The sequence below is a fragment of the Pinus tabuliformis genome, chromosome 9 (genome assembly GCF_031772625.1).
Source record: "Pinus tabuliformis cultivar Carrire ecotype Pingquan chromosome 9, CPIR1, whole genome shotgun sequence".
Taxonomy (NCBI): Eukaryota; Viridiplantae; Streptophyta; class Pinopsida; order Pinales; family Pinaceae; genus Pinus; species Pinus tabuliformis.
This window is the reverse complement of record NC_142307.1, coordinates 1,470,368,429-1,470,440,517: the sequence shown is the minus strand read 5'-3', so window position 1 is coordinate 1,470,440,517 and position 72,089 is coordinate 1,470,368,429. Positions and strand designations below refer to the sequence as shown.

Here is a 72,089-nt window from a genome sequence, read left to right as displayed (position 1 = left end):
TTGCTATCGCTATGTAGTCGCTATGTAGGGGTGGGTCCCGTATGTAGTTGCTATGAAGGGGTGGGTCCCGTGTCCCACTAATCCAGGTCCGGGTGTGACGAAGGACCCTTCCAAGACCTTTTACTTTCGTGATGTGTTAACTTGCATTTTTAAACGAACATAAATGAATACATGTGCATGTTGTAAAGAAGAGGAACATAACAATCATCAACACATGAAAACATAAGCATTGATAACAGAGTTCGTCCAGGAGGGACTACGTCTCCGGGCCCTGGTGTCAAGATGGTGTAGGACGCTGCATTAAGTGTTGTCAATAATGGTGATGCACACAAGAGATGATGTCACGATCATACAATAATAGATTCCCTCACGCAGGAGTGGCTCTAAGAGTTGTTACACTACAAGAACTCTCAATCAGAAGACTCCTATTAGTATGACACAAAAACATGCATGATGAGTATCCCGCCCACATGGCACAAAAGGGATCTCAATGCAAAACATGCATGATGACAACAAGAGTATCCCAAAAACATACAACAAGGGATTTTAGAACATAACATGATGAGTTATGAGAGCAAGTACATCACATAGAAGATTCCGCATCAAATCAAGCAAGGAATCATGACAGCATGTAATAAACACTATCCTATATCAACATCAATCAAGGATCTGTACATCATAATGCATAAATAAGTACATGAACACATCATATACCTCACAACTAAGGGCCATTTGAAGAAGTGGATATCACATGGCTGAAGTTGTTCAGACCATCGAACTCAAGGCATCGATCATATGAAGATGACTGCTCGCATATGAATGTGGACATCTGCACTGGCACTTAGAAGAGTGACTAGAAAGAGATATGAGAGAATGAAAAATATAACTGTACCCTCAGATTTGTGGCATCAATTAGTGCTGAATCGAATGTCCAAAATCCAAATTCTGAGAAGTTGAGAATTCTGGGCTCAAGGAATCTTTTAGATTCCCTCAGGATTTCTCAAAGATTTTGCTCCATCGATGGACTGTAAATCTGTAACTCAGATGGTGAATCTGATCTCGCCATTGCGATCCTTGTGGAAAACCATGAAAAACAAGTATAAACTTGACTATATTTTGACATGGAAAAATTTTACCTCCTTGGGAAAATTTCAAGGCTTATGGTTATGCTCCTTGTTTTTGCTGAAATCATGTTTCCACGTGCATTCTGAAAATTACCGAAAATCGCAGAACTCTGATGGAGAAATGGATAGCACCATTGCGTTCATGGCAATGAGAGGTGTAGAATCCATATAAAATTTGTGACAAAGTGAAAAATTTTCCCTCCTGCGAAATTCATGGTCCCTGCATCAAAATATTATTTAACTTGTCTCAAAAAACATGCTTGCCTTCTACCTCGAAATCTGTGCCCTGTGGTCTCTCATTTTTCCTCTAGCAGAAAAATTATTGTTTAAATAAATTCCTCGGTAGATATACCATTGTGATTCAGTTGGCGCATTAGTAAGTTTAGAACATGGTTGAGGAGGGGTCGGGGGATCAAATCCTGCCCCTCCATATATATTTTTATCAAACTGAAATGATATATATTAATGGGGGGTTGAGTCCATATTGGGCGGCCCACCCCCAATCCTCCCACATTGTACAATATTATCGGCGCATATGGTATGAACGATCAGTGTTGTAATGGATATGGTGGCATTGCGATCGGTGCCTGTTAAATCGGCAATCAGCGCTGTAATGGATATGGTGGCATTGTGATCGATGCATGTTAAATCAATGATCGGCACTTTGATATGGTCGACGTATATATAATTGGTTGGGGCGATGGGGTGTGGGCCAGGTCCACCGTTGGTGGCCTGCCCACCTCGTAGTAATACAATATGGTTATGCGATGGAGGGTTGTGGAGGAGGGTTCAGCGGGGATTATAGCTACCGACCCGAAACCATATATATATTGATGCGATTTGGTCGGAGAGAGGTTATGGCTCGTCGGCCTTAAAATACATATGTTTAATAATATGCGATGGAGAGTAGGGGCAATTAGGTCGGTGGGGAGTTATGGCTCGTCGACCTTATAATAATAATTTTGTTATGAAATTTTGGGGTGGTGGGGGAGGGTGGCCTGCTACCTCATAATAAATATATATATTATTTTTTTATTTTTACAAAGAGGGAGGATGTTTTGAAACTTCTAGAAAATAAGGGTCATTGGGAAAATTAACGAGGCAATAATTTCGACCAATTTCAGGAGCTAGGTTTATGCCTCGGGGTCAGTCAAATTGTAGGACACTTAAACCTGGCCCACAACCAAACTTTGGCCAGAACTTTGACTGGATCGTTCTCCCTCGTACGAGCTCGGGTTGACGAACCGTTCGCACCTCCGTGATCAAGACAATGAGATATACGCTCTGGTCCTGGGTCAAAGTCACTCTGATCACTTTGATTTTCAAGCATCCATAAACCCTCTTTGTCTTGTGTGTCTCTCTGGAGCCACCTAGATCAATCCTCCCCGTTCAGGAGCTTTTGGTCCTCCAAAAGCATGAAAAATAATCTGTAACTTTCTTTGTACCCTGTCTGCAACACAAGCGTCTTGAAAAGGTCTTGCATCCATCTCCTTCACCCTTGTTCTTTGAGGCCTTAAGCGACGAGCCGACACCTGCTACTTCTGCAACCTGTAGTACATTGTTTGCAAATTGCATGCTTGAATGACATGACCAACTAATGACCCAAACGTCCCACACTTGCCACGAGTTTATAACACATACTCGGTGGTCAAGTTTACATCAAGATGGACGTAATACTCCAGCTATGACAACATGGCCAACATATCGTTATTGCTTCAAAAGTGATGGAAAACACATCATCACTACAACACATGATTTACATACAAAAGGCCAGACATTATTTTTTTACAAGTGATGGAAACATAACATCACTTTCAGAGTGTAAAATACAACTCAAAAATATGACCAGACATCATTGTTGTTGACCAAGTGATGGAAACACATCATCGCTTTTACATTTTCAAATGCAACAAATGATTTACAAAAGAATGACCATGAAATGACAACATGTATAGAAACCATTTTTCACTTATCAATGTGAATGGGTCACCTCCATGTGGTGGTTTTTCTTGTCGAACAACTGTTCTTCCTAATTCACGCACCGACATTTTGTCTTTAAGGCATGGCTCGAGATGGAGCCTCCAACAAGTGGCTCTTTGATTTCCATTTCTGTTGCAATGACTACAGTAGGCTTTCTTCCTCCATATCTGCTTAACCTGCTATTGCGAGGGTTTTTCATGCCTCATCTTTTTGAGTGTTGTCATCCTTTTCCAACACTTAGAAGAGGTATGGTTATGGAATCCACAAAAGGTGCATGTTTTCTGATGCCATGTTCTACACTCATCATTATTAACATGATCATAATCGAAATTAACATTCAAAGATCGAAAGTGGTTATACCTTCCCTTGATGTCTCTGGTGTCATTATGGTGATGAGAGCTTGCCTCAGCTCTCTCCCTGCAATGGGCACTGTCATGGGATGATGGGGGTGTGTTCCCATCGTTCTGTTTCCTCGACGATTTCGTCGATGTCTCGGACGACTTTGACACCCTAAAGCATTCTCCTTCAGTGTATCTCCAGGCTGCAAATCAATGTTCATGCACAACCTCCAAAGGTTGAGTGATGCCTTGGTTATTAACACCAACTTCTTCTTTCTCCTCATGCCTCATCCTTGTAAGGAGCCTCATGTTTGTCCCTATAATTTGGATCTCCAAATATCCAACAAAACTCACACTATGTAAAGATGAAACCGAAAGAAAATCAACATCTTTTACCTCCTCTTTCGATTTGGAAAGAACTGATGAGGGTTTCTCATCATCGGTTGTTGGTGGTTTTCTAACTGTCGTGCAAAATTCACCAACTTCCTTTCTGACATACCCAAGTCCTACCTAACAGGGTAATTCCTCTACTTTTATGGGATTGACAATGCCTTGGCCATTAACGCCCAAGCCTTTTCCTTCATACCCCATTCTCTTTAACAGTTTGGAGCCAATTCCTGTGGTATGATTTTCAAAAATAGGGAAATCATCATCAGGAAACATACATGAAGATGGAGAACTATTTTTTACCTCACATGGGTCTCGTTGTAGCTTTTCCAAGGCCTCATCCTTTGCTTGCAGCTACCGTAGAAAACTTTGTTTTTCCTCTTTCTCTTCATGTAGACGCATCTTCAATTCATCATGCTCTGTTTGAAGATTATGTTTGTTTTACTTCAATTCTTCCATGGCCTCTTCTGTGGCTTGCAAATGAAGCTGCAATCACTCCTTTTCCTCTATATATTTCTGTAGAGTTTCATATATGATTTCCACTCTTTTGGAAATGTTGAGCATGGTCTTGTACATCGCTCTTTCATCCTCTGTCATTGCACGTTCCATTGTTCTTGCTGCAATTCACATCAATACAAAGACCGCTCTGATACCACTTGATCCAGGTCCGGGTGTGACGAAGGACCCTTCCAAGACCTTTTAATTTCGTGATGTGTTAAATTTCATTTTTAAACGAACATAAATGAATACATGTGCATGCTATAAAGAAGAGGAACATAACAATCATCAACACATGAAAACATAAGCGTTGATAATGGAGTTCATCTAGGAGGGACTACGTCTCTAGGCCCCGATGTCAAGATGGTGTAGGCCGCTGCATTGAGAGCTGTCAATAATGGTGATGTACACAAGAGTGGCTTTAAGAGCTATTCCATGACAAGAAATCTCAATAAAAAGACTCCTATCAATATGACACAAAAACATGCATGATGAGTATCTAGCCCACATGGCACAAAAGGGATCTCAATGCAAAACATGCATGACGACAACAAGAGTATCCCAACAACATACAACAAGGGATCTCAAAGCATAACATGATGAGTTATGACAGCAAGTACATCACATAGAAGATTCTGCATCAAATCAAGCAAGGAATCATGACAACATGTAATAAACAAGATCCTGTATCAACATCAATCAAGGATCTGTACAGCATAATGCATAAATAAGAAGTACATGAACACATAATATACCTCACAACCAAGGGCCATGTAAAGAAGTGGATGTCACACTGCTAAAGATGTACGTACCATCGATCTCAAGGCATTGATCGTATGAAGATGAATGCTTGCATATGAATGTGGACATCTGCACTGGCGCTTAGAAGAGTAACTAGAAGGAGAAATGAGAGAATGACAAATTTGAGTGTACCACCATATTTGTGGCGTCGAGTAGTGCTGTATCGACTGTCCAAAATCTGAATTCTGAGAAGTTGAGAATTTTGGTCTCAAGGAATCTTTTAGATTCCTCGGGATTCCTCAAAGATTTTGCTCAATGGATGGACTGTAAATCTGCAACTCAAATGCCGAATCTGATCTCGCCATTGCGATCCCTACAGAAAACCATGAAAAATAAGTATAAACTTGACTATATTCTGACATGGAAAAATTTTACCTCCTTGGGAAAATTTCAAGGCTCATGGTTCTACTACCTGTTTTTGTTGAAACCATGGTTCGACATGCATTCTAAAAATGACCGAAAAATGCAAAACTCTAATGGATAAATGGATAACACCATTGCATTCAAGGCGACAAGAGGTGTAGAATCCATATAAAATTTGTCAATTTCTGACAAAGTGAAAATTTTGCCCTCCTGCAAAATTCATGGTTCTTGCATTAAAATATTAATTAACTCGTCTCGAAAAATGTGCCCACCTTTTGCCTCGAAATCCATGTCCTGCAGTCTCTCCTTTTCCCTCTAGCAAAAAAATGATTGTTTAAATAAATACCTGTGAAGATATACCAATGTGATTCGGTTGGCGCATTGGTAAGTTTAGAACATGGTTGAGGAGAGGTCAGGGGATCAAATCCCGCCCCCCATATATATTTTTATCAAACCAAAATGATATATATTAATGGGGGGTCAGATCTGTATTGGGTTGCCTGCCCCCAATCCTCCCGATCTGTACGATATTATTGGCACATATGGTATCGGTGATTGGCGCTGGTGGCATTGCGATCGGCGCCTGTTAAATCAGAGATCGGTACATTAATATGGTCGGCGTATATATAATGGGTTGGGGCAATGGGGTGTGGGTATGGTCCACCGCCAGTGGCCCGCCCACCCTATTAGGCCCATATAATACTAATGATTCCCCCATTACTATTTTCATTGTATCCCTTATTGTTATTATTGTGCCCCTATTATCCCCATATTGTTATTAGTATGTCCCATAGAAACCCACTATTGTTATTTTTGTGCCCTTATGTTATTATTATTATGTCGGCTAAATTATATTATGACCATTTAGACTCATATATATAGAATCAAGTTTTAGTCATTTGAATCTTCGAATAATTGTTCATTTGTGTAATGTAAAGGAGGTTGCCCCCTCGAAGAGGCTGAATTCTAAGGTGTTGATCTATCATTTTATCTTTTTGTGAGTTGGTTTCCTAACATTTGGTATCAAAGCTTTGGATTCTAGGGTTTCGTTGCTCCAAATAGGTCATCGTGGCATTTTCGCTATAACATTTTTTCTGCCTGAGTCCGAATTTCAGATCTTGTCTCGCTATATTTTCGGAGATATAGTCTAAGGAAGTTAGGGTTTTTGCAAAGCCCCGAATTACATTCCAAACAGGTCACCTAGGGAAAATCGCCATAACTTTGGTTTTGAGCATCAGATTGAAATTTTGTAAGAATTTGAAGAAAGATGATGCCCTATAGTTTTCTGTGTATCAGTTGCGGGTACTATGGTGAAAACAGTGACACATGGCACGTCGTACAAATTTGCTCTACTGAACTAGTTTATAATCAGGTCACCATGGGAGATTTGGAATAACTCTTCCTTGCATAATCCAATCTTGATCAGAATTGTGGGGTTAGCAAGAGGACTCAGAAGGCTACTGTAGGATGAAATTTCAGATATTCAAGATCTGCAGTTACAGGGATACAACATATTCAATATCGAGCTCTTACAAAGTGAAAAAAAAGGTGTGTAGTTTTTTTTAAATTTTGCATAAGATTGGTTTGAAAAATTAGTTTGAAGGAATTCAAAGGGAATAGTGAAGAATTATTAGCATTAATTAATTCTCCAAAGAAACAAAATGGAAACACCTAGTAAGCAACCTAAAAGCTCTAGCATGACTCGTGAAGAAGAGGAAGAAATTCAACATGATATATCAAACTTACAAGACCAAGTACAACAAATTTCAATCTCACTAAAGGTAAATGAAGCCAAGATGAATGGTGTGGAAACTAATATTAATTGCATGCATGTTAATATGGAAGCTAAGATGGATGGCATGGATGCTAAGATGAATGGCATGGACGATAAGATGGAAGAATTGAAGATAAATTTGAATAAGTTACTACAAGAAATGGTCACTAATGGTGAAAGGGTAGTAAAGGAAACTCATGATGAGAACAAAAGAAATGTTAATCATGATTTCATAGACTCTAATGTTGGATTGAAGACCCACCATGTTCCAAAAATTGATATGAGGAAGTTTGATGGCAAGGATCCCGGAACATGGATACTACAGATGGAGAAATTTTTCGATCTCCATAATGTGCAAAACACACAAAAGGTACGTATTGAAACTTTATATTTGGAACCAAATCAGTTTGTATGGTATCGATGGCTTTGCTCCTGTAAACAAATTGTCACTTGGGAAATTTTTATGGAAGAAATAATAGCACATTATGGGGATACAAAAAGCAACATCTTTTTTAGCCAATTGATAACTCTCAAACAAAAGGGTTCAATGATGAAGCACATTGAGGACATCCAAAAACTGAACATAAGGGTAAAATATATTCCAGAGGAGCATAGGATTGATGTGTTCATAGGGAGTTTAAAGGATAATATCCAACATGGGGTTCACCTTTTGGAGCCTGATTCATTGGAGAAGGCATTCAGGTTAGTAAGAAAAATGGAAAGCAAAACTATGGCAACGAAGAAGCCTACCACTCACAACTATAAAGATGGAAGTGTTGTTGCCCCTAGCCTTCCACAACCTACAAGGTTGACACCACAACAATTGGAAGAAAAAAGAGAAAAAGGGCTTTGTTACAGTTTTGATAGCAAGTACACTAAAGGTCATAAGTATGCTGAGAAGAAATTATTCTACATATATTGTGAAGAGGAGGAAGAAAAGGAACAAGAAATGTCAAAATAATAGGATATACTATAGGAACAAACCCTAGATAAAGAAGAAATGAATCCAACCATATCTTTTAATGCATTGGTTGGAATTACCACTCCTCAAACTATCAAGATATAAGAAAATATCAAGAAGAAAAAGGTAATAGTGTTGATTGATTCGGGAAGTACCCATAATTTTATCCATTGTAAGATAGCAAAGGAATTGAATTGCTTCCTATATCTAGCACCAATGTGTCAAGTGATGGTTGCAAGTGTGTTGTGGGGAAAAGTATCCGATGCGGATGACCCTATCCCTACTCTAAAGGTGACAGTCTTTAGCAACAACTGAAAGTAAAGCTTTGATGTTTTCCTTTATGAAAGTACAGAGAGAAGGAAGAAAAGATTAACCAACCTGGTGTCTTTCGCTTAGTCGATCCTTGTCCTCTCTCTTTGTCTCTTGTTCCCATCTCTTTACTCTCTTTGCCGGTCCAGCTACACACAGATCCTGAACAAAACAAGAGAGGGAACTACAAGATACAAGTACTCATAACTGATGCATGGATTAGAGTGAATCAAATATACATGTAAATACAATACATCAATGCAATGCAAGTATATAGGAGAACATGCAAAACTTTATTGATAGAAGTAACAGGGTTCTGAGAAGGTTACAACCAATGATGGCTCCAATCCAGCAGCACCTCCCCAGCAGCAAGAACTCTCCTCTTCACCTCTAGTAAAACAATCACCCAATAGCTCTAACTGTAAACCAACAGCGCCTCCTTGCTTTACACAAAATTCCAGCCCCCTTAGACCTCATAGAAGAGCTCTATATATAGGAGAGAAGAAGAGAGGATGAGTCAGCTTGAGGCTGGCATAGAGCTTACTAGTGTCCTCTCCCTCTTCAGTTAATCTTCAGTTCTTGAGTCCACTTGGAGATCCTTGCTTACACATGGTGATCAAGTACCTCTTACTCATCACAGGGCGAATCTCATGAACCAAGTGTCAGTTTGGAAGCTTCCTGGGCAGTTGACACCTTGCAGGATGACTGTGCCACTTGGCCAATCTCGCCCAGCGCAGGTACAAGGAGGGACAGTTGCATTCCAGCGCAGAAGCTCAGTGGAGCAGCTGACATGATCCAAAATAAGCCTGTTTTGAAGTGTTTTCAGGTGGAGAACTGATTGGAAGTGCTGTTGTTTGATGACCTTGTTCTTTTAGGGGTAAGAACAACATGTTTAGGGACTGAGGATCCCTGTAATTATTGACATTTCATGCTCCATGTTGCGAGGCACAAAAATGTCTATAACAGTTGCCCCCTAAAGTATGAGGCCGTTTATCGGGTGAAATGCTTTATCTAGAGGGTCCGAAGTTCATTCCAGTGCTGAGGAGGCGCCCTGTAATACAATACAATACAATACATTATTTTTCATCTTATTTTCATGATCTAGCTGAGGCGGGCATTCCCATGCTCAGATTTTATAAATACATTTTGGTACATATGACAGACGATCGTCTGAAGGTAGACTGATAATTTTCTGCTGAAATTATCATCCTTTGAATAGGATGATCATCTGCTGCAATGATGTACATGGCAAATGCTTTTATATTTCCTGAATATATATCGCAGCCCGGATGGATGAAACTAGATCCGGGGTCTTCAAACTCGTTCGATCTTCACTCTAAGTACAAGTCGATCCATGTGAGAATTTCGCTGAAGTCGAACATGGAAAGACATCGCTTGATTACCGGTCAATAATGTAAACCGTTAACAAGCACGAGAGGAATCACCAATAATGACGATGACCCTCAAGGTACTACAGTACAATTCACGTGGCGTGAATAGAGGACTTGGCGTCGAACGCCACGCCAAATCTTCTAGTCGAAGGTCATTGATGTATACCTGTCGCCGGAAGTGAGAAACTTGCCATTGAGGCATGCAAGCTTCAAAGTACTGATGGGGGTGTTCCTAGATCAACTTCTTGGATAATGAACTGAAGTCGACAAGAAGCGATCCGTCAAAGGAGGGCCTTAATGAATCCCACATCAATGACACGGAACGGAGCTAATGATTTTAGTGGAGGTGAAAACAAACTGTGGCATATGATTCAGGGTGGCGATCATGAATGGATGAAGGATAATGTATGGCAGTGGATGGGACACGGTTGACACTTTCAGAATGACCCCTCTTGAACATATAACGACACTAATGCGATGGATCGGTAGCATTATCCCAAATGTGGATGGTTTGGCGAGGACCATGGCGATGAGACCGGCGAATGAAACAACCCAACCCGATGTGGTACGGAGGAAAAGTGTCATGTTCAAGAGTGACTTTCTACCATTAAACTTTGATGTTCTCCCAATTTTTCCCCAGTCATTTCTGACCAGTACCTCTTTATTTTTGTCAAGCTTGAGGAGGATAACATATGCTTGTTCTATAACCTGCCCTTCGGGCAAGCCCATCGCTATGATTTAACGAGCCTAGCAATAGGGAAACTCGTTCTCGTCTAAAGACAAGTTTGTCGCTATTTAATCATTTTAACGAGTCTAACGACAAGGAAAACTCGGTCCTTTTCATTTTTAGAGAGTCTGAAAAGGTACAGAAAGTTAACTCCATGATTCCTTTTTCGTCATCTAATCCCTTAAGTCCGAAAAAGTATAAAACAATACAGAAGGGATGGCTATTCGGTACTTTTACGAGCCGAACAAGACAAGCGCTCGATCTTTTTGTGCAATAATCCCTCAGGTCCAAAAAGATTAAAATCTAGAGGAGGGATAGCGTCCCGGTCGTTTAACGAGCTGGAAGGCCAAAACTCGGCAAACTTTTCATATTTTACGAGTCAGTGAAAAGAGCTCAAAGAAGACTCGTCTTTTGAGGAACGAGTGATAAACAGGGACAGCAGCAGATTCCAGGTACAAATTGGAATTTTCCAATCACGGTAGTGTCACAAGGATGGCTAGGTGAAATCACTCTTCGCAGCTGTTCCTCAAAAGGGGTAAACACACATATGGGGGTGAACGACCGGCCAAATGAAATGGAGGTGATGGATGAAAACACGACCAAGGCTTTTAATATGGCTTTCAAAGGTTACATTTCTCGAGGGTGTTTACCGGTTCATTTTTTCTGGATGAGCTTGATTTACGTTTATTTTTTAACGAGCATGAACTTCTGCACAAAAACTGCTCGATTCTTTTGCATGCCCCCAGCATCATAATGACGCATGTCAAAGGAGGGTGTCCCCCAAGCTTCATTGCATTCATCTTGGTGGTTGGAATGAAGGTTTACCTCGGGGATTTGTTTCATTTTTTAATGAGGTTGACACAAGATTAGAACCGTCCTCAGGACTCCTTATTTCATTTTTTAACGAGGTTGACATGAGTTAGGAACTATCCTCGAATCTTACAAAATATCTAGGAATCTTCCGAATCCAACCAGAAGATTGGATTAGATTTCATTTTGTAGGTTTCCACTGTGGCCACTTCCGCCAGATTACTTGGAGGCGGTAGGGCGAAAGTACCCATTAAGGCAGGGTCTTTTAGGAAACCTACTCCGATATTTTGGAAAAAATGATTCCTTGCATGGATCATTGGAATGCTTCCTGTAACTTGTGAACTGTTGGGGAGAAAAGTTTGTTGGTCGACGATTGTAATTCCTTCCTGGGAGGGAAATGCAATCCTCCTGAAATAGGTCGACACAACCGCGGCCATGGCATAGATCCAGGGCCTTCCTAGTAGGATGTTGTAATCGAGGTTTCCATCAATTACTTCAACATCAATTCCTACTGTTTTGCTCCCCAGTTCAACTTGCAAGTTACTTAAAATCCCGTATGGAGTGTATGATCGTCCATCAAATGCTTTTAACGTCGTTGACGATTTCGACAAGGGTGGTGATCCTAATTCTTTCCAGCAACTCATCGACATAAGACATGTAGATGCCCCTCATCAATAATTGTTCGATGAACAGTTTTGTTGAGGGCTTTCACTTGAATAAGGAAAGCTAGTTGAGCTGGTAACTGAGGGTCATATCCTTTATGATCAAAGGCCACAAGATTGGAATCCATTGGGCCAATCCCACCTATTGTTGATAATAAAGCTTGCTCTTGGGAGGGGCAGTTTTGTGGTTCTTCAAGCGTCGACATAGTGGACGGCGATTGGGCCAGGTCCTTTACTATATTATAATTCTGTGCTCCTTTGGCACGAGGATTAAATGTCGATTTGTGTACTGACCCCTTTGGCGACTTTATTATTGGCTCAGGAACGATGGGTGGCACAACTTCGGTCAAAGTTGTTGTTGAACTACTAGGTCGTTCATTAACCTTGTTGTTCGACAGCTTTGGATTCCCGTAATCTTTACTCCTTGTCAAAGCATTATTCTATTGCTTCGAGGTAGACAACATAAGCACTTGGGATCCGGAAGCATTTTGATTAGCAACCAGATTTTGACTTGGATTAGGAAACGGATCAGTCAATACTGCTGGGGTTTTTGAACTCTTGAAGAGTTTCTTAACTTCAGCTATATGTGGACAATCTTTCGTCCAATGATCCTCATCGCATATATGACACCCTGTCGGGGGTCTCCCTTTCCTTTTCTTTATCTTCTTGCCCCCTGGTTGCTTCAGTTGTTTGCCCTTGTCGGTCGACATGGCATTTACTTTTGAGGCAAGAAGTCGCTCATTTGCATTTTGACTAGAATTTTTGCGTTTGCCAGTCACGCCATTACTGGCGTGAGAGTTAGTATTCGATCCAGGAGGGGGAGGAATTGAAAATTCAGGTCTAGGAGCGTCAGGTATTTTGTCGTAGAGCGTGCCCGACTGAGTATATACTAAGTCTAAATATTGAGCACGAGCAATGACTTGCTCCTCTGTTACGACTCCTCCCTTGGCCACATCTTCCGTTATAGCTGGAAGTAACGACTTTATAAACCATTCAGCTAACAGCTGATCGGGAACGTAAGTTTTTACCATTCTACGACGACGTCACCACTCATGTATATGATCAGATATGTGAGTGGTCGTTGTCTGTTTGAAGTTGGTAAGGAGTTCTATCCCTGTTTCATACCTTATCGGTAACTGAAAATGGGTTAAGAAAGTCGTGGCTAAGGAGCTGAAATTGTCGAAAGAGGCTCTTGGCAATTCAATGTACCATTTAGCCGCTGGACCTGTCAATGTCCTCTGGAAGAGGCGAAGCCTTATCGAATCATCATTCAAGGTATTCGACAAACACCACAGATGGAATGTCATCACATGATTCGATGGGTCTTCACCTGGATTTCCATTAAATTTAGGAATATCTGACGGAAGTTTATGTGGAATCGCTGGCCACCAAGGGGCATAAGCAATTGGATCATTCGTCAGCCGGTTTAGATCTGGTAGTTCTAAAGTTGCTACAAAGGGCAACTGTTGGTTTAGGTTAGGCGAAGCATATCCAGGATAAGATGGTATCGCCTGAGCAATGGGTCTTTGCAGACCAGCATTATGCTGACAACTTTGACAAGGTTGATGGGCGTAACCATTATAGCATGGTTGCCCATTACTTACAAAGACTTGTTGCTCAGGTCCTTGATATGATTGCTGGAAAGGCGGTTGTTGAGATTGAAGCAGCTCTGGTTGTTGGACCATTTGCTGTTGACCAATACTGGATGATTGACCAGGATGAGGAGTCACAGTACTTGTTTGAGCCTGAGTCACTCCAGATAAGGAGGCACTACCCTGAGATTGTGATTGAATCGCTGAGCCAAGAGGTTGTTGTATTACAACAGGTAACGCTTGTACTTGCGACACATTCGCCATAGCAGGTGTGGTGGTAATATTCGACACAGGGTGGACTAGTTGCATAGAATATACAACTCCTGGTTGTTGAGGCAGTATTGGTACCCAACTGCTGGATGTAATTCCAGTTTGACCTGAACTTTGTTGTGAACTCACGGATGGGCATCCTCCCGGAGGAGGTAATGAAAAGGCATACTGCCCCCCATATGGTATCAATCCGGAACTCAAGGGGATCGATTGCCTAGGTTGACCTCCAAATGGACCAATTTGGCGAGTTTCAACATAAGAAATACCAGATGATAATCCGGACGAAGAAATAGGAACTAACCATGTCATCGTCCCTGATGGGACTCCGGCTTGTTGCTGACAACTTGCCGGGACAGATGGTATACCAGCGAACATCGTTGGAGTAGCAGTAGGAGCCTCTGCTGCTGCTGTGTCGGACGACACAGTCCTAGATGTCGATGGTTGTTCAGACATATCTAGTCTATCCAAAAGATTTTAGCGATTCTACAGGAACTTCCACTTGTGGTGGACTAACTTCGAAGATCAACGAGGGAATGTTGATGATTATTACGCTTAAAATAAATTTTGTTAACGACGCTTTTGGACACAAACTTGCTTTTTCATGTTTTAAGAGTCGAGAAAAAGCTAAAGATGACTCTAGTCGCCTTCGATGTATTAACGAGCCCGAAGTGACAAATGCTCAGTTGGACTTTTTCAGTTATAGAGTTTGAAAAAGGCCAAAAGAAACTGCTCTAGAGATCTAGGCAGAGGGTGTGCCAAACTTTTCGCGAAACCACAGAATACGTTTTACGGTACGGGTGGTCGATCTTCGTGAATGCTGTGTTCACTGCATCGCGATCAGTAGGGCGGCCGACACGGCTTCCTAAGGATAAAGGATAAATGCCTATAGGGGTCTCCCAATATACGTAACGGTACGCGGGAGCACAAGTCCGTATTAGTGCTATCGTCCCTCAGGAGGAATCACCCACCTTCGTAGAGATCGACAGTCACTACGTTTAACGACGCCGGAACACGTCTCTACCTAGACCTCTATTGTGAGCGTTATGTTACAAAGCGTTGTTATGTAAATTGGGTTTATTTTAATGTTGATCTTGCTTAACAGTTTGTCTTTCAGGATCACCACGAGATGTATAGGTACAAATTCCTAAATGCAGCTAAAATGATAAGCAAGCTTTACAATCTTTTTAGCTTTGAAAATCCTAACTACTGAGGGGAGAGAAAAACATTATCTTTCCACACAGAGCACAAAGCACAAACTAATGCACTTTCTCCTAGATCAATCACGCAAACTTATCAAAAAATGCAAATGCAAGATGCATATATTTCTTTTCTTTTCCCTTAATGTTGATGTAGACAAAAGGAAACTGTCGTATAATTTTTGAATTCAATTTGAAGCGTAAACAAACAAGTTTTGTCTAAAATCAAAAGACACCTTACAGGTACTTGTTTCGACACTAAAAATATATGAATTCAAACCATAAGATGAAAAACAAACAAACTCAAACAGCCATGAACAGTAATAAAACTAGCTCCTAAGATCACAAAGACACTTTTACAGTTCAGGATCTAAGAGGCCACAGCTATACTGGTTCGCTTTTCACAATGGGAAACTGTAACTGAAACAAGAAATACTGAAAGAACAATCACAGTTTCATCACACGACTGAGGCGGAATAATGTCAAGGAAAATTGGTTTACAGCAAGTACAAATGACAAGCAATCAGCAGCAAAATAACAGTGAAAACAGGGCTAAGACACAGTAGGAAACCTCAGCAAGACACTGGCTAACTGGTCCAGCGCAGGCTCTGGTCTGTCAAATTGACTCTCAGCGCAGTTCCCGAAGGGAGTACCTGCGCTGAAATGCAGACTGCCTGTGGACAGCCTGCACTGAGACACGAGAGTTGCGTTTACAAGGATTTCCGGGTCATAAAAAGCTCAAAAATGCACTGTTTTTGCTGAAATAAAAAGCTATAGGTCAAGTACAGGCTAAGGGATGATCAAGAGGATGAAAATCTATCACAAAGAGTAAAGAGTCTTTTGTAGATAAGCTCTTCAAATCTTGAATTTTCTCAGCAAATGAGCAAGAGTAGCAGACCCTCTACTTCGCTTTTGATATAGTCAAAAGCTTTTCGATTTGGTACTCTTTTCTTCAAGAAATGAATAGCAAAATACTACAAACACCAACAAGATACTAGGCTCCCTAGCGGAGTCGCCAGTTTGTTGTGGGGAAAAGTATCCGATGCGGATGACCCTATCCCTACTCTAAAGGTGACAGTCTTTAGCAACAACTGAAAGTAAAGCTTTGATGTTTTCCTTTATGAAAGTACAGAGAGAAGGAAGAAAAGATTAACCAACCTTGTGTCTTTCGCTTAGTCGATCCTTGTCCTCTCTCTTTGTCTCTTGTTCCCAGCTCTTTACTCTCTTTGCCGGTCCAGCTACACACAGATCCTGAACAAAACAAGAGAGGGAACTACAAGATACAAGTACTCATAACTGATGCATGGATTAGAGTGAATCAAATATACATGTAAATACAATACATCAATGCAATGCAAGTATATAGGAGAACATGCAAAACTTTATTGATAGAAGTAATAGGGTTCTGAGAAGGTTACAACCAATGATGGCTCCAATCCAGCAGCACCTCCCCAGCAGCAAGAACTCTCCTCTTCACCTCTAGTAAAACAATCACCCAATAGCTCTAACTGTAAACCAACAGCGCCTCCTTGCTTTACACAAAATTCCAGCCCCCTTAGACCTCATAGAAGAGCTCTATATATAGGAGAGAAGAAGAGAGGATGAGTCAGCTTGAGGCTGGCATAGAGCTGACTAGTGTCCTCTCCCTCTTCAGTTAATCTTCAGTTCTTGAGTCCACTTGGAGATCCTTGCTTACACATGGTGATCAAGTACCTCTTACTCATCACAGGGCGAATCTCATGAACCAAGTGTCAGTTTGGAAGCTTCCTGGGCAGTTGACACCTTGCAGGATGACTGTGCCACTTGGCCAATCTCGCCCAGCGCAGGTAGCCTTCATTAATCTTGACTTCCAGCGCAGGTACAAGGAGGGACAGTTGCATTCCAGCGCAGAAGCTCAGTGGAGCAGCTGACATGATCCAAAATAAGCCTGTTTTGAAGTGTTTTCAGGTGGAGAACTGATTGGAAGTGCTGTTGTTTGATGACCTTGTTCTTTTAGGGGTAAGAACAACATGTTTAGGGACTGAGGATCCCTGTAATTATTTACATTTCATGCTCCATGTTGCGAGGCACAAAAATGTCTATAACAAAGTGGAGGAACCATAAATTTCTCTGGAAAGTGCCATAATATCAAGCTATCCATGGGAGAAAATGTATTGAATAGCCCAATGCTTTCCATTCCAATGGGTGGTGCTAATGTTGTACTAGGAGTCCAATGGCTACAATCCTTGGGTACAATAGCTTTTAATTTTCAATAACTTTTCATGAAATTTTGTGCGGAAGGAAAGGAAGTTGAATTAAGTGGTATTACAGGGAAACTGGGAAAGATAATCAGCTCTAACGGTATGACAAAGCTTCTAAAGAAGGAACAACGAGGTGTAATTTCACAATTATGTTCGCTAGAGGTTCCCACATCGAAATCATCTATTTCTCCATATCTCCAAAAGGTCTTGGAAAATCATTCCAAGGTATTTGAGACTCCCAAAGGTCTCCCACCTATTCGTGATCATGATCATGCTATTCATTTGATTTGAGGAAGTGTTCCTCCAAACATAAGGCCGTACAGATATCCCTATGCCCAAAAGAGTGAAATTGAATGTATGGTTGCAGAAATGCTAAAGGCTGGTATAATTCAACTTAGTCAAAGTTCTTTCTACTCTAGCAGTATTGATCCATGAGAAGGATGGATCATGGCGCATGTGTCCGAATTATAGGGAGCTCAACAAGCTCACTATTAAAGATAAATTTCTCATTCCTGTCATTGATGAATTATTGGATGAATTGCATGGATCAATTTACTTCACCAAGTTGTATCTTCGTTTAGGATATCATCAAATCAGAATGAAGACTGAAGACATTTCGAAAATAGCATTTAGAACTCATGAGGGTCATTATGAATTCTTGGTCATTCCTTTTGGCCTTACCAATGCACCTTCTACATTTCAAGGTTTGATGAATTCCATTTTCAAACCCTTCCTTAGAAAATTTGTGTTAGTACTTTTTGATGATATACTAATCTACAACAAGTCTTGGAAGGATCATGTTGAACATGTCGACAGGGTGCTCAAACTATTGGAGGAGAAACAATTATATGAAAAAAGCTCCAATGTTTCTTTGGAGTACAAGAGGTGGAATATCTGGGTCATATGGTATCTCATGAAGGTGTTAAGGTAGACCCTAGCAAAATTAAAACCATTAAGGAATGGAAAATCCCCACATCCATGAAGCATCTGCGAGGATTTCTCAGGTTGACAGGGTATTATCACAAGTTTGTTAAGAATTATGGGAGAATAGCAGCACCTCAAACAACATTATTGAAAAAAGATGCATTTTCATGGGCTCCAAAAGCAACAAAGGCCTTCAAACATCTTAAAGAGGCAATGTGCCAAGCACCTATCTTAGCTATGTTGGACTTCACAAAAACCTTTATTGTGGAATATGATGCTTCAGGAAATGGAATTGGTGTGGTTTTAATGCAAGATGAAAGACCCATTGCTTTCAAAAGTCGTCCAATCAAGGGAAAGTATTTACACAAAGCTATTTATGAGAAGGAAATGTTGGCAATACTACATGCACTTAAGAAATGGCAACCCTACCTAATGGGAAGACACTCCAAGGTAAAAACGGATCATGATAATCTTAAATACTTTTTAGAACAAATATTATCCTCTAAAGAGCAACAAAAATGGGTCACAAAGATGTTGGGTTATGACTTTGAATCATCTACAAAAAATGGAAGCAAAATGTTGTGGCTGATGCACTCTCAAGAAAGGATGAGGATGTGGAAGCATTGTTGTGCGCCATTTCTATTATCCAACCAAATTGGATAAACAAAGCAAGGGAGGAATGGAAGAATGATGAAGAAGTGTGGGCACTCATTCAAAAGATACAACAATGTCCTAGTACATCTCACACATTTAGCTGGAAAAATGATTCATTGTGGTACAAAGATCACTTATACCTATGTAAGAATTCCCAACTCAAACAAAAGATTCTTATGGAATTTCACACTTCTCCCTTAGGAGGGCACTCGGGATTTTTTAAAACTTACCACAGGGTTAAGAAGGAATTTTTTTGGGATGGCCTTAAATCAGATATTCAAAAGTTTGTGGCGGAATTTTTGTTTTGCCAACAAAATAACTTTGAAACAATTAAGACCCCAGGTTTATTACAACCTTTATCCATTCCAAGCCAACGTTGGGAGGAGGTTTCAATGGATTTTATCACAGGTTTACCCAAGTCCGAGGGAAAGAGTGTCATCATGGTGGTAGTTGATAGACTTACCAGGTATGCACACTTTTGTGCATTATCGCATCCATTTAAAGCCAGTAAAATTTCTACTGCATTTATGGAAACAATTCAAAAGCTACATGGAAACCCAAAGATTATTGTAAGCAACAAAGATCCCATTTTCACTGGAAATTTTTGGACAGAATTATTTTCTTGTCTCGGTACTCAGTTAGCTCATAGCTCATCTTATCATCCTCAATCTGATGGGAAAACTGATATCGTAAACAAATGTTTGGAAGGATATCTTCGTTGCTTTGTATCTGATAAACAGACACAATGGGCCACATGGTTGCCTCTGGCTGAATGGTGGTATAACACTTCCTTCCATATTGCAGCAAAAATGACCCCATTTATGGCACTTTATGGATATCATCCACTATCCATCACATCATATTTAAGAGAAAATTCTAAGTTTCAAGCAGTGGAACATCACATCGAGCATCAACAATAAGTTCTCCAACTCTTAAATGATAACCTCACGTTGGCGCAGAATAGAATGAAACAACAAGCAGATCAACATCGCAGTGAAAAAAAATTTGATGTAGGTGACTTGTTGTTCCTATGGCTACAACCATATAAATAAATGTCCTCAAGCAAGCTAAGAAGGATAATAAATTATCACCAAAGTATTATGGTCCGTACAAGGTGTTACAAAATATTGGTACTATGGCATACAAATTGGAGCTTACTGCAGCTTCCCGAGTGCACCCAGTTTTCCATGTTTCATGTTTAAAGAAGAATATAGGTGACAAGTTCCCAGTTCAAACAATATTTCTAGAAGTTGATGAGGCAGGAAAAAACATATTGGAACCGGAAGCAGTCACAGAAATAAGAACTCGAAAACTATGAAATCGATCAATTTCGGAGTATCTCATCATTTGGAAGAACTTATCTGTTGAAGATTCCACAAGGGAGGATGAGAATTTTATACATAAGCATCCAGAACTACTCAAGCATTGAGGACAACACTTTTCGGAAGGAGAGGGGCATGTTAGGCCCCTATAATACTAGTGATTCCCCCATTATTATTGTCATTGTATCCCTTATTTTTATTATTGTGCCCCTATTGTCCCCATATTGTTATTAGTATGCCCAATAGAAACCCACTATTGTTATTATTGTGCCCTTATGTTATTACTATTATGTCGGCTTGATTATATTATGATCCCTTAGATTGATATATATAGAATGGAGGTTTAGTCATTTGAATCATCAAAGAATTGTTCATTTGTGTAATGTAAAGGAGGTTGCCCCCTCGAAGAGGCTGAATTCTAAGGCGTTGATCTATATTTTTATCTTTTTGTGAGCTGGTTTCCTAACACACCCCGTAGTAATAGAATATGGTTATGTGATGGAGGGTTGTGGAGGAGGGTTCGGCAGGGGTTATGGCCACCGACCCGAAAACATATATATATTGATGTGATTTGGTCGGCGGGAGGTTATGTCCCATCGACCTTAAAATACATATGTTTAGTAATATGCGATGGAGGGTAGGGGCGATTAGGCCGACAGGGAGTTATGGCCCATCGGCCTTATAATAATAATTTTGTTATGAAATTTTGGGGTGGCGAGGGTGGTGGCCTACCACCTCATAATAAATATATATATTGTTTTTTTATTTTTACAAAGGAGGAGGTTGTTTTGAAACTTCTAGAAAATAAGGGTCATTAGGCAAATTAACAAGGCAACAATTTCGATCGATTTCAGGAGCTAGGTTTATGCCTCAAGTTCAATCAAATTGTAGGACACTTAAACCTGGCCCACAGCCCAACTTTGACCAAAACTTTGACTGGCTCGTTCTCCCTCATACGAGCTCGGATTGACGAACCATTTGCACCTCTACGATTAGGACGATGAGATCTACGCTCTGGCCCTGGGTCGAAGTCATTCTAAGCACTTTGTTTTTTGAGCGTCCATAAACTGTCTTTGTCTTGTATGTCTCTTTAGAGCCACCTGGATCACCCACAAACAAGGGGTTCTCATATCCACACCCAACTTGTCTTCCTTTGCAGCACATGGTCCTCCTAATCAACAATGTCTATGTTTAGCTCAACCTAGTATTTATATCATACTTCTATGATGTTGACATCAATATAAATGAACGACTATCCACCTAATGTATGGGTAACCAATTGTTGCAACCACTATTCTAATAAGATGTCTTTCTTGTATATACATCATTCAACCATTTTTCCATTACATGTTTTCATTCCTATACATTTCTCTGTAAATTCCCTTGCATCATCATTATTTTTGGCTTTATTTAACTTCAACAAAAAATTCTACCAATGAGCTCAACGCTACCTATTGCACTCCTCACAATGTATAGACTTATTATAGAATAAAATAAAACCTCTATAGATCATGAAATCCTTGATGAGAATTCAGATAGACTCTCAACACGAAGTTTGAGATATAGATGGATCAATGCTTGAAAAGATTGGTCCTCCTTTTTGGTTGATCATGGGTTTGGAACACAAATCTAGACTAACTATCTCTTGCACATTGTTGCAAATACAACATAGATTCAGCACCTTAAGTCTAATCATGATTTATTTTTTTGGTTTTCTATACATATCATTGCTTCTAGAAGTTTTGGCTCATGTGCAGGATATGTTTATTTTATTATAATTTGGGGTCTATGCATAATAATCATTCTCTTGTGGTTATCACCCCTATTATTAGCATTTTGGGTCTCTACTCAGTAAAAGTTCTCTTGCCGATGTTTCCCATTTTATTAGCATTTTGGGTCTATGCATATTAGGCAATCTCCTGAATGATCACATGGATACATGTTAGGTCCCTATAATACTAGTGATTTCCCCATTACTATTGTCATTATAGCCCTTATTTTTATTGTTATGCCCCTATTGTCCCCATATTGTTATTATTGTGCCCCATAGAAGCCCACTATTGTTATTGTTGTGCCCTTATATTATTATTGTTATGCCAACTTTGATTATATTGTGACCCCTTAGAATCCTATATATAGAAAGGAGGTTTTGTCATTTTTATCATCCAAGAATTGTTCATTTGTGTAATGTAAAGGAGGTTTCCCCCTCGAAGAGGCTGATTTTGAAGTTGTTGATCTATCTTTTCTTCTATTTTGTGAGCTGGTTACATAACATTCTTTCTTATTTCTTGGTAATGCAATGGTATTGATTACCTCCACCCTTCTAGGGTCATATTTACTCCCTCCTTTGCGAAAATGTGGCCTGATAGTTTTCCTTCACTCGGAGAAAACTGAGATTTCTTGGGGTTTAAAGACACACCATACCTTCTGCATTTTTCAAAAGTGAGATGCGAGTGTTTTATGTACTCTTCATCTGTTTTTGAGAAAAAATTGATGAAATCCATGTAAATAACTACAAACTTATCATTTTCTCCAACAAATGTCGTATCCATAGCTCTCTGAAATGTGGGACTTGCATTTATGATGTTGAAGGTCATTCTTGCATACATAAATGTTCCCGATGGTGTGGTGAAAGTGGCCTTCCTCTGATCTTCTGATTGCAAAGCAACTTGGTTATATTCAGAGAAACCATCCATCATGGACATTCGAGCAGGCCCTACCACCTTATGAAAAACATAGTCCATCTTAGGGAAAGGATAATTATCTTTTAGTGAGGCCTTGTTTAGATTCATCAAGTCCACACCTAGCCTTATTTCTCCATTTTTCTTCCTAATAGGGACTAAATTTGCTACCCAATCTAAATACCTCAAGGGAACAATAATTTTTTCCTACAGCAACTTCCTCACCTCTTTTTCAATTGATGGAAGTAACAAAGGGTTAATTTTCCTAAGCTTTTGTTTATATGGCTTCACCCCACTCTTCAAAGAAATTTTGTGTTGAATGATAGTAGTGCGAAAGGTTTTCAAGTAATAATATGACCAATAAAACACATCCATATATTATTTGAAGATATCCAAATACCTTTGCTTATATTCTTTAGGAACTCCTTTGACCAACTTTATCACCTTGGGGTCTTGTTCAGTACCAATGTTGCAGTCTTCCACATGTTCTTCCATCTCCTGCTCAATTAGCTTGGAAGCCACATCATTTGAGTTAAACAACCTTTCCAATAGGACCAATCCCCTGGGGATGGTGTTACCTTTCAATTGTAAAATCTTGTGTCCAACAATAATTTTTTCCCAACTGATTTATTGTTCATCTATTAATTTCTCATCCTCCTATTCAATCACTCAATTTGAAAACTCTCCAATAACCTCCATGAAGCATTTGATTTGTTCCTAATCCTAAAACATCTGCCAATAGTTAAAATTGTTTGGCATTGAAGGCATGTATCTGACTTCAACTTCGTATCTGAGCAAGGGGTTTTTAGGAAGCTTGAAGTTACTAGTAGCTATAGCTAAGGAGTCAACCATTTGATTTTATCTCTGGGTAGAAATTTAATATTAAAGGCTAAAAATAAATTATCAATCAGATCCCATACCTCATTTATATAAGCCTACAATCCTGGATGTTTAGTTTGGCATTGATTTCTGATTTGCTTCACCACCAACTCTGAGTCTCCAAACACTACCAAGCACCAAATATTGAGATTTATGGAAGACAAGGCTTCATATTCAATAACATTATTTGCAGCTTCAAACTCTAGCTTGAATGAAAGAGGAATCAGATTTCCTTCTAGAGACACCAATAATACACTTGCTCTATTTCCTTCCCAGGAATAAGCACTGTCAAACTTCCATACTTTATTAAACTCTAGGGATTGTTTATTTAACTAAACAGAACATTCCTCCGGTGTTTCATCCATGATTTGATCATCTTCCTCTAATAGAAAACAAGAGAAAACCTTTTCTTTACCATACACAAGAGCATTATTTGAAAAATCTCCCCTTGTGACTATCTTTACAAATCATGATTCTCTATACAATTCACATTCCTCTCCATCAAACATAGGAAAGGTGGCATATTTCAAGTCCATATTGATAGATCACCCATTTTTTTATCCCCGACCTGGAAAAAATCATGCCAAACCTTGCAGAGATGTCAGCAACCACAATATCCATGACAACACTTTTCACACGAATCTAGGTCAAAATGACTACCAGGTCTTTAATCATCCCTAGGCATTTTTCTCTCTTAAAGTCCAAAGAGTACAGATATTTATATTGTTTTGTTATTTGCATCTACAACTGCTCCATACTGTCAAGGGAATCATATTATGAGAATCTCTTGAGTCAAACATACAATTATGTGATAGAAGTTCATGATTTACAAGGGTAACATAGAAAGGGGCAGTTAAAGAGTCTTGCTCCTCAACATGAGGTCCAAAAACAACCATGGGCCATTATTCTTAGAGTTTCAAGTTATCTTGCATAGGATTTATGGTAGGTGGACACATGAACTAAGATACTTGAGATTTATAATTTGCTTGTTTCAATAATTGAATTAAGGGAATAGATATTTTGACCTTCTCCAACTCTTTTTGAATATTAAAGGAATATGGGTTCTCATCACTTGTTGTGAATTATCCAAGTTCCTTCCCCTTACTGCAGACTAGCTTGGTTTTGGGAGGTGATTTCTCTATTTTGGTTTTTTACAGTTATTAGGAATAGGATCTAAGGAACCCTTCTTTCCTGGTGAGACTGGGTCAGGAGGTTTCTTCTCTTTCTCTATTTAGTTGGGGGGGTTGAGTGGGGAGGGTCTTCATTTTTATATTTCATTCTAGACCTTTTCCTGGAGGATCTAAGGTCATATTTTCTGTGTAACTAAGCCTTCATGAAGTCAGGAAACCGTCTACAATAGTTGTCAAATTCACCATCATCCTGTGGGGAATCCAAGTCATATACTTCTCCCTCGTGAGCTTCTATCTCATGTTCCTCATCTAAGAGAGAAGAGAACTGGTTTTCCTGAACCTCTAATGTTTCTTCAATATGTTCCTCTAGATTGTATTCCAAATAAAAAGGTGGTTGAATGTGATATTGATGTTATTTTCTCTACCTTTGCAAGACCTACAAGGGTGGCCTTCTATATTTGGGGTTGAAATTTTAATTTGCATATGGCTGACTCTGTCAAGGAGGCCTTTTATTTTCTAACTCTAGTTTTACAAGCTTGTTAGAAAAAATTCTTATCATCTTATTCATCTCCTCAAGATTTTGTTCTTTGGTTTCCTTCATAGGGATCGAAGAGTTGGATTCCTCTTTTCTTTTTATCCTATCATCATACTCAATTTTCCCTTTCCATTTCTGAGTGAGGTAAATTTTTCTTCAACTTCTAAAGCATCTATTTGAATTTGGTCCAGGGCATGAGACTCTATTTCTCTAAGAGTGAATCCAAATTCGGATTCAAAAGCCATAACAAACACTACTTTAGCAATGACTTGTGGAGGTTTGATTTTAGCGGGAAGACTGTTGTATAATTTGTTAAACTTTTTTATGAATTTTGAAATGTCTTCGTTATGTTTTTTCTTCATTGCATTGAATTCAGTTAGGATGTACCCATGGTCCCTTTTATCTCCCTATTTATGCATAAAAGAATTCTCCATCTCCTCCTAGGTAGTAATTGAGGCATTTGGGAGGGTTTTGAACCATTTCATTTCCTCCCCATCTGGGGATTGGATAAAAATTATTAACACTACATCCAAGTGTTCTACATTCATATTTTCTGCAAATGCACAAAATATTTCTATATGTCTCTAAGCTAAGATATCATCTTTTCCAGTGAATTTTAGCAATATTTTAAGGTAGTCTTGTGGCATACCGTATATGGGTTGTGGAAAGTCCCGTCAAGAATCTTTATTTAGGATAAAACTAGGGATAACCATGTTTTACAAAGGAGGTGGTAGGAGGTTTGTAATAGGTCTTTCCCGAGGAGTTGGTGTAATTGCGGTTGACTAGAGCTGAGTTGGGAAACCGTTAATGCTCTATATTGGATTGTTTATGCGAATATATATTTAACTTCCTCAAATTATGGGAAGTTATGAAATGTGAAGGGAGGAAAGATGAAAGAAAATTCTTTGATTTTTACTTTTGAGGAAAATGTGCCAAATAGTGCCCAATGTTCCTCAAGATATTCCAATACTTTAGAGGAAGAAATAGAATAATTTATCACAGCCTTTTGAGAGCTAGAGGATGAGATTTCTGAAAAGGAGGTCATGGGAACTAGAGTGACAGGAGTTCTCTCTTTTGAGAATCTCCTAGCTATTATCCTTTCAAGGTCAAATGTAGGAGGAGTTATCTATTATGAAGTATCAGAGAAAGTGTCTAGCCTTTTGAAAGCCAGGATTCTCAAAATGAAATTCAGACAGGGGAGTCACCAAGGTGAGAGATCTACAACCCACACCCCTTTCTGCTCACCTTACTAAAGGGTATATAAATGTCGTACCCAGGGAAATTTTTCTGATTCGATCCGTGACAATGACACTAGAAGATGTTGTATCTCCAAGAGGAAGCCCCTAGGTTGAAGAGAGACCATTTCTAAGGACATTTTGATGAGTTCTTTAAGGATCTGCTAATACTTTCAATTACACTTATTATTTAACATATTTGAGATGAAATTGATTTATAACCTTCCTTAAGAGGAGAAACACAAAGTCGGAAGCAAAATATTACATAGAGAAGCATTAATATCTGACTCTTGCAGCCAACACCACATGAACAAAAAATTTTATAGGTCATTTGCAGTATATCGGAAAGAAGAATAGAGGAAGAAATAAAACCAACACACAAGGTTTAATCTAATAATCCAGTGCCTCAAAGTTCAGCATGAAATGTATGAGAAGGATAATTAAATGAAGTGATAAGATACATGGAACACATTTTAAGGATAACAATTCATATCAGTTATAGGCATCTTCAATTAGCATATACCTAAAAGAATCCATAAATCCATGAAAAAATATACAACAAATACATGTAATCTGAGAAGAAGGGTGAGAACATATGGGACAAAAACAAGAAGGAATACATACTGCAAATTCATATGAGCTAGAATATCCAAAAAGTTTCATTAATTGTCTAGAGAGAATACATTTCATTGAGAACTTGTAGAGATTCTCTCTTGGAAAACAAAAATTTCAAACCCTTAGTTTTGTATTGTAAACTATTTTTAAAGGGCCTCAGAGGGAGCACCTGTTACAAAATATTCTTTCTTGATTTGGTAGTGAATCATCATAACAAAATATTAGTGTGCTCTAGTGGCACAACTATACTAGATGGATCCCAACTGACTAGTATTTATTCTTTGAAAAAATAATACTTACATGAAAATAGAAAATATCAAAGTGTCATGATTCGACACAATCAGCAGCATCTTTAACTATGGTAGGCAAGTTGAGGAGGCAGCTTCGTTGGGTTGATGATATGGAGTATAGGAGGATTAATGAATTGTTCACACCTTTACCATAATCTTGGATTTGGTAGGGGAGCGTGGAAGAATCGTTGATATGCACTATTGAGTTTTTAGGTCCGAAGGTCGAAACAGTGACACATGGAAGGTCGTACAAGTCCACTCTACTAAATTAGTCCATAATCAGGTCATTGTGGGAGATTTGGCATAGCTCTTTCTTGAAGAATCCAATATTGATCATACTAGTGGTGTTAGAAAGAGGACTCATAATTATACCACAGGGCACAATTTCAAACCTTAGAGATCTTAAATTATAGAGATAAAACATATTCAATATCGATCTCCTACAAAGAGAGAAAAGGTGTGTAGTTTTTTTTTTAACTGCATAAGTTTAGTTTGAAAAATTAGTTTGAAGTGATTCAAAAGGAATAGTGAGGCATAGTTTCATTAATTGATGACCCAAAGAAAGAAAATGGAAACACCTAGTAAGTAACTTGAAATATCTACCATGACTCATGAAGAAGAGGAAGAAATTCAACATGATATATCAAAATTACGAGACCAAGTGCAACAATTTTCACTCTCACAAAAAGTAACAGAATCTAAGATGGATGGTTTAAAGAAATGCATGGAAGCTAATATGAATGGTGTGGAAGCTAATATGGATGATTTGGAAGCTAAGATGGATGGTATTGAAGAAAAACTTAAAGGCAACATGGAATATTTGAAGATAGATTTCACAAAGTTGCTACAAGAAATACTTACCAATGGTGAAAGGGTAGTAAAGGAAACTCATGATGAGAACAAAAGAAATGGTAATCATGATTACATAGACTCTAACGTTGGATTGAAGACCCACCATGTTCCAAATATCGATATGAGGAAGTTTGATGGCAAGGATCCCATAACATGGATACTACAGATGGAGCAATATTTTGATCTCCATAATGTGCAAAACACACAAAAGGTATGCATTGTAACTTTATATTTGGAACCAAATCAGTTTGTATGGTATCAATGGATTTTCTCTCGTAAAAAATTCACTTAAGCAATTTTTATGGAAGAAATGGTAGCACATTATGAGGATACAAAAAGAAACACTTTTTTTAGCCAATTGATAAATCTCAAACAAAAGGGTTCAATGGTGGATCACATTGAAGACTTCCAAAAATTGAATATAAGGGTAAAAGATATTCCAGAGGAGCATAGGATTGATGTGTTCATAGGGACATTAAAGGATAACATCCAACATGAGGTTCACCTTTTGGAATCTGATTCATTGGAGAAGGCATTTAGGTTGGCAAGAAAAATTGAAAGAAAAATTATGGCAACAAAGGAGCCTACCACTCACAACTATAAAGATGGAAGTGTTGCTTCCCCTAGCATTCCACAACCTACAGGTTTGACACCACAAAAATTGGAATAAAAAAGAGCAAAAGGGCTGTGTTACATTTGTGATAGAAAATACACTGAAGGTCATAAGTGTGCTGAGAAGAAATTATTTTGCATATATTGTGAAGAGGAGGAAGAAAAAGAAAAAGAAACGTCAAAAGAAGAGGATATACACCAGGAACAAACCATAGAAAAAGAACTGAATCCAACCATATATTGTAATGCATTGGCTAACATTACCACTCCTCAAACTCTCAATATAGAAGGACATATCAAGAAGAAAAAGGTAATAGTGTTGATCGATTCGGGAAGTACCAATAATTTTGCTCATTGTAAGATAGCAAAGGGATTGAATTGCTTCCTCTATCTAGCACCAGAGTGTCAAGTGATGGTTGCAAATGGAGGAACCATAAATTTCTCTGGAAAGTGCCATAATATCAAGCTATCCATGGGATAATATGTATTGAATAGACCAATGCTTTCCGTTCCAATGGGTGGTGTTGATGTTGTACTAAGAGTCCAATGGCAATAATCTTTGGGTATGGTAGCTTTTAATTTTCAACAAATTTTCCTAAATTTTTTTTCGGAAGGAAAGGAAATTGAATTAAGTGGTATCACAAGGAAACCGAGAAATATAATCAGCTCTAATGGCATGACAAAGATTCTATTGAAAAACAATGAGGTATAATTGCACAATTATGTTCGCTAGAGGTTCCCACATCAAAATCATCTATTTCTCCAGATCTTCAAAAAGTCTTGGACAATCATTCCAAGGCATTTGAGACTCCCAAAGGCCTCCCACCTATTCGTGATCATGATCATGCTATTCATTTGATTCCAGGAAGTGTTCCTGCAAACATCAGGCCTTACAGATATCCCTATGCCCAAAAGAGTTAAATTGAACATATGGTTGCAGAAATGTTAGAGGCTGGTATCATTCAACCTAGTCAAAGTTATTTCTCTGCTCCAAGAGTATTGGTGCACAAGAAGGATTGATCATGGTGGATGTGTCCGAATTATATGGAGATAAACAAGCTCATTATTACAGATAAATTCCCCATTCCTGTCATTGATGAATTATTTGATGAATTGCATGGATCAATTTACTTCACCAAGTTGGATCTTCGTTCAGGATATCATCAAATCAGAATGAAGATTGAAGACATTCCAAAAACAGCATTTAGAACTCATGAGGGCCATTATGAATTTTTGTCCATGCCTTTTGGCCTTACCAATGCACCTTATACATTTCAAGGTTTGTTGAATTCCATTTTCAAACTTGTCCTTAGAAAATTTGTGTTAGTATTTTTTGATGATATACTAATCTACAGCAAGTTTTGGAAGGATCATGTTCAACATGTTGACAGGGTGCTCAAACTATTGGAGGAGAAACAATTATATGCAAAAATATCTAAATGTTTCTTCGGAGTACAAGAGGTGGAATATCTAGATCACATTGTATCTCATGAAGGTGTTAGGGTAGACCCTAGAAAATTAAAGCCATTAAGGAATGGAAAATCCCCACATCCATAAATCATCTGCGAGGATTTATCGCGTTAACAGGGTATTATTGCAATTTTGTTAAGAATTATGGGAGAACAGCAGCACCTCTAACAACATTATTGAAGAAAGATGCATTTTCATGGACTCCAGAAGCAACAAAGGCCTTTGAACATCTTAAAGAGGCAATGTGCCAAGCACTGGTCTTAGCTACATTGGACTTCACAAAAACATTTATTGTGGAATGTGATGCCTCGAGAAATGGAATTGGTTTTGTTTTAATGCAAGAAGAAAGACCCATTGCTTTCGAAAGTCATTGAATCAAAGGAAAGTATTTACACAAAGTTATTTATGAGAAGGAAATATTTGCAATACTACATGCACTTAAGAAATGGCAACCCTACCTAATGGGAAGACACTTCAAGGTAAAAATGGATCATGATAGTCTTAAATACTTTTTAGAACAAATATTATCTTCAGAAGAGTAGAAAAAATGGGTCACAAAGATGTTGGGTTATGACTTTGAAATCATCTACAAAAAAGGGAAGCAAAATGTTTTTGTAGATGCACTATCAAGAAAGGATGAGGATTTGGAAGCATTGCTTTATGCCATTTCTATTATCCAACCAGATTGGATAAATGAAGCAAGGGATGAATGGAAGAATGACGAAGATGTGTGGGCACTCATTAAAAAGTTACAACAAGATCCTAGTACATCTGATACATTTAGCTAGAAAAATGATTCTTTATGGTACAAAGATTGCTTATACCTCTGTAAGAATTCCCAACTCAAACAAAAGATTCTTATGGAATTTGCAAACCTCTCCCTTAGGAGGGCACTCAATATTTTTAAAAACCTACCATAGGGTTAAGAAGGAATTTTTTTGGGATGGACTTAAATCTTATATTCAAAATTTTGTGGCGGAATGTTTAGTTTTCCAACAAACAAAAGATTGAAACAATTAAGACCCAAGGTCTATTACAACCTTTATTCATTCCATGTCAACATTGGAGGAGGTTTCAATGAATTGTATCACAGGTTTACCTAAGTCCGAAGGAAAGAGTGTAATCATGGTGGTAGTTGACAGACTTACCAAGTATGCACACTTTTGTGCATTATCACATCCATTTAAAGCCAGTACAGTTTCTACTACATTTATGGAAATAATTCAAAAACTACATGGAAACCCAAAGATTATTGTAAGCGACGGAGATCCCATTTTCACTGGAAATTTTCGGACAAAATTATTTTCTTGTCTGGGTACTCATTTAGCTCATAACTCATATTATCATCCTCAATCTAATGGGCAAACTAAGATAGTAAACAAATGTTTGGAAGGATATCTTCATTTCTTTGTATCTGATAAAAAGATACAATGGGTCAAATGGTTGCATTTGTCTGAATGGTGGTATAACACTACCTTCCATGTTGTAGAAAAAATGACCCCATTTATGGCACTTTATGGATATCATCCACCGTCCATCACATCATATTTAAAAGAAAATTCTAAGGTTCAAGCAGTGGAAGATCACATCGAGCATCAACAACAAGTTCTCCAACTCTTAAAGGATAACCTCACTTTGGTGTAGAATAGAATGAAACAATAAGCAGATCAAGATCACAGAAAAAGAAGTTTTGACGTAGGTGATTGGGTATTTCTATGGCTACAACCATATAAACAAATGTCCCTGAAGCAATCTAATAAGGATAATAAATTATCACCAAATTATTATGGTCCGTACAAGGCAATGTAAAGTATTGGTACTATGGCATACAAATTGGAGCTTCCTGCAGTTTCCCGAGTGCACCCATTTTTCCATGTTTCATGCTTAAAGAAGGTTATAGGTGACAAGCTCTGGGTTCAAACAATATTTCCAGAACTTAATGAGGAAGGAAAAATCATATTGGAACCTGAAGCAGCCACAGAAACAAGAACTCGATAGCTACGAAATCAATCAATTTCAGAGTATCTCATCAAGTGGAAGAACTTACTCGCTGAATATTCCACATAGGAGGATGATAATTTTATACAGAAGCATCCATAACTACTCAAGCATTGAGGACAACACTTTTTTGAAGGAGAGGGGCATGTTAGGTCCCTATAATACTAGTGATTCCCCTATTACTATTGTCAGTGTAGCCCTTATTGTTATTGTTGTGCCCCTATTGTCCCCATATTGTTATTATTGTGCCCCATAGAAGCCCACTATTGTTATTTTTGTGCCCTTATATTATTATTGTTATGTCAACTTTGATTATATTGTGACCCCTTAGACTCTTATATATAGAAAGGGGGTTTTGTCATTTGTATCATCCAAGAATTATTCATTTTTGTAATGTAAAAGAAGTTTCCCCCTCGAAGAGGCTGATTTTGAGAACGTTGATCTATCTTTCCTTATATTTTTTGATCTGGTTGCATAACAATAACTATGATATTTTTTCCAAAACAGTAAATCTATCTTAAAAGTAATTAACAACCAATCAAACAATTAACAAAGTATGAAATTGTTCATTGATTTTTCATGAGTAACATTAAAAAAAATTACCTCTTTATTTTATTGTAATTAAAGTTAGGAGACTTTTGATGATTTGTCACTCAAACTTCTAGCTTTTTATCATATTGTACTTGAATTTTGTTGTGTTATTCATATTGGTAATCTAGATTTGGCATCCCTAAAAATCACAAAGAACTTTCATATGGATTTGCGCAAGTCAATCTATATAAATTTGTTTGACAAATTTTTGTTCTTGGTACATATACCCACCATGGTGTTGGTGTTGTCAAGCATTATAACCAGCATATAATAAAATTTCAAAGAATCTTCATGCATTTGACTCCCTTGTATCAGATAAGATGGATTCCCATGCAGCATGGTGTAAGCTCATAACTTTTCTGAAGAATGTCGATTGAACAATGTGAAGCAAAAATTGAAAATTATTTGCTCGAAGCAAAGAAGGTACAAAAATGCATATATAGAGTTTTTTTTTTTTTTTTCATGTATCAAACATTACGTTTTAGTAACTTAACAGTAATTATGAAAACAATCCTTCTCCTCCATTGGACTTTGACATACAATAATGCATAAATAAACACATTCAAAATCAAATAATGGGAAGGTAGAATGTAAAAGACTGCAAGCTTTTGGTCAAGTGAGAAAGTTCAATAATGAAAAATTGTCAGAAAAGACTATGAGAGGATAAAGAAATATGCACCAAACCTTTGTGGAAGGAAACAATCTCAGCATCAAATGTACACTTCACAACCTTTTTCCAATTTTTCAGAATAGAGTTTTCTTTGTGAGTCATGAAAAGCCTTTTGCATTTATTTATAGGCCCCTTCTTGGTCAAATACATAGCCAAGTCTCGCAGAATATCTAGCTAAATAAAGGAAAGATCGTGGTTATTACCAAGAGTTAACCATGGTACCTATGAATAGTGAATTAAACTTGCTATGTCAACTAAAAGAATTATTTAATAAATTCTCAACAGAAGGTCCACTTCTCTCCTATCAAATAGTGTAAAGTTGCTATGTCAGTGACTAGCTTTATTGATACATATATTTCTTACCTCTGCTTTAAACTAGTTCACCTAATGGAAAATTTTGAATTTGTCATTTTGGGAAAAAAATAAAAATAAACCTCCTATGTCACAAGCCAACCAAAATTCCCAAAATGTGTTAAGCAAGGACAAGCAAAGACAAATCCAATCACCTTAAGAGAAAGTGGTAAAAGATTGTAAGCTTTTGATCAAGTGAGATAGTTCAATATTGAAAAAGAGCATTTTTTTGATCAAATATTTCCTATTTGAACTTGAAATAGCATCTTTCAAGATTGAGAGGCAATCCACATTGGAAAGATTATAGCATCTGTAAATTTGGCATAATGTAAGTGGTTTCTCTCTATTTTCTAGATTTGAATGACATTTTTTTGACTAATTTTTATATTCACTAATCTTTTATACGTCACGATTCTTCTTGAATTTATGCCTTACAGCATTTCCTTTGCAACATCTGGTGCAATTGCTAATTATTATTATTATTTCCAAGAGGTATGTTACATCCAAGTATGAGCTAGATGTTGTCCTATAACTATACATTTAAAAATAATAAAATAATACTTACATTAACAAGTTAAAAAATATAATAACGAAAAAATAATATTGGTCATAAATAAAATACTTCAATTTCCACCTCAATTTTACATCTACTTTATATAGAGATAAAGTGATTGAAAGTATAAAAACAAAAAACAAAAAACAAAAAAACCTTTTTTAGTACTAGCATAGATCCATCTTAAGTACATATCTAACATGAGCCAAGAGGGATCAAATTTCTTCAAGTGAAAACTTCTAGAATGCAAAATACAATGTGTTATTTTTCATTATTTAAATTGTATTTTTGAATGCCAAATAAAGTTGTAACCATAAAACTTAATTTTTTAATGATATATACATCATTGTTTTAAAACCAGCATAGATCCATCTTAAATGCCAATCTAACATGAGCTTAGAGGGATCCAATTTCTTTACTTGCAAATATTTTTATGAGAATATATTATTTAAATGTTTTTGTGTAGTTACTTATTTTTTTTATTTTTAGATTTAAAAAAAATGGCTTAGAAAAAGGTAAACTTTGATGATGGACGCGCATTGTTACACATCATACTGGGTTGTAGAATGAGCCTCTCGGCTCAATGAAAGAGATATATAATTTCTTTCGTACTTAATATGAAATACAAAGGAGATAGCTAATTTCTTCACTACTTAATATGAAAAATAATAATAATGTGGTGTGTAAAAATAATAATATTGATATTACATAATATATAATTCATTTAGTTGAAATTTTAATTCATAATATGTAATTCATTTTAGTTGACATAATATCTAAAACATAAATATATTAATACAATAATGTTAGGCATAAATAAATAAAAAAATCAATGTCCATAGCATAATTTTATATCAACTTTATGAATAGAAAAATAAAGTAATTTAAATTAGAAAAATTCTTATGTTTTCACTTTCTAATGCCAAGAAAATTGTAATTTATTTTATTCATATATAATAATTACAAAATATTAATAACAAAAAGGGTTTAATGTGGGTTAAAAATCAAATCTTTCAATATGCATGTTGAGTCAAATATTTTACCATAAAAGAGAGAGTGTGTGTGAGAGAAGTCTTATCCCATTAATAGGTTCTTTTTTATTCAAAATATGAGGGAGATTTGTCATTCCTTCAACGTTTAATATTTATTTGACATATAAAAATCATAGATATATATATATATATATATATATATATATATATATATATATATATAACAAACAGATAGATACATGGACAAATATGCAACATTTTAAATAATATTAGTAACAAAAATAATTGAATGTGTGAAAATAAAAAAAATTATTACAGTTAAAACATTTTATTAGTGTGTTGCTCAAAACTAGCATAGATCCATATTATCTCTTGATCTACCAAGAATATAGAATCAGATCTCTCGAGGTGCAAAATTTTCCTCAAGTTTTACACTTAGAAAGAGATTTGCATTTTGAAGATTTGGTCCCTCTGAGAACGTGGTAGAATTAATATATGAGTTAAATATACCTATATTTAAAAAATATGTAACAAGATTATTAACCATGGACATTCACTCCTACCTTACCATGGAAATTCTTAACTTATAAAGAGTCTTTGTTATAATAACAGAGGTCAATACCGTGGCTTACTAATACCATATATTCAAAAAACCATAAATCATATTCATATGACACATTTTCATGTGACATTTTGTTTAATTAATAAATTTAATTAAAAGGTAAAAACTGCATGAAGGGTGTAGCCAAAATCAATTTGTTTACCATTTCCAGAGTTACCAAAAAAACCCTATCACTATTGAGAACGCACGGTGTCCCTATGGGAGGAGGTAGAAATATCTCATTCTATAGCATCATGGCTGGAAGAACCTCTATATATACAACTTGTAAACCCATCAATTTTAATCAAGCAACAAACAATCAACAATACTTAGTAGCGGAAAAGAAACAAATGAAATACTTAGTAGCGGAAAAGAAACAAATGAAGGAGGGAAAGAATGAAAGAAACCAAGAGAATTTGAAAGCCAAGCACCCAGAAAATACATGTACCTACCTTCCAAAAATAATAAAAGCCTCAATTTACAAAATTATATTAGATAGAGTGGGGGGAAGATATAATACTTGAATTACCATGCATTAATTTGGAAATTTGTGGGCATATGGTCCTCACAAAGAATTCTCTTGGGCACGATCCGAAAAAATCGAAAGATAAATGGAGATATGGAAATCAAAGTATGATTGAAATTTTTCTTCATAATAATACTTAACAGCGTAGAATACAGAGAGAGAATTTTCCGAGGACACTACTTCCTCAATTCTATGAGGTTACACATGAAACCCTAAATTTAAAATATGAAACCCTAACAAAGAGGACTTCAATTTTACCTGTCTAGTTATTTCTACACTCTCTTTCACAGGAATTTGGGGAACCATACATAATGGAAGGCATAGGAAATTCCATCGAATCATTCATTATGATCTTAAAAACCACCAAATTAGGCAGGTCCACATCATATGGTAGACTATGTGTTTATCAAGACCTAATAAAATCCCTACCAACAAGCATTAAAATAAGATATCATGATGATATATGATATATGGGATCAACCCATAGAATACGAACAAATTCCCTTCAGATGTTAAAAATTCCATGAATATGGGAATCTAATGAGGGAATACCCCAAAAATCAAACTTTGAAGATAATGTTGGTAGAGTAACAAAAGACAAAGAATGATTTGTTAATGTCCCCAAATAAATCTAAATTGTACACCTATGAATTACATACTCATTACCAGATCTTTCCAACTTGAACAGTTTGCATTTTAAATGTTTGAAGAAATTTATGCATGAGATTCTTTTCATTTGTTCAAACAAACCTCACTTTCCATCGCAGTATTCTTGTTGTAGGTGTATAACGGAAGTTGGAGAGTGTTCCTAGCTTTGGAAAACCAAGTGTTATAACTTAAAACATATAAATTCAAGACCTGGTTTGGAAATTGGTCAATCTAGCCCTCATCCTAGATGAAAAGCAAATTGTTTTGCAAAATCCACAAGTTAAAAAAATTTTAAAAATTTGAGTGGCATCCTACAAGCACTTGCTCGCACGCAGGTTTGATGAGTGGACTTGTGACTAACAAACGTTCCATATTACATTGTAATATATGCCAGTCTTTCTTATATGTACTCCAAGTATATTTATGTGAATTGTAGCATTGAAAGCCTCATAAGCCTATAGTTCTATTTACTGAAAATAGAATCTTCAATTTAGGAGAAATAATCGTTATGTTGAGTCTTGACAAGTGTTGAAATTACTAATTCCAGTTATGGATTCTCAATCCCCATTCTTTTCACACAATTCTGGAAGCCTCAATACCCTCCTTTTGGAGACCTTAACTGGATGTCAAACAAAAAAAATCCAGGAAATGGTTTTTTCTGTGATAAACTTCATTTACTATCAACATAAAATGATGACTTCCATCATATTTGGGTAATAGGTGGAGGTTACTAATTTTTTTTTTTGTTTTCCCATTTCCTTGTTAGTATCGAGCAACTATTTTGATGCCACAATATTTTCCTTCTAGAAGTCAACATATGTATAGCCTTGATGCCAACATTAAGGAATCCAATTACATTTAATGTATTGTTTGATCTCCATGTTATATATAAGTAGTTCAACTGGAATGCACCTAACAATTTAGCTATGAAACTTCTAACAGAGGCAGTGGTGCTAAAATATGTCAACATTTTTTCCTATCTCTCCACCTATTTCTCCAAGAATGAAATTACCAAGGTTTCTTAAACAAAATTTCAATCTAAGTTGTTGTTGATTGTTCATAGTTATCACCATTGAGAATTCTTCATTATAATAGTGGTCTCTCACAAGCAGGATATATTGTAGAAAGAAAATTGTGTTCTTGTTTCTAGAATGTGAGGGTGCTCTAAACAAGACTATGGAAGAAAAGCATATAACTACTACTCAATAGCCTTTTGGTTTGGATGCCTTTAGATGTTTGATTGTTTGGCTAGTTTGTTTTCCCCTTTCTGTGTGTGTTGATTCAAGTATTCATTATATGTGCTACAAATATTATTTCACAATGGTGTATCATCGTGGCTTTGAAATTCTACTAAATCTTGGCAGTCAAACTCAAGATTTTTCATGATTCTTGGTTTTCCTAGACTGGGGATTGGTTTTGCAGAATGGAATCTAGCAGTGCAACCAAGCTACATCTTTCAGTTGTACTGTCCATTCCTTAGTATAAGGATATGAGTTAATGTGTCAAATTCCAGAGTTGGAGACTACTACTTTACATGGAAGAAAAGTGGCCAAATATTCATAATAATTATTTCGATGCATTCTCTCCCTTTTTAGAGGCTTACCCTCTACCATGTTGTACTTGCATGAAAATTAGTAAAAAATAACAGGTGCATTAATTCACAAATTTACATACTTAAATTGTGAAAATTGGGCTTGAGATCAATGTTTCTGTAGGTAATGTCCTTATCACAATGTATTCTAAAGTTGCCATAATGGAATATTCAAGAAAGTTGTTTCATTAAATGATGGAAAAGAAATTGATATCATGGAATCCTATGATTGGAGGTTATGTTCAAGCTAATCATGTTGAAGGTCCTATTGAATTTTTTTCTCCATGTGCAATATATAGGTGTGAGAATGGACTACATTATTGTTATTCCAAGCAATGTGTAACTCCATGAATGTGCATTTCATAAGAGAAATCAATAATATATACAACGAGAGAGAGACTATTGGGATTCATCTTCCAATGTCTCTTCATCTTCCAATGCTTCCTTGTTTTCCTATTTATAATATTTACATGAATTTCCTAATCCCAAAGATTAGGTGTCAACATTCCCCCTTAATCCAAATGCATGTTGGTGAATCCAACCATCATTCTAAATATTTCAAACTTTTATCTTCCAAGCACTTTGGTGAATATGTCTGCAATCTGCTCATTTGTGGAACAATGTCATAGATGGATAGTCTTGAACTCAACATGATGTTTAATCATATCATGCTTTGTATTAATGTGCTTGGTTCGATTAATAAACTTTGAGTTCTTAGCCAAATTTACTACAGAATTGTTTTCAATCAAAAGAAGAGTTGAATTCACTTGTTTCTCTTGCAAATATTCCATAATTTTCCTGAGCCACACAATTTCCTTCGTTGCTTCAGTTGCTACCACATATTCTGCCTCAGTTGTGGAATCTGTTGGAACCGATTATTTTTGTGACCTCTAGGAGACAACTCCTAATCCAAGACCCATAACATCACTTGAAGTAGATATTGTGGTTTCTTTATCTCCATCAAAATTTGAATCAGAGTATACAATCAAGTTGAAGTCATCCACTTGTGTAACATAGAAAATTTTAGGGGCAAATCTTAGCCCATGGGCGAAATTTAAGGGGTTTCATATTTTGGAGGGGTGAATCTTTTAAATTACTCCCTTTTTCAATAGTTAGCCCAAAAAATATTTAAAAAATAAATAATTATTATATTTTAGCCTATCAAAAATAGGGTGAATAAACATTTCAAGGCTGATTCACCTGGGTTGCAGTTAGAATTTTCTTCCACCCACCCCAATTTCCAGGTATGGGAGTGGTTAGGGGCTATTTCACCATATACCATTCCTAGAAAATCAAGGCTAAGTTGAATTCACCCTGAATTTAAGGCCAAGGGTTTGTAGTTTGATTCACGTAGGGTTCCTGGTTGAATTCGCCCTTGATTCACATGTGAAAGATATAAGTTTGACAGTTTGTTTTGAAGGTTGTGAGTATAGGGTGGGGTGCAAGTGTTCTCTAATGGATTAAATTTTAATGGGTAAGGTCCATGATTTTAGGTTTTGCATGACATCCTACCCTTGGAATAATTAGATAGAATAATTAGATAAAGAGATTAATTTCCAGATCCCATAACCACCTGATCATGAAAAATAGATGGAAAACCATCCTAGAGACTTGGTTTGGCCCAGGAAAGGGTCATATGAATTTTAAAGAACAAACCATGCATATAATTCCTTCAATGTTCTATTGGATTCGTGTATGCACATAGTAGCTCAATGCTTGAAAATTATTTTTTTCATTAAATACTCTCTGGTCCAGATATTTTTCTAATTAGCACAAGGGTTTGGTAACATTTTCAGCTAAATATTGCCATTTTCTCTTTGCAATGTTGGTAAACTTTGTCAAGTTTTATGTTGTTTAAAGTTCTAATGACATTTTGGCTTCGAGGTGCTCCATCTTTGGTCTCGAAGATGGATTTGGATGTTTATATTTGTTTTTTGTTGAATCTATAAGATATTAGGCGTTAAATTTGATCATTCGCGTGGTTGAAATAAATTATCTTCCATTTGGGAAATACAACTATAAGTAAGTTGTTTTTCCTAATAAAATCTTGTTTTTTCAACTCATATATTATGGATTTGAATGTCTCGCATCCCTATGATATTGAGCATTGCGTCAGAAGAGTTTTTCAATTTTATTTTTGTCCTTCTCTGTTTAACTATGCTTTTGGCTTCACATTTGGCATTTAACTATTGAAAATCAATCTCTGTGTATATCATTATGAATTTAATTTTTCTTTAAATCAATGAGGATCAGGCATTTCAGTGGTCAAATTTGTGAGAACGTACTAAGAATTTTAGACTTGACAAAAAGCCTTTTGTTTTAAATTTACTTATTTTATGTAGTTTAATTCCTTTTGCTTTGCATCTAACACTAAACTGTCAAAAATCTTTGTACAATAAGTTGCTTCTAAAGCTAGCTTTTTTTTTAATATCTTTTGAATTTAATCAGGGACAAGTGTGACATTCGTCAATTCCCTGATCTTTTGCTTCAAAATAAGGTTATTTTCGATTTTACATATTAGATCTCAAGTTTTTTTGGAGTAGTCTATTGAATTAAACTTTTTTTCCCTGCACTATCATGCTTTTGTTGTTTGAAATAGCCCTTGTTTTCCTTGGATTTATAGGCATGTTGGTTGTAAGTGATCTAGAATGATTACAACCTTTTGGATTATAAGGCATGAGTCAGTCATTTTCAGAACAAAATACTTTGTTGAATGATTTGGACTTTCAAGCATGGGATACATGTTACTATTTTAATTTTTTTTGAAATGTGATTTTTTGAGCTTCAAAGCATTTAAATATGGGTTTAAATCATCTATGTAAATGCAGGTATTGATTATGTTAGTATTTTTTTAATTTGTGGACCATGCACACACCTGAGAAAGGGTTGTGCGGTGGACCTCATATGGATCAGTGGGATTAATTTTAATATTTTTCAGTGTATATATAATTTTTTCGATGAAAATTCAAAGTTTTTTGTAGTAAGCCTCAGCAATTTTACTGATGTATAGACTTTCCATCCATTTGGATATCATTGGATGGTCAAAAACATATAAAATGAAATTCTTCTAATGAAATTTCAATTCTTTTTGTTTTTTTCAACTCAATATGTATGCAAATTAGTGAATCTTGGAATGAAATGTTAATGCCATGTAAACCAACTGATGTATCAGACATTATCTATTTATTTATTAGGTGAATCCTCTATGATTGGGTTTTCTAAATGATAATGTCCACTAGTAAGTAAAAGTATACCAAATGAATTATTATTTTGGATATTACGAATATGGACACTCCAGAGTATCTGTCAAGGTTTTAAGCATCTTAACCTTTTGAATCTTTTGTACTCACCGTTGAGGGTTTAATCTTGTTAATCGGTGTAGTGTGATGCTAGAATTTTTATAAAAAATTGTTAGTTTACAGATTTCATGTTGGTCTTAAAGGTTTTGAGGTTCAGTACATGTAGCTTGACTTGTCAAATATTGTTGTACCATCAAATATTTTTCTAGTAAGAAATATGTCTTGTATTGGTGAAATTGCAGGGCTTTGTTTGCCAATAGAAAATCTTGACTTCAAATTAACCATGAATAATAGGTATTCTAGAAGCACAAGTTGCATTATGTTCCTCTCTGTGTCATAAAATATAAGGGCTCGATCTGTCTAAGCTTACATCCCAAACTATATTGAAGTACACCAAAAGCTTGGAGATGTCTGAATTTCAATGCATGGTTGCCTCAATTAAACCTTTAGTTATTTGTTTTCAGTCTTCACATCCATGCTTTGGTGTCAAACAGCCCTTGATTCCAACACCGATATGCTACAGTAGATCAACTTCTTGGTTTTATGTTAGGAATAAACAAAATGGAGATTGTAGTTCCCTTCTCAGACATGTGAAGATTAAAGCATTAGATGATGCTCATCCTTTTGGTAATGAATCCAATGATAGCGAAGACTTTGAAACTAATAATTATTTGAAGATTGGTATTGTTGTATTTGGTAATTATGGGATATTTCTTGTAAAAATTGTGATTATGCAAGGTCATATAGTATTGACTCATTCTATAACGGATCATTGGGACAAGTATAAACTTTCAAAAAGACAGAAAAATAATAGATTCATGAGACCAAGAATAATGACCAACTCTGCAACTCATTATTGCACAATTGTAAACAAACACTTCAGTGTGTCTCTTGAGTGCAAGGACTTTCCAGTTTATTGGGCTTCCTAGCATCATAGGTAGGCCTCCATAAATTCACTACAATGCATTCACCTTCAAGTCCTCTTTTCCCACCAATTACTATAATCTCATTACCACGGGCCTTGAATTCTAGACCCCAACCATTCATTGAATCTTCCCTCACATGAAACCTACCCACAACACCCCATGTGTTATTCTCCTTGTTATATTTCTTAATTTCATTTATAGAATACTCAACTACATATAGTTGATTATTGACTACAACAACTAATGGGGGAGCATGAGTCACGTTTTTCCCTCTAGGGAACATGTCATGTATCCTTCTCCAAGTCCTTTTTTGAAGATTATACTATTCTCCACATTTTAGGGAAACTGTGGGGCTTGACATTCCTCCTATGACATAAAACTTCCTGTCCATGAAAAAACCTAAACAAAGTTTCCATGGAGAATTCATGTCAAACAGATTTTCCCAAGCGCCTTGCTCGGAATTGTAAAGCTTGGCAGACTTGAGCACAATTCCATTCTGATCACTTCCTCCTACACTTATGGCTATCTCTTTGTAGTTTCTTGGGCTGAATAAACAATGAGGGCTAGTCATCCTTTTATAGATTCAGTGCTAATTATGTAGGATTCACGTTTGTAATTGATGCACTTAATTTTTTTAGTGATCACGGAGTTGTTGGACCATTGGATTTATAGAAGCATATATCTCCATTCAGTTTAAACACCAGACCATCCTGGAAAGGGAACATGCGTATGTTACTTTATGATCTTAGCTTAGTTTTTGTTATGTTATTGCTAGAAAGATGAGATTTTATGAATTATCTTAGTTTATGTAGTGGACTATCGTTAGAGGAAGTCATTCTAGGCAATTTTTCCCCTCACATTAGTAAAACATTTATGCCATTCTGGTATGTTATTTGACAAACATAAAAAACTAAAGCAGCTGAGATATACTCTCAGAAAATTATAAGCCAACAGTTTTATGACTCTTTTATAAATTTCAAGAGGATCTGAGGGTGACATTAGGCTCAAGAGCAAGGTGTCCAAACCATAAATGCTTAGATTTGATATTTAGTGATTTTAAATAAATTCAAAATCCTAACAATGTAGTGTTATGTGAATTTCAACCATCAATAGGAAGGAATCTACAAATTTCATATATGAATAGCAATCCTACTAAGGAACTCACTGAGAAAACTTATTAGAGAAATTTGTTTTGTCTCTGTTTTCTAATGCCATGTTCTTTTTATCTGCACATATCGTTGGAATTGATACACTTTTCACCATTAGCCACAACACTGGTGCAGAGGGAAAGTAGTATTTCTTCCTAGATGTCTATCTGGATTGGACATTTACATCCTATAGCAAAGCTGAGTTACTTTGTCCATTTTTCACAACTTAAGTAGTATGGTTACCTAACCAAAGTCCTTCTATATTTTTGAAAACAAAACATGTATTTTAAAGTATTTGTTTACATCCATTTCTTTAACAAAAGTTACCTCCTGTCCCACAGAGTCTAGATTGTCCACATTTATGTTCGCAAGCTCACCAACATAAGCATCCTTCTGAACAAGAAATTCTTGCAAGTGCTTTTTCTTTAAGGTTCTCCAATGTTTTTTCACTTGTGGGATTTCCATACTTATGTTTCTATAACTATATGAAAAATATCTGTGAGATGAAGCCAAATTATCATAACCAAAATTGTATATGTCCTCTTCTTCTATATTGAAATTTTCCGGGTTCTGAATCAGTGTGTGTATTTACACATTGCAGTCCTTTTTATTGCATAAAGTAGATTCCACAATTTTTTTGTTCGGTGCTTTTATTTTCTTTCATTCCTTTTTTAAGTTTTTCGTAGGATTAGATCCCACCACCCAAGGTGATTAGAGGTGTTTGTGTCCTTTCTGAAGATAAATACCAAGATCATATCTTTGATGTCTATTTAGATGCGTACTAGTGGGTGTTGGCATATATGATCTTAGCCTTTCTTGGAGTTAGAGCCCTTTACAACCTTTGTACTTTGAGAAGCAAGAGGAACAATAAAATATGTTCATAGATTGCCATTGTAATGAATTGTAAATGGTAATCCCTTCTCTTTTTCTTCAGGGAATGGTGTAGCCTGGAAGAGAGATTTTGTTCTCAAAAAAGACGATTCTAGAGAAGCATCATTGCCTTTTCCAGGGACTATCCAAGAAGGGGTAGAAATTCCAGATGTAGGAATTTACAGGGTAAGTTCCTCAGATAGAACACCAAAGGAAACTGCTCACAAACAAATCACAGATCAATACACCAATATTATTGACGTGGTTAAAACCCTCAAAGAGGGAAACAGTCCACGGCCTGAGCCAACGTGACCACTTCAGGCAATTTATTAATAAAAGAATGAAAATTTACATAAGCTTCTCTCATGAACGGTTACCCTAAAAATGACCCTCCATGCTCTTTAAATAGAGATCATGGACCAATTGGGTGTTAAGCCACATATCAAGTGTCAGTAATATCGAGGAGAGAATGAACCATCGGATCACTTCATGTCTAGAACATATCGTGACCATCAGATTGTAAGTTACAAATGTACATAGTAAAGAAACACACTTTACCTAACTCTACACTAGACTAAGTTATACTTAACTATTCCCTATGTGTTGGAATATCCTAACATCCCCCCTTAAGAACAACTTGGGATAGGATTGAACGATGTACAAATATGACACAATAGGGGAAGGAAAGAGGCATTAGAGCCTATCCCCCCTTAGTGACAACTTCCTAAACTCCAACCATAAATCGAAGTTTAGTGAACTTCACCTCTGTGAGAGCCTTTGTAAAGATGTCTGCAACTTGATCATCCGTTGAACAATATTGCATTTCAAGAACATGGTCATGAATGAGCTTTCTGATGAATTGAATGTGTAGTTCAATGTGTTTGTTGTGTTAATGTTGGATTGGATATTTGCATAGTTGAATGGAACTTTGATTATCACACCAAAGTGTAATCGGATGTTGTTGCTGAAAACCAAACTCTGACAAGATCTGATGAAGACATAGGGCTTCCTTACTAGCTTCTACGGTGCCACGATACTTTGCTTCTGTTGAAGAAAGAGAAATGGCACTTTGTTTCTTGCAAGCCCATGTAATAGGTCCAGAACCAAGAGTGAAGACATAACCTGCAGTAGACTTCTGATCATCAGGGTCACCAGCCCAATCGGAATCAGTGAAACCAACCAATAGGGAGATGCTTCTGCACTGTAATGAATACCAAACTGAACTATACCTTGAACATAACAAATTATTATTCTAGTTGCTTTCCAATGACTTTCATGCGAGTTTTGCATAAACCAAGCAATAAGGCCAACAGCAAAGGAAAGGTCAAGACAGCTATGGGTCAGATATAAAAGTTTTCCTACAAGCTGATGGTATAAGGTAGCATCAACTTTAGGGGAAGTACAAGTGACTGAAAGTTTGGCTCTAGACTGAAAGAGAGAAGGGGTTTGATTATAGTCTTCCATGTGAAAGTGGTGTAGAAGATCACCGGTATACTTGGACTGGGAAAGGGAAATACCTTCCTTGGATTGCAAGAATTGAAGACCAAGAAAATAATGCAAGTGTCCTAAGTTTGTCATTTCAAACTTCTTTTTAAGGCTGGACTTCACATGGTTTATAAGGTTGGGACCACTACCAGTAAGGATAAGATCATCAACATAAAGAACAAGAATGATAAGAGACTTACTCACTTTCTTGGTGTAGACAGTATTGTTAGAATGAGACCTAGAAAAGCCATTATCAAAAATAAAGCTATCCATTTTGGCATACCAAGCCCGAGGGGCCTGCTTGAGACCATAAAGGGATTTCTTAAGCTGACATACAAGGCTGGAGTCTGTTTGTATAAATCCTATAGGTTGTTCCATATATATTTCTTCATGAAAGTCCCCATGCAAGAAGGCAGATTTAACATCCATCTGATGGACTTCCCATATGAAAGAGGTAGCAAGGGAAATAACAAGGTGGATAGAGTTCATTTTGGCAACAGGGGAGAAGGTTTCAGTATAGTCGATGCCTTCAACTTGTGAAAAGCCCTTAGCAACAAGACGAGCTTTATGTTTATCAACTTTTCCATCTCATTCAAACTTGGTTCTGTAGACCCATTTACATCTAACAAGTTTTCTTCCCTTTGGAAGAGGAACAAGATCCCATGTATCATTTGCCAATAATGAATGATATTCTTCATTCATAGTTATGTCCCAATCTGGATGGCTTGAAGCTTCTGCAAAGGTGTCAGGATCATAATTCGCTGAAGCTTGAGCCAGTAAAGAAGAGGCTTTATCGAACTGAGACGTGTACATCGTTGATCTGTAGGATCACCTACAAGAGCACCTGCTGCATCCCGAGTAGCATGGACCCATTTTGGAAGCTGAGGAGCTGAAGGAGGATCCTGAGAAGTTGGGGGAGAATTTTCATCCTTGCTATAATTATCTGAAGAAGAAATATTTTCAGAAGTAGAAAGAATAGAGAGGTGTCACATCCATTGAACTAGGCTCGTAGGCCGATATATTTTCAGCAAACTTTACATCTCTTCTAATGATAACATTTTTGGACTTAAGTGGAATAATTCTATATCCTTTAACATATTTAAAATATCCAACAAAAATACATCTTTCACTCTTAGGTTCTAAAGCTTTATGTTTCTCATTTGGAATATGGTCCCATGCTTCACTTCCAAAAACATGGAAGTGACTTACATCTGGTTTAATTGAGCTCCATGCTTGTTCTGGAGTGATATTATTTAAAACCTTTGTAGGAGTGTGATTTACTATGTAATTTGCATAGTTAATTGCTTCTACCCAAAAATTAAGACTAAGTCCTTTAGATTGAAGCATACAATTATAAATTTCCTTTAAGGTGTGATTCTTCCTTTTAGCTACACCATTTTGTTGTGGAGTATATGGAACAATATGTTGCATTTGAATTCGATGCTTAGTGAAAAAGTTGATGAATTTGTTGTTAACATATTCTCTACCATTATCTGATCTTAGCTTAAGAATTTGATGTCCAGATTGTTTCTCAACAAAGGCCTTAAAGGCCAAGAACATGTTAAAGACTTCACTCTTGAGTTTTAAGAAGTATACTCAAGTGCATCTAGAGAAATCATCAATGAAAGTTAAGAAATACTTGTAGTCAAAGAATGAAACAACTGGAAGTGGACCACATAAATCATTATGCACAAGTTGTAAAGGGGTTGAGGCGTGCCAAGAGGCACATTTTTCAAAACTATCCCGATGATGTTTTCCGAGTACACATCCAAAACAAACACCATCTCTGCAAGATACCATAGGGAGACATGTCACCTTATTTTCTTTACATAGATTTTGAAGGGAGCGATAGTTTAAGTGACCAAATCGCTCATGCCAAAGTTTGCTCACTTCATCATTATGAGCAACAAATACCAAGGGAAGTGTTGATGACCCAAATTTGTTAAACTTATATAACCTTGTAGAATCATCAGCAATGTCAGTAGCTAAAATTTGTCTAGGATCTCTTAGATCCTTAATTACAACATCATGAGGTGAAAATTCAATGATTTTACCTTCACCTGAATGATTTATCTGATATACAGATAGAAGGTTGCAGGATAAGGTTGGAACACATAATACATCATTAAATTGACCATTGTATAGATGAATAGTTCCAGTCCCTACAACACTAAGAGATCTATCATCACCAACATATATTTTTGGTGTTTCAATCATTTAAAGAAGAAAACATGGCTTTGTTTTTTTCCATGTGATAAGAAGCTCCAGAATCAATGAGTCACTCATGAGAATGAGAAGAAGAAGATACATTTAGTGCATAACCAGACCGAGATGCTTGACAACCACATGCAGAAAGTGTTATTCCTGAAGATGAAGTTGAAGTTGAAGAGTGCTCCAAATGGATGTTATGCTTCTTCATTGTTGCTTCCAAGGCTTCCATCTTCTTAAAGCATTTGGATTCTAAGTGGCCATCTCGATTACAAAAGTTGCAATGTCTATCAGTCTTCTTCCCTTTGTTTTTATTTTCCTTATCATTTTGTTGAAATGATTTTTCATTTTGAGACTAAAATTGCTTAGGACCCTTGTTTGGTTTAGGACCATTCTTTTTAGGATACTTCTTCTTAGGATTCTTTGAATTTGGTTGTTGTTGGGCGGCTAAGGCTTTCTTAGAAGAGTTTCCAAGATTAAGAAGACCAAGATGTAAGAGTTTTTCTTGTTCTCTTATTAAAGAATCACAAAAGGCATCAAAAGAGGGGGACTTGTAGTCTTGTCCTTGAGAAATAAATGCTTCTCTAGTAGAATGGAAGGTGGAAACAAACACAGAGTAGGCTGGTCCCAACTTAGTAAGAATGGAATAGATAAGGCTACCATCTTCTTTCTTAACCTTAAAACCTTCCAAGAGAAGTCTAAGGGTCTTGAACTTGGAAAAAAAATCTTCAATGGAAGAAAAATTATTGGGGTCCAACATAAGCAACTCATTTTCAAGTTGATGGGCTCTAATTTCATTTTTAATTCCAAAAAATTTAGTGATTTGTTTCATTGCTTCATTAGGGGTATCAAGTTCTGCAATATGGAATCTAAGTTCTAGAGAAATAGACATCCTTATCAACCCATGTGCTTGATCTTGTCTATTTTCCCCTTTGACTACCTTATATTCATATTTAGGTTTAGTTTCTTGGCCTGAGGCTATTCTATAAAGACCTTTACTTCTAAGTAAATCCACAATGTAGGACCACCCTTGGAAGTAGTTGGTGCTGTCAATAATAACTTGGCATGGAATTTCCATTTTAACAAACCCTGAAGCTATAGATGTTGAAACTAAGTGTTCCAATGGAAAGATCTCAAACAATTAGGTTGATTAAAAAAAAAATGGCTCTCAAAATGGCTTTCGGATGAATAAGTTATGGCTTTTTAGAGAAAAGTTGTTGAAGATGCTGATGAAGTGTGTGAATGTCTGGAAATGAATGATAATGTTATATTTTTAAAAAAAATCCCCCCCTTCCAAACTTAATCTAATTAGCTCACTTTAAAAAAAAAAAAAATGTGACTCACTTTTATAAATAAGTGAAAGTCACTTTTACAATGGTACTTTGTGAGCTACCAACTAAATTGTAACTTAAATAAAAGAGAAGGAGACTTTAGAATTATAAGTGACCCACCTTTTATAATAGGTGAGAACACTTTTACATAAAGTGACTTTAAAACATAAGTTACATGTGCTTTTTGAAAAGGTAACTCAACAAAAAGAAAGACTTGAACCCAAGACCTCTATTCTCATAAATTTACTTTGGACCAATGATCTAGTTTAAAAGGTTAGTAATTTTTGGAAAAGAGGAAGGGGTTTTTTTTTAGTCACTGAAGCTTTGGGGTGTGTGCTTACTTGAAAAAACCCTTTTTGCCTACAAAAAAAAAGCCACACAACCCAAAATGGACATGCAAAAAAAAAAACCAAACCTTATGGCTTGAAGTTAGCTTTTGCCGGAAACTAAATATTTTCCTCTATGTTTCTGATTTTTCGAGATCACACTAAGGCACGGTAGAAAAGAGCATACGCATGAGAAAAATCCTTCCTTTCTATTTCTAATTTTCCTAGATCACACGGAGTCGTGGGGCAAAGAGCATACGCATAAATCAAAGGTATATATTCGGTAATAAAAAACAGAGAGATAAATAAACCGAAATAAATAGAGAGATAAATAGCTAGAACTACAAATAAATATTGTATACCTCCAAATCTTAAAAATGATGTAGCTAGGGCTACTGGAAACCTTTTCGCGTGAAACGAAAGGGGTTCCTTACTGGAACAGATGCTCCTAACACAATAGAGCAGTCCTCTTGGCCCAAAAGTAGTCAGAAATAGTAGATCTAGGAAACGATAGTCGGATGCAATTCTACCGACTTCCGATTTGGATCACCAACGGATGCGGCCCTCAAATAGCTCTGATACCATGTAGGAATTTATAGGGTAAGTTCCTTAGATAGAACACCAAAGGAAACCTCTCACAAATAGCTCACAGTTCAATACACTAGTATTCTTGACGTGGTTAAAACCCTCAAAGAGGAAAATAGTCCACGGCCTAAGCCAACGCGGCCACTTCAGGAAATTTATTAATAAAAGAATGAAAATTTACATAAGCTTCTCTCATGAATGGTTACCCTACTAATGACCCTCCATTCTATTTAAATGGAGATCATGGACCAATTGGGTGTTAAGCCACGGATCAAGTGTCGTAATACCGAGGAGAGAATGAACTGTCGGATCACTTCATGTCTAGAACATATCATGACCATTGGATTGTAAGTTAAAAATCTATATAGTAAAGAAACACAATTTACCTAACTCTAAACTAGACCAAGTTATACTTAACTATTTCCTATGTGTCAGAATATCCTAACACCAGAGAGCCTATTTGATACAAGATGCACAGAAGGAATGAACTTTGGAACAAGAGGCATAGTTTTAACCGAAATTATCCTTGATCATTTTAAACAACGACTCTCCAATCAAATACCCTACCCAGAGTTGTTCAAATGGACAAGATCTTAGTAACAAGATAAAACATACAATAAATATCGAGATAGATCTCGATCTAAACCATTTACACCGAACCATTTTAATGGTTATGGCCATTCGTTACAACTCGAATAACGTGGGATCTACCGAACCAATATACAAAACTGTGTTAGTTGAAAACTAAAATCTAATAGGGAAAAACAATAATTATCGCCCATGAGTGAATCGACAAAGGATCGATACGAAAGAAGAAAGATTCTTCTTTCACGTTCAAAAGAACGAAGGGAAGATGGGATCGGGATATTTCTCCAGGAGAAATACAAAATACTTCATATTTATCACATGTTTGATAATAAGCCATACAACGTGTGCGCGAGTTGAGAGTTAGTCATCGATCTTGCTTTAATCCCCTATCAGAGGTCATCAACCCACATAAGAACAAAAATTAGCTCGTTTTTTATTCTTGGAAGAAATCACTGTAGATAGATAAATTGGTTGCATATGTGTGCTACCTTCAATGGGTTGTGAACCTCTAAACATTATTTTAGTGCCACTAAATTATCCATGTTGATACTTATCCATCAACCTAGATGAGACACAGGTTGCTAGATGAAACCAACTAACATGCTTTTGTGAAGATCCCTAGGGTAAATTAGAGAAATATATGTTGTCTCTGTTCTCAGCTGCCATGTTCTTTATATGTGCACGTATCTGGAATTGATACGCTTTGCCCCATTAGACGCAACACTAGTGCAGAGGGAAAATAATATTTCTTCCCAGATGTCTGCCTGGCTTGGTCATTTACCTGTTGCAACAAAGCTGAGTTACTTTGTCCATTGAAATAAACTATTACTTTGTCCATTGTTCACAACTGAAGTAGTATGGTTACCTAACCAAAGTTGTGCTATATTTTTTAAAACAAAACATTTATTTTAAAGTACTTTTTCCATCCACCTATTTAAAACAAGTTACCTCATGTCCCACAAAGTCGAGATTCTATTTAATCGTATTTTGAATTGTACTCATATATTCTTGTGAATCCATGCATCAGGTAACCCACTTCTAAGAGTAGTTGGAACATTGGATAATAAGTGGATTTTTAGTCTGGAACCATGTCCAACGCTGAATAGTAACTGTTCATGACTGTGTAATTCTATGAGTTACTATTATGTTGAGGAACAAACATTATCCAGTGAGTTCTTGCTATGAAATATAATGATCATAGATGAGATCATGAATACGAAAAGATTCAAGGAAATAGAAAAAAATGCTACTATACATGGAATGCATTGGATAATATATACATTAAAGACAAATTGTAGATGAAAATATTATTCTAGCCTACTTTGTTGAAATCCCTAGTTGTGTACTTTAACTACTAGTTGTTACCACTTTTCTGTTTGCAGTAGTAATTAATAAATTCTTCATGTTTATTACTCAAGTGTTGGTAGATTCCTTGCCTCTTCAAGATCCCTTCATCATTATTGTAACATGATTTCCATGAATATCATGCAAGCTTGTGTCCTAAAGACTAGGAAATATAGTACTCAGCTCCTCCTTAAGCCTAAGCTTTGTCTATTCTTGTATCACTAGCTAACTTACCGTCTCCTTCAAAAGTACATGTTTTCACCCAGTTGAACTTGTTTCTCATCATAATATTGGATGCATTTGTCCCATATTCTATCATTTTTCCTGAAACATAAGCCATTTCTATTGGTGCATTAGAAGCCATCTCTTTGACTGCTTCATCCAATTTCCCAACTGGACTAATGATATATTCTATATAGTGTTCCACCCCTTGATTTGAAGGAATGCCTTTCACTTTCTTGAAACATTTTGTTGAGAGGGCATGTGTGTATAGATAATACCCTTGCCAATAATATTTTAAATCTTCTGAATCCTCACCTTCAAAGTTATAAGTTTTCAATGTGTTTGAACTTGTAGCTCAGGATCATCTTTACTCATCATGGATGCATTTAGCCTTCTTCTATCCTCTTTCCTAAAACACAAACCATTTTTGTTGGTGCATAAAAAACCATCTCTTTGACAACCTTACCCAGTTTCCCAACTGGACCAAAGGTATGTTCTATACAGTGTACCTCCCCTTGATTAGAGGGAAGAACTTTTCTGTTTCCAACAATTTTTTCTTAGAGAGTATTTGTGGCTAGACATGACCCTTGCCAATGCTATCAATAGAATATTTTAAATCCTCACCAAGATCATTAACATCATCATCAACATGGTTAGAATCTAAATGTGACAAGTGATGAATAGCATCCTCATGTAATTCCTTGTCCTCTTCCTCTTCATCCTGGTCTTTTGCAGCTTATTCTCCACCATCCCCAATCATCTCCGCTTCTTCATCCTTGTCTACTAAACTATATTTCCCACCATGTTCAATGCTAAAGCTTGCAACCGCACCAACATCTTACTCAACACCCTCATTCATAAATTTTAAACTCTTCTTCAAACTCTATTCTCAAATATTCAACACTTCGGATAGATGCCATTACATCATGGGAAAATTCCATTTGGCTAGACTCTATTTCTGAGAATGAGAAATTGCATCTTCTTATTATGTTTCTTCATTTTATCTTTCATTCTAGTGTTGATGCACAATGGAGCCCAAAGCTCCAGGACTTTTATTTTTGTGTTGAGCATATTCATGGCCTTATATCGATTTAATAGTTAAGGGATATAAGGTCTTCACAATTTCATTTGCAATCTTAACACACAAATTATGATCTAAATCTAGATTCTCAATTGTACAGGACAAGGCCTAAATCACTCCAACATCAATTCATGCTTTTAACACTTTTTTTGAAATGTTTGACCTTGAAGGTGAGTGCATTGCAAGAACATCATTTATCAATTATTAATGCATTCATTTGGCATTCTAGAGGTTTGTAGCCATCTGCATGAATACAGACAGAAGCATTGAGTGAACTAACAATATCTACAAATAATGGTTTTCATCCTTAGCTCAACAAATGCATATTTCCAAAAATATCTAACCTTACTTGAGAATTTTTTCCTCCATTCATTATCTTCCTTCCTTTCTTTTATGTTCATCCTAGAATAAGGAAGAAACCTATGAAGAAAATGGTATAAAGGTCCATTGTGGCCCATTCCATTATCTCCTTCTTGTAGAGCCTCTAAGATGGTTGATTTCAGCATCATGACAAAGAATAATATTTATTGCTGATGCATACATCAGAATTGTTTCAATTAGTAGGTTCAAAATAAAATCTGCTCTTTCTAAAGTAAATGAAGCTTTTCCATCCATTTCCAAGTTATCTCTACCAGCAATAGCCTTTTCTTTCTCCTCTGATGGAATCTCATCAAAATCCATATCTATAACAGAACAAGAATATTTAAATTTCCTTCTAAGGTCATTCATCATAGGGGTAAATATTGAGTAACTCAATCCAAGATCTATTCAGTTACACTTGCAAATTTATGTGTTGGCCTCTTTTGTCCTTTAATTTTCTCTCTAACATCATAAATTTGTATGGATGCATTACCCAAGTTGCCAGCGAGGTTGTTTTCACTTTGCATACACTTATGTCCACTTCTCAGCTTATCTTTCTCTAAAATATTATCCTTCGCTTTCCCTTTTTCCTTCTCCTAATCTCTTGAAAAAATTATATAAGGTCCTTTTTCTAATCATTTCAACCTGATAAATTGATTTTGTAGCAAGCATGAAAACAGGAGGATCTTGGGAGATAATAGGAGCCATGTTTGAGAGAAAAGTACAAGGACTCACGCTTCCACTTATATTTCGATTTAAAGCCACTACAATACTTTGTCGAATGTATAATTATATAGCTGCATGAAGCATATGAGGACCGTCAAGAATATGTCGAGTGATGGTTAATGCAGCACTGTCAAACCCTTAAAATAGGTCACTAGTAGGAAAGCTCAGCAAAGCCATCAATTCACCTTTATCAAGGAAATGCAATTCTATGGTATGCACCTTTGTAGGCCTTTCTCATAATTGGAGAAGAGCTTTTACTGAAGTTTAGGGTAGATTCTTCTAATAAAGTTACAAATAATATCAATAGATTTTTTTTGCTACTCCTAATAGTTATGTACCCATCAGGAACATTCAACATGTGCTAGATATGATTTTATTGATTATATTCCCAGTTCTCAAGATTCTCACCGTCACCATCTTTTTTCTTGGACTGCTTAGAATTTATAATAGTAGAATAATTATTTTTTGGTTGGCTTCAAGTATATCAAATTATCAACTAGTAGCATCGATGTCAGATACTTAAAATCTGCAAGGCTCTTACTTTTTGATGCTTGCAGGAAAAATCTAGACAAGGTATCCAACAAAACACTAAAAAGAGCATTTTCAACGACAACTTCACAAGCTACATTGCTTTCATGTGAAATTAGAGGAAAAACATGAGATGTCGGGCACATTATGCTATTATTCCAGGATCCAAATTACAATGTTTCAGTTTCTCTACAAGAAATAAGAAGATTGTTCTTCTGGAGGGGCTTTATCAGAGAGAGAAGACTATGCTTGACGAGCATAGGCTTGTCATCCTCTAGCAGAGGAATCATTTTTCAACCTTCATTGAACACATCCAAGGTGAAAAATATCTTGAAATAAATCTATGAGATAAAAAAGTTGAGGTTCAACATTCCAAATAGATGACTGCCTAGACTGATTCAAAACAAGATTCACATAATGCAACAGAGGTTGGTAAATGATCATCATTGTCACTTGCATGTGCATCCAAATCAGTTTTGGCATTGCTAGAAACATTTCCATCATCTTTGTTATCCACTGCTTTTGAATCCTTATTAAGTGCAACTTGCCATAGAATTTATTGATGTATCATCCTAATATCTAGAAGCACATCCTTGCTATCATTTCCAATCTATGCCATTAATGTTGTCAACCATTTATTCTCTCTAGTAGAATCATCTAGAAAAGACAAAAATTATTGTACCACAAACAAGCACCAAAATACTTTCTGGTTCAATCCATTTTCTATAGTTAATAAATTTTTCCCCACAATAGAATCTAACACATTTGATGTAGTGTGGATATGATTTTTCAAATACGCACAAAATACCTGTGCAAAGGAAGTTTTATTTTGTTGTGTGAATTCCTTACAAGCTGCAATCATGTGCACAACTACAATCATACCTTTTGAAGAGAGTGGAATACTTTGAAGAGTCAAGAACCTCATAAGGGATTCTATGTCATTTTATACATATTAGGTAGTTGCCATTGGGCTTGTGGGCAGGTAATCCTGTACTGTTATCTATATCCTTGAATGGTATGATTGTATTCAGATCCTTAATATTATTACCATATTTCCAAATATCTATGGAATGCTTCTTTGTCCTTTTTCCTTTCCTTTGATACTTAGGGTCCATGCTTTATGGTAGAAAACATAATGTTCATTTCAACCACTTGAAACACCAAGAAATGCATAGGAAACATTTCACCTAGCATTTCATGATATCGAAATGAGAGGTGAAATGCCATATGGCATTTTGGGCATGCTTCATATCCTAAAGCATGTTTTGGCAATGGAAATAAACACTTGCACTTACTCAAACAACTAAACTTTCTATTAAACCTTTGATAGTGTTGCTTCAACATTGATTTGACTTTGATGACATAAAAAAATGAAATTTATTTGACCATCGATGACTTCTAACCTACACTATAGCAAGTTTTTGTTTATATTCTTATTTTCATCAAGGATTATTCTAAGGCTTACTTTCTTTTAGGCCTATTATTCACTGAGTGACTCTATCTTCCATCCATGGCATTTGAGATGTTTTAGGCTTCTGCTAAAGGGAATGTTGTGTTCAAATATATGTTTTAAATCACTCAAACTAGTAATGTGGTACAATAATTTTGAGTTTTTACTAAGCTTGGATAGCTTCCCAAATTTTATTTTTGGAAAGAATCTTTCTTTTTCCTCCTACTTCTGTGTTTTTGAAAATAAATATCAAGACGTTGTAGGCATATGTTTTCTCGTACATCATTTTACTTAGTTTGAAAGTATGAACATAATTATTTTGAAGCCTATATTCATAATTTTCACACAAGGTACATGGATTAGTGACATTGGATCCACGAAAAGCTACTATATTTTCATAATGTAAAACTAGTGTGTGTTTGGTACAAGATATTTTCTTTATATCAAACTATGCTTTATGCTAATCCCTAATTTCTTGCAGAGGAATCCATAGTCAAACAATGGGGAGAGTTGGAGCAATTGGAGAATTGATGATGAAATCGATGACACTATCATGAGCATATCATTTATATTGTCATGATATTCTACTTCATTTAATCCTAGTAGATAGGTCATCCTAACCTCAGTTAGGAGTGGGAGTTTGGTTTACAAATATAATTTCACTTTTCAAGGATGGATAAATTTGCACGAACAACAATGAAATAAGTGAAGTTGTTTCGAAGATGTATATGATGGCTCTGCGATGGAGGGTCGCGCTCGTGAAGGTCAAGGTTAGTCTAGGGCTTCTGACCTCTTTTCTGAAGCCCGTCTCGGTTCTGCGCATAGCTCCCTGTACTCCTCACCGTCGCTGACACCCGTCGCTTTCGCTTCTCGACCTGTGGAAAATATGGCCGACAATATGGAGACAGATGCAGTGGACTATTCGGATGAACCGTTTCCGGATAGGGTTATATTCCAAAATCCTAGCTTTGTAACTGGTTCTCCGTCTGCACCGCCTTCGCCGACAACTGGCCCGGTATCTGATCATCCTTCGCCCGTTGTTTCACTCCCCCGGCACGGCTCGGTTCCGCCCTTTTCCGGTCCTCCTTGTGACTCTCCCGCTTTGGAGGCCCCTCCACCCTCTTTCGACCCTCTATCACCATCTTTTTTCCTTGATCCGTCTGATAACCCCCCGGATCCGGCCCCGTCGCACACTCCCTGTGCGGGATCTCGCCCTTCAGGGTGCTTCGAATCCCCTGCGGTCAAGGTTAAGCCGGTCAAGCCCTTCCCTCAGGAAGGAGTACCAAACCCTCTGTTCGACCATCCGTCTGCACCCCGTACTTGCAAGAAGAAGTCGAAGTGCATTAAGGCTACTACAAGAGACATCACCATCCGATTTGGAGAGGATTCGATTTTAGGAGATTTTGCAATTATGGCCAGTACTGTGCTGGTAGGGCATGTCCGGGGCAGGGCATATTCAGCTAAACGGCTGTCGCAATGGGTGAATGAGATTTGGGGAGGAATGCTTATTGATCTGCCAGAAGTACATGTTCTACCAAGGGGATGGTTCTCTCTCCATTTTTCTGAAGAAAGCTACACGAATCTAGTTCTGGCTAGGTATTGGCATATCGAAATGGCCCCGGTCCTCCTCAAGAGATGGAGCCCACTATTCGACCCTGAACGTGAACAAATCAGAGCTGGACCAATCTGGGTACGTTTTCCAGGTCTTCCATTACAGTACTGGTGCGAAGAAGTTTTCATCAGGATCGGTAATGCTCTAGGCACCTACTTAGATCATGATCGCACATTTGTGGAATCCAGAAGCAGGACACTCGCTCGTATATTGGTACATTTAGATACTCGGGAGGGGCTGGAGGAAAAGATTACATTACAGTGGGGGAGACATAACAGGACCCAGATACTGGACTATGAGGGTGTTCCGTTCAGGTGCAGGCGATGCCACAAGGTGGGGCACCTTATCAAAGAATGCCCACTCATTCGGAAATCAGACGGTTCTCCGAGGAACACTCCTGCCCCTTCCAGGACCGCCTCTCCTATTACATCGCGACCCATCTCTGCTGGACCGTCTCCGGTGGCTTCTTCACCAGTGGTGGATCCCGAACACAGGCACTCTACGCCACCGATGACCAGGGCTCGCTCAGCCGCAGGATCGGTTTCAGCCACGGATACTCCTCTTAATCCCTCTCTCTCCTTTTCTGATCAGATTAATATTTTGTTGTATCATCTATTCAGCCATCTCAGTCTCCTCTCTATGTACCATCTCCGCCCATTATTGCTACCACTGGACCCTCATTGCCCTCTCTTGTCTCATCATCCCCCCCCCCGATCATCCTCTGCTGATTCTCCTCCTCACTCATACTTCCTTCGATCCCGATCTCATATCACAGACTCGTCGGTCCACCAGTCCGGTCTTGGTATCATTGGGTCAGGGGTCGGACCCTTGCCTACCAGGGGTAGGAAAACTGATCTCTCAAAAGCTATTATGAAAGCTGGGGCGGAGGTTGTATCTGGGCGGCAATCTACCATCGATGGGGTCCTTAGAGCAGGACGAACCCCGCGTAGGGTTCCTCCATGAAGTGCTTATCTTATAATTGCAGAGGGTTGGCTAGTGCCCCTAAGAAACTAGCCTTGAAGCGTCTCATTGAGACTGAATCTATTGATATTATTATGCTACAAGAGACTCTTTGCTCTGCTGAACAGATCTCCAAAACCTTTCAAGCTCTGACTCCGGGTTGGTCATTTATAGCCCTAGATGCTGCCGGTAGATCTGGAGGACTGGCAATCGGAACTAACCCCCGCTCTATTAGGGTCGATGCCACTTGGGGAGGGACTGGTTACTTGGGTCTGGATTTCTTTTCGGCTGACCTAGGCATGGAACTCAGGATGGTGAATGTATATGGCCCGTGTAATCACAGAGAGCAATTCTGGCAGAGACTCTTACACCTCTCTCTATTGGAAGGGGATAAGACTATCATCGGTGGTGATCTCAATTTCTCACTAGGGTTCAGAGAATCATGGGGATCGACGGCACAAATTGACTCTATTACAGATTATATGACCAACCTGTTAGAGCAGACAAGCTATGTAGATATCCCCATGCAAAAACTCCTTCCGACTTGGAGAAATAGAAGGGTGGGGGATGTTGCGTTGGCCCGTAGACTGGACAGATTCATCATGAAAGATTCGCTCCTTCATCAGCTGCACCATTACAAGCAATGGGTAGGATCGGGAGGCATATCGGATCATTTGCCTATATATTTAGAAATTCAAGGGCCTTGCAGAAAACCAAAGGCCCCCTTCAAGTTTAATCACATCTGGCTGAGAGACCCGACCTACATTAAGATGATCTCTGATTACTGGCTTGCCCACCCCATTAATGGAGAAGAATCTTTGGCTAGGGGGTTTTGCAAAAATCTCTCAGAAATCAAACACCTCTCCATTAACTGGGCTAAGGAAAAGCATGCCCGGGATACATCTCATCTCACACATATTGAATCAGAATTGAGCACTCTTACTGATGAGCGAGGGCTGGGATTCTTAACAGCAGAGGATAAGGGACGTCTGATTGAATTGGAAAACCAGAAGGCTTATATTCTAAAGGAGCGAGAGGAATCCCTGAGACTAAGGAGCAGAGCAATCTGGTTACAAGCAGGGGATGATAACTCGAAATTTTTCCACAGTTATGCCAAAGGAAGAAAGGTGTCAAATACTATTTGGAAATTACCTACGCCAGAAGGAGATATGGCTGACTCCTTCAATAAGCTGGCTCATCTTGGGATAACTCATTTCAGAGGTCTCTATAAGAGTCCCCGAGAATCAAACCTCCCTGACATCATCAATATAGCTAGACACTTTCCGAGATTTGTTGAGGAGGATGATGCAGAGGAGCTTAATGCTCCAGTTACTTCTGGGGAACTTGAAGGCATATTAAAATGGTTCAAAAAAGACAAGAGCCCAGGTCCGGATGGCTGGACCATAGAATTCTACCTGGCATTCTATGATATTCTGGGACAAGATTTGCTGAAGGTTGTGGAGGAAAGCAGGGTCTCGGGGTCTTTATATCATGCCATTAACTCGACCTTCATTGCGCTCATTCCAAAATCTGACTCCCCATCTTCCTTTGATGATTATAGACCTATCTCCTTATGCAACTGCCTGTACAAAATCATATCCAAGACCATAGCCAACCGACTCAGACCGATTCTATCCAGACATATTGCCCCTCAACAATTTGCGTTCCTGGACTCTAGACAGATTCATGAAGCTATTGGTTCGGCACAAGAAGCAATACATTCAATCTGGACAAAGCATCTCAAAAGTATCATTCTCAAGATTGATCTATCTAAAGCTTTCGATCGTGTCAGTTGGCTATACATCAAGATGATGCTCATCCACCTTGGATTCCCCCACAGCTACATCACTTGGATTATGGCCTGCATTACATCCCCATCCTTCAGCATTCTCATCAATGGCTCAGCCTCACCATTCTTTCATTCGGAACGAGGACTGAGACAAGGCTGTCCACTGTCACCTCTGCTCTTTCTCATTGTTATGGAAGGATTAAGCAGGCTAATTGCATCGGCAAAAAGGAACGGAGACATTCGTGGGCTGCGGATCTCAGATGATTGCTTCCTCACTCATCTACTATTCGTGGATGATGTGCTCATTCTATTGGATGGCAGTATTCGGGATTCTAGAAACTTTTTCAATATTCTTCGCCTCTTTACCTCTGCTACAGGTATGATTGCAAATCACTCTAAATCCTCTATCACATTTGCTCGCACTACTGTACAAGAATCACAAGTAGCACAGCAGGCTTTCCCCTACTGCATACATCCATTGGACAGAGGTCTCAAATACTTAGGGTACTGGCTCAAACCCACATGCCAAAGAATTGCTGATTGGGTTTGGCTGGTTACTAAGCTGGAAAAGAAACTTACTGTTTGGAGTCTCAGATACTTGTCCAGGGCTGGTAGATTGATACTTATAAAATCCGTCTTGGAAGCCACACCAGTCTTTTGGATGGCACTGGCATGGATACCAAGGAGCATTCTTGGGCGCTTAAAACAGATCTGTAACAGATATCTCTGGAATGGCAATCAGGACAAAAGAATATTTGCCTGGATAAGTTGGCAAAAGATAGCACTACCGAAGAAATGGGGTGGCTGGGGACTCAAAGATCTTCCCTCTTTTGCACAAGCTATCGCGGCAAAAATGGGTTGGTCTTTAATGACAAGTCAGAACCTCTGGGCACATATTTCATATCACAAATACATATGGCCTCAGAGTTTACTTGACTGGATCAGATTACCTACATGGCAGACAAGAGGTTGCTCATCGGTGTGGAAGGCATTGATTCATTATCTCGCAAACATTTGAGACAGCCTGGTTTGGAGAATCAATGATGGTTCACTCGGTAGGATTGGACAAGACCCTTGGATTGGAAGTGGGGGAAGGCATACACTAAGCAGATATCTCATTAGACATCTTCATTCTCGGGAGATCAAAGTTTTTGCAGATATCGCAGACCATCAAAATACCAATATTTTCTCACAGGCATGGAAGTCAGCTGCGCAGCTTGATCTTCCCCCTCAGTGGAAACAGGAGTGGCTGGAATATACTTCTGCATTATCTGAATCGCATATTAGAATAAAATAGGGGATTGATGAATTAGTATGGTGTTTGGCTGACAATGGCATATGCACCCCGAAGACTGGATACTGCTCTCTTATTCAGCATAAAAAGCCCGAAATTAGTATTAAATGGTGGAGAGATATATGGAAGCTTGCTGCCCCACCGCGCATCAGACTATTTTTCTGGTGTGCTCTCAAGGATATTGTACCTACAGGCGAGCATCTAACCCACAGAGCGCTATATGGTCCATCATGGTGTATACTGTGTAAAGCAGATTCGAAATCCATTGTACATCTCTTCCTGCAATGCACAGCTATAAGACTTCTATGGCTAAACTTATCCTCGTCTATCGGTTTTGCTGGATCTTGGAATGGCGGGGACTTACAAAGCGCTTGGGAAGACTAGAGTAGCAGATACTCTCGATCCAAGCTTCAGAACCTACCCTTGGTGGCCTATTGGCATATCTGGAAGGCACGCAACAGATATATCTTTGACAACCAAACTGTATGTTGGTCTAGAACAGAAGCCAGCATCATCTCCTCTTATCTAGAACTACCTGAACCCACTCCCTCTAGGGTGCGGAGTATAAATCCTCCCCCTATCATTGACAGAACCATCCCTTGGGCCTTCTTCGACGGAGCCTCAAACCAAAATGGTTGTGGGGGGGGCTTCATACTACACATCAGTGAAAACCATAAATATAAAGTCAAAATGGGGCTCGGAGTGGGTTCAAACAACTTTTACTGAACTTATGACTTTGCGTCACCTTCTACATTTCTCTTTGGGACATCAGTGTCTTCATCTAAACATATTTGGGGATTCTTTGAATATTGTGAACTGGTTCAATCAATCTTCAATATGTCATATCCACACACTCAGCAACATATTGTATGAAGCACACAATTTCAAGGTAGCATTTTCCCATATCTCTTGTACTCACATTTACAGGGAACATAACAGCAGCGCTGATCAATTATCCAAGGAGGCCATGATACTACCCAGAGGTGAATGGATAATACTGGAACAGCAAGGTTCTGAGGAATTCAGATATTACCACAGGCCTTACATAGATCAGCGATACCAAAGGAACAACAGTCCTTGAACCGCATAATGATTTGAAATCTGATGTCTTATAGCTATTATTGCTTCTATGATATATAGAATGAATACTAAAGACCCTGCGCGGTCATATCAACTAGATGTTTAACTGACTGTACATAATGCTTTTGGTACAAAACCAGATCACCCTGCGTGGCGTATCTGAATTAAAGGCACTGATAGTACATATGCTTTTTGCATCTACTATATGTAATTTTCTTAATAAAAATTACGGATTTTTCCAGTGGAAAAAAAGTGAAGTTGTTTCATATAATAATTTAAATCTCCATACATCAATAAATAATTATGTATGTTTGATGCATATTGTGGTTAGCATGGCTCTATTTGTGATGCAATTATGTTTAATTCTTTGATCGTTTCTTTATACAACTTTTTCAACATCCCTACTAGCATGTTTTGGATATCACCTTATTCATGGTTTGAAATTTTACCAATATTCTTGAAAAATGAAAAGCACATCTGAAAACTGATTAATATATACATGAAATAATTATAGGAAAACTATTAATTTGATCATTTTCTAGAGTGTATATGCACATTATAGAAAAAAATATTTAGGGATACTACTTAAAAATAAATAAATAAATATAAATTATTATTGAATGTTTTTTATATTATAGGTTTTATATGATTCATTCACCATTTCTCTATAAATTCTTGTTATAGTTTATAAATAACTTGATTCTTAGATACATTGGATTGAATTTTGTAATATAAGTGAAAATAATGTTTATATGTTTTTTTCTATTTATATTCATCATAGTTTTATAATTTTTTTTCCTTTTTTCAAAAACATCTAACAACAATTGAGATTAACTAAGGATCATTCATCATCATTTACATTCTTCATAATTTGTATCTTCTTAGAAAAAAATTATATTCCCTCGTTATTAGTCCTTGTACAACATTCAACAAATGTGAAAACAAATGTTTGAAACATGTTAGGGGTTATTGTTAAGTAGATTATTAGTAAAAAGTCAAATAAATTTCACATTGATCACCTTTTGAAACACCTAATTCCCCACTTTGCAACATTTTCATAAATCTTTTAAGTTATTTTCCACTCAGATTGTGATTATTTCAGTTTTCTTCAAGTTTTTTCTCTACATGACACACATTATCCAATGTGCATGATTTAGACATGCAATAATTCAAATATATTACTTTAATGTTAAAAGTCAAAGGAACTTGCCATGTTTTATTATTGGGATGTGCTTCCCTCACTCTTGATTTTATAATTTTATCCTCTAATCATTTATCAATAAAAGATCTACATAATAAAATACACAAATCATGAAATATATTTTACAAGCAAGTAAAGTATTTCAAACTAAACCATTTTTTGGATTAGGTGGCACATATAATTCAGTAACATGCACCAACATGCCTAATATAGGTTTATGTGATGGTGAATTATTACTATATAATGTGCAGTGCTAAACTCATTTTTTTTGCATTTCCAAATGGTGTGTTCTATACAAAAACACACCAATGTGTGTTTACATAGATTATGCACTATGAACTACAAAAAAAAAAATTAAAAGAAAAGAAAATATATTAATAAAATGGTTTGGGAACTCATGTAATGAATGGTCTCAATCTAGCAAATACCCAAAGCCCCATATACACATAAATAGAAAAAATAAATATATATTGCATAAAATAAATCATATTAGGAGATACTAGAGAAATTAAACTCTTGTAACTAGAGTTTATTAAGATGACCTAGATTTATTAAGCTGGAAATCTGTGGGGAGGTCTCATTTCCCCATATATCTTAATATAAATAGACCATTCATCTATATACTAGTCTCCAATCTTTTACAACACTTCTATAGTTTCTTCAGACAGTCTTGGGTATGGTTTGCAAAATATCATCTCATACAAAGGTGCAAAAAAAAATCACAAATCTGAGCATAATTATGTATGTATTTATGTCCCTAGAGATCCTTTCAATACACATGAACAGAAGGTTGGCTAGGTCCAGGACAAACCCATGCCTACAAACGAGTTAGAAACACATACCACATCCAATAGACAAGATGACATATCAAATTTTGGAGGATTGGTGGATGCACCAGGAATGGCCTTCCTAATAGCTTCCTACAAAGAATGGGATGAAATGGCGACCCAGTTGAAAACAGTTCCTTGTTATGTGATTTCATGGATCAATGGCACCCAAGCCACTTTAGAATGTGAAGATTATTTTTCTCCATATAATTTGCTGACCAATTAAGCTAGAAACATATCAATGCCTTTGAAATCAGCTACTATTTTATACGGAATTAGGCATTTCTATCATTTGTAGGATCAACTTAATTTATATGGTTTTTAGTGCATTTGTTTTAAATGTATTTGAGGGTGTGACTAGGTATGTTGATTCATTTAGGAAGACTGCTTTTGATTATTTGTCTGACCAAGTCAGGGAAAAGAGTTATTTGTTAAGAAGAAGATGCCAAGGAATGCTCTACAAGGGTTGACTTTGACCTCATTACTTCTATAGAAGTACTTAGGTAATTGAGTTTCTTTGCATATTTATTTTTCTGTATAATATAATAAATATCTTACAAAAAATTATCTTTTTGTGACTTCTGCATAGGCTTATGTCTAGTGATTTTTTGTAAGCTTTATTTTGTTCCGCTTAAAGGAGAGAGATCTAGAGAGGGTGGTACTCTCTTATTTGTAATACTTGAACTTTCTTAATTACATAAGAATTCTAGGTTTGCATTATCTAATTTGATGTTTAGAATCTAGAGCACATTTTAGAAGACTCCTGAAATTTTTTGTTTGTTGTAACTTGGCAGTGATTCGAAAGGGAACATTTGCAAAGTTTGACTATGGACTCTGAGGGAATTTGAAGCACTATGAAATCCTAAATCTGATGCATTATGATCTCTCTTAGATCCTAGAATCACCTTTATTGGTGTTCAGATATGAATCATACAATTCACCCTATTCCACATTAATTTTCAACCCCGAGCTCGACTGGTTATTTCAAGGCTATGATGCAAGGTATAAGAAAGCCACAGTTTCGCTACCCAATATTGAACATCCAACCATAAACATAGCAATTTGTAGAAGCAAGTAATAATTGTAACAGCAATCAGAGTAACAACAAGTTAAGACTCATAACAACACACTTGATAAATCATTACAACAACAAGGAAATAATGCAACAGAAATAAACCTACGCACACCACTAATCCAACAGCACCTGGTCAGGAGAGTGGGCCCAACTCCCTAATCAGGGCTATGGCAAGATCAAGAACTATAGAATGCTCAGAAGATCAGAAATTGCATTAATCAAAATGAAATTACAAAGGTTTGTTGTTACAAGCTCAGAATTCTCATATATCTCCTAGTGGTGGCTTTCCTAGCCTTGTAACCTTACTTATACATTTCAATTGACAACTGATAATTCCTAAGATTACGGTAGTTTTATGCCTACAAATACACAACTATTCTTGAAATACAATAGAATACAAAGATAGCAATTGTGTTGGTCAATAAGTTGAACCAGTGTTGCAGTCGATATCCAAAGATAGCGTTGCCAGCTCGATAGTAACCATACACTGAATCATGGTCTTGATCATCATTCCTTCGAATCTATAAGAAAACTTAAGTTAGCAAGTTTCTTTAGGCAATAATCCCCTACAACTACACTTCATCGATTAATAATTCACAAAGACATGACAATAGGTATACCTTTGTTTTTTAGAATACAAATTGACCCAGCAAGGACATGAAATAGGTACAAGAAAGGGATAAAAAGGCGGGTAAAAAGTAGGCAAATTTAGCAACCAACATCTCCCCCCAACTAGCCTTTCTGCATGTCCTCATGCAGCTTGTCTTCTGCACAGATCTGGGTTGGAGCTATTATGGTCAGCATGAAGTTGTGCAAGGTCATATCTTGCGGCCATATCTATTCTGGGAATTTTAAATCCATCTGTTTGAAGGAAATCCTTCCACCAATCCTTGTCTACCACATAAGCTAGTGTGTACTGCTCAGCTGGTAGCCAAATAATGGGAAACTAAAATCTTAGACCTATCCATCGGGTCCCACAATGTTGAATACACGTGATATATCGTGGTATTCTTTCCAAAGCCCAAACAAAATTAGGGGCCCCAAAAGGTTCGTGTACCCTCACTGCTCATGACAACAACATCCATCGTTTCTGACAGTCATCCCAAGTCTCCTCTTAACAAGTAAAAATGTGTTTTGTACACATGCCAGCATATGACCCTTCCGCCCTTCTATTTCCAAGAAGGTGTGATGTCTGTTAAAAATATCCATAGCCTGACAATGCTCCATTCTGATTACAAGTGGCATGTTCACTTGATTCTCCTCGAATGTGTCAAAGGCTTTCTTCCATTTAAACTGGTTAATCGTGAATGAGGTGAAGGATCGTAGCTGAAAATCCCCCACATATGGCACTAGATTGAATGATTAATCATTCCCCAAAAGATAATCGTGCATGTAGAGCTTGCACATTAAGTGTTGGTTTAGGATATTATGAGCCCTCAAGATCCGCAGAAACTGTATAGGATCCTTCATTTCATGGCTTATTTCCTAATGGATTCTCTCCAGACATAAGAACATGTATTTTTCATGGAGGAAAAGAGCATAAATAATAGCAGGAGGTCAGCACGCCATCGCCTGTTATGCCATGGCAAGAATTTCTTCTTTTTCAACCTTCAATCATTATGCTTTCTCTTCCAATTCCTCAATCTTTCTCTATTGCTTCTTCTATTTTTGCTTTGCTTTCTCTATTTGGGTCATGTAATCAACTACCACTCTCGCAGCTTGTTCCCAAATTCCTCTCACTCCTTCCTAATGGGATTCCAAAGGGATAGACCTCGCTGAAGGTGAAACAGAGTGGTCTACCATTTATAAATTTTTGCAGTTAACAAGAATTCTCACGACTAAAAAAGATGCAAAAATGACTCAGTCTGTGTGGTTGTTGAATTCATAGGCCTGTCTTCAGCTTGCACTATTTCTGAAGTGGTTTTGGCTACAGGATTCACGGCAGCCTGACTAGCATTCCTCTTTTTATTCCTCACCCATCTCTGTAAGCACAACACTTGCTTCCTTAGCTTAATAATTTCCATTTTTAATTGCATGTTCTCCTTAAACTTCGACTAGTACCTGTCCTAGATGGGGACCCTTCTCCTTGCACATTTTTCAACAAATTTATGTTTAATAATGACCCCCTCCATTGGTCTCATGGTTGGTGTTGGATTTGGCATATTGATGTGAGTGAACTCGTCAACTGGCTCCTGTTTCACCCTTATTTCTTTTTTTTCTCCATAATTCGGGGGGCGTCCCTAGCATCTTCTTCTGTAGGTATTGGAACCTCCATATATTCCTTGAATGGCTTCAGAGCCATTGCAAGCTCCTTCAAAGTAACATATTCAACATCCTTTTCCTGTGGCTGCTCTGTTTCCCGGTCATCTCCTTCCATTGGCTTAGATATTGGTAACTTATGGCCCTTGCGGGTCGATACCAACAATGATGTTTTCTTCCAATGGCTCTGTGGGAACAACATCAACCATGATTTCTTCAACTTTCCTTTTGGTCGACATTGGTTCTTGTGTGACAGTGTCGACCACCAACTCCTCAATTTTCCTGATTTTCCCTGAAGTAAATGTTGGTTCTTGTGTGACAGTTTTGATGATGGTGCCTGTAGTTGTCCCTACAAATATTAATATAAGGGGAGATATCTTTTCTCTTAACGAGCAATTAGTGAAGAAAAATTTTCTTCCCCCTCTTGGCAGGGAAGCGAGAAGTGGAGAATGAGGGATATCTTCCTCAATCTCCATCCTTTCAACGCCTGCTACCTCAAGTCCTTTAATTCTATCTCCATCCCCTTTATATATTGTGTTGGGCCTCCAAAGTGTCTTTAAAATGACATCCACTTTCACCTTTATCACCACTATTTCACTCAAATGTCGCAACTCCATAACCATATAATCTTTCAATACCCACCATTTTCATAAATATATGGGTTAGGATCCTTATTTACCAAAGTTATTTATTTTATGTGTTTAAAGTGAATTTATGATTAAAAACTAGGAAATTAACATGGTTTCATGTATCTATATATGTGGCTTGAGTTTCATGACATGTGTAGGTAATTTGGAAGCTTCCAAGGCACCCTTATCTGGCCTCCAATGCTCAAATTCGAATTCCCTTCAAAGGAGATTTGGATAAAGGTCAAAGAAGGATATGTGTCGTATTTGGATTGTAACTCTGTGAGGTGTCTCATCATTTCTTATTTGGATTAGAACTCTATGAGACACTTAGGGGATATGTGTTTCATTATGAGCTATTTAGTTGTAACTATATGATATTTTAGTGGAACTTCATTAAATAGGGTAGCTTCTTATGTTTTTGTATAAATAGGAGAGCCTTCTCCTTTGAAAGGCATGTGTAAAGTTGGAGAAATGCTCATGTTTTTAATAAAGAATTTGGAGCTTATACTTGGAGATTTGAAGATTTAGTTTTTCTTGCATATGGAGTTTCTTCACTTGCCATCCTCATACACCATTGGAATGGCCATCTAATTATTGTGAGATTTAAATGCTTATATAGATTAAAGTTCATTTTCTTTCTTAGTATTAGTTTTAGAATGACTTTGTAATATTTTCTTTTCTAAAAACATTTCAAAAGGAAATATTTATGTATTCTCCAATTGGATTAAGTTTGAGGCAAGAGCTCATAGATATTTAGTTTCCTTTCATGTTCTGTTATTTACTTTCACAGATCAAACTATCAATTCATTGTATAATTGAATAAAATATCAAGCCAAAAAGGCGACTTCAAATTGGGTGGTTGAATGTTCAACCTATGTAATCATTGAGCTCTACTTTTTAGTTCTTTTATATTTGCTTTTAAGATCCTCATTTAATTGCATCAACTGATATTCCTAAACATCATTCTAAGAAATTGATTTAATCATATTTCAAGATTTAATGGTTGAATATTTAATACATGCAATTACATAGCTATTTTCTGCACATTTTACTTATTTTTATAGGACATTAGATGTTAAAGTATAAATATTTTCTTACACATCATCTCAGAAGGTAACACTTCATAATTGAATGTTGGAGTAACTAAGTATACATTAGTTGTTTTTTATTTCACAGGTTAGTTGAATTTCATTTTCATTATTTGATTTCATAGATTAGATGAATTGGTTTTCATTATTTTATGGTTAGATTGATCTAAACTGAAAGACAATTTCTAGCACATATAGTGCACGCATGCTTCACAAGTTTATGAAACCCCCGGGTTGACAAATTAAATGACAGGAAATCACTTTGCCCCAACATACTGTTTGTTCTACACTCTCCTTCTCCTTTCCTTCATGTGCTTCTTCCGCCACCTGTTCTTCTATCTCGCATGCTTGCACTCCAATAGACGTTGGTTCTTGTGTAATAGCATTGACTGTGGCTTGTTTCTCCCAACGGTTCCTCCACCACTTCGATAAGTGACACTAATTCTTGTGTAACAGCTGTTAGCTACCTATACCAATAGGTTTCATATTTCATGATTGACTATGAAAGGACCAAATATGCTCTGCTTTGATAACCCAAAGATCACATATTTTCAAGAGAATCCAATCTATGTATATAGCTAGGCATGGACTTAAGATTTTGATGGATGGTCCAATAGTCTAATCTGGATCATTCCATGGTTTAAATTTGTAGTTG

The 72,089-nt window shown here is 37.0% G+C and overlaps 1 pseudogene; it reads right to left on the bottom strand.

Moving 5' to 3' along the window:
• Positions 1–43,233: 43,233 nt before the first annotated feature.
• Positions 43,234–43,939, bottom strand: LOC149154160 (F-box/kelch-repeat protein At5g60570 pseudogene; annotated as a pseudogene).
• Positions 43,940–72,089: the final 28,150 nt, after the last annotated feature.